Below are 72,089 nucleotides of genomic sequence, written 5' to 3'. Positions count from 1 at the left end.
TAAACGTAGGTCTACTCTGTTTTTGCATTTCGCGCCGATGCTGATGACTGGTCATTGGTCAACAATCAAGACCCACAACCAGTGCTGGAAAAAGTACTCAGTTTCTATACTTGAGTAAAATTAAAGATACCTTAATAGAAAATGACTCAAGTAAAAGTGAAAGTCACCCAGTAAAATACTACTTGAGTAAAAGTCTAAAAGTATCTGGTTTTAAATGTACTTAAGTACAGTGGTGGAAAAAGTACTAAATTGTCATACTTGAGTAAAAGTACAAAGTAAAAGTAAATACTATAAATACAATTCCTTATATTAAGCAAACCAGACGGCACAATAAAAAAATAAAAAAATAACGGTCAGCCAGCAGCACACTCCAACATTTACATTAATTTACAAACACAGTATTTGTGTTTAGTGAGTCCGCCAGATCAGAGGCAGTAGGGATGACAACGCGTTATATTGATAGGTGCTTGAATTGGACCATATTGCTTTCCTGCCTGAGCATTTGAAATGTAACGAGTACTTTTTGGTGTCAAGGAAAATGTATGGAGTAAAAAGTACATTGATGTCTTTAGGAATGTAGTGGAGTAAAAGTAAAAGTTGTCAAAAATAAGTAATAAAGTAAAATCTTACCTTACTATAAGAATTATTTCACATTACTGACGATGGATCAGCTCCTAGACATATTTTACCACCTACGGCTGCAAATATTGAGGCGGCTAAGGCTTATTTAAATTTGGAATGCTTACCCAATGAAAATGCATTAGGTCTAAATCACCGATTTGGCACATCCTTGCGCCCATGTTAGTAGGGCCTTGTACAGACCTTAAAGTACAGATACCCCAAAAAACTACTTAAGTAGTACTTCAAAGTAATTTTACACAACTGCCAACAACTTTTTGGTTCTAAAGCATAGATGAGATTTGCGGGCAGTGGGTTCAGAAAAACAACAAATATGCCTAATGTATACCATGGCAAATGGGCATGTGCTCCGCATGAAATATATTCAGACAAATTACAGACAGTAGACGACAAGTAGCAAAATATAATTAAATTGTTTGAACATGAAATGTGGGTATTTCAATATGATTGAAATAGGCCAATAGCCTACGGTTGATATTTTAATGCAGTCATCTCGGTTTTCATTTGAAGCATGTTTTTATACGTCGCTTGTTTGTATCAATTGCAAAGACATTGGCAACTTTGCACTTGTAGTCAACTTTGCTCAGAACTTATCCGCGGTCACAGAGAGACCGATAAACCGATTAGTTACCGGAGTGTAACTCCAGTTCTATGAGTGGAGCAGAGCCCCATAGGGGAGCTCTGCTCCTATTGGTTTACCCACTGCCCTAAGGCAGCATCAGCCTGAGACAAAATTATGCACACACCTGCAGCCAATAGGAGTACAGGTGTCCCTATAAGAGGGGATGCCTCCCCTCAATCAGCCTCCCGAGATATTTATCTTCAGCGAGACTAGAGAGGGTCGGCAGGGCCTTAAGTCCTATGGGGCTCCGCTCCACTCATAGAACTGGAGTTACACTCCGGTAACTAATCGTTCTATATCGTGGAGCTCCGCCCCATGGGGAGCTCTGCTCCTATTGGTTTAAGGCGGAGCGTAGCGCTCCCAAAATGTACTCCCTGCCGAGCCCAACACTTCCCATCAAAATTAAAAGGTCAGGCCTAGCAATGGCTGCAACCAATTCCCGCAGTACTGTAACCACTGTCACCCTACAAGTGTCACAATATACTGCGTCATCGGTTAAAAACCCGCCCCACCTAGTCCAATGGCAACACCAATGACTAGTGGGCAGATCACCAGAATACAGGCCATACTAATCTGTACTAGCAGATAGATGGTACCTCAATATCCTGTTACAATACTACCGACCACTAATGGAATGACACAAAGTGTCACTCTACATTGTGTACACGGTAGGCCGCCTCACTCAATCAATGGAACCCCAGAGATTAGTGGGCAGATCCCAGAACATGATTCATACTAATCTGAACAAACAGATAGATGACGTCACATTCCGTCAAATTGTCATGACCGGTCTAATAGCATCGTAACCAAGTTACTACTATTATCCCCCATCATTCCGCCTCACTCCAGTGACTCACTGGTGGGCAGATGAATACATGTCCTCTACTGTACTGAACCTGTCAGTCAGGTTGTCAGTCAGGCCGATATGTTGGTTAAACCCGTAACCGTAGTATTCCGGCCCTCCTTGAATGCAGCACGGGTCTGAACTGCACTGACAGAGGCCTTAGCCTGAGACAGTGCGCCATCCCCGAATAGCGGTTGCATCATCCTGTCACTATCTGACTGAGACTGCAGCCTGCTATGTGAGACACTCACTACAGCACTCCTAGGAGTCTGTAATGTGAGGTTTCTATGAGGTAACACAAGGCGGCGCCTTGATACCTTATTAACATTCACCTCCTGTGTGTGCTCAGCTCTGCACCCCTGGTGGGCTGAGCTACACTCAGTGTGGTGAGCATCAGCGCGTTCTGAGAGAAACGGGGGCGCCGATACGTTGGTTAAACTCGTAACCACAGTATTCCGGCCCTCCGTGAACGCAGCACGGGTCTGAACTGCACTGACTGAAACCTTAGCCTGAGACAGAGCGCCGTCCCGAATAGCGGTCGCGTCATCATGCCATTATCCGGCTGAGACTGCAGCCTGCTATGTGAGACACTCACTACAGCACTCCTAGGAGTCTGTAAAGTGAGGTCTTCATAAGGTAACATCTTAAAATTAATATCCTTTTTATACCTACCTTATGTGTGCGCTCAGCAACGCACCGTGGTGGGCTGAGTTGCACTCGAGTGGTAAGAGAGAGAGCGAGAGTGAGGAAGGTCGAACGCTCTCGGATGTATTATGGAAAAGGGGCTCTTTCTTTGACAAAGTCAGGTAGAACCAACTCTTTATTACACACATCAACAAAAAACGTTCTCCTCCATACCCTCAACGGTAGGGTGGGGGGGAACAGTGGGCTCAGTCACACCAGGCGCTGTGCCGTCTTCCGTTCTCTCCCCCTCGCCATGTCATAAACGGCGTCTCATCTGGCCGCCCTTCGGGTGATGCCAGGTTGACGCTTTAATGACCTCTCTCGCCGGCGGAATGGTCGGCACCTCTGGCGCTGCGGGGGGCAAGGCCCGCTCCCTTGCTGCTGGAGGCCGCCGTCTGACGCCAAGCTGTAGCGAGAGTAACGGCCACCCTCCATCATGTCCTCTTCCGGGTTGGAGGGAATGGGGGGCAGCTTAATCGCCCGCTGTTTAGCAGCCCACTCAATGAGACCTGAAAATTCAGAGCACAGAGAGGCTGTGGCGTCATCATCCAGTGATGTAAATGACCTCACACTTTCCTGAGGGAAAAGGGGTGTTAAACATCTGGGTCAGTATAATGAATTGTTCCAATAGAATATTAATTTCTACCCCAATAGCCCTGTCATCTCCTGAGTCAGCCCCTTCAGATGATGCCTCAGAAGCTGAGGCTAACACTGATAGCAGATCCTCAAGAGGAATATCCTCCCTAAAAATGCCCAACGCTGCTTCCTCTCCCTCAAAAAAGGAGGGCGCAGCTGGCGCATAGTGGGGGATTAATGAGGCCGTCCCTGGCGTGCTGTGTCCCTCAACCCACGAAACATAAGTCGGGGGGGGGGGGTCGACAGCCACCAAGGGGAACAGCGACATTGAGCTCTGAAAAGAGCTTTTGTTAAATACTTACCCTATGGATAAGCTTGGTGTGCTCATTGTAGGACGACGTCGATGATCTGGAAAATCGACGGCGTTTTCTTCATCCTGAGTCTTCTCTTCGTCTCTTCATGGCTTCTTTAGTCTAGTCCAGTCGCTGAAGATAAAGGGAGGCTGATTGAGGGGAGGCATCCCCTCTTATAGGGATACCTGTACTCCTATTGGCTGCAGGTGTGTGCATAATTTTGTCTCAGGCTGGTGCTGCCTTAGGGCAGTGGGTAAACCAATAGGAGCAGAGCTTCCCTATGGGGCGGAGCTCCACAATATAGAACATGTGATTCTATGTTTAGCGGAGATCTTGTGTATAAACTGACACAAGAGGGCAAAACAGCATCTAACGACGCACTTAACTATTCTATAAGTGGTTGGAGGCACTTGCAGCACGCGTGTAATTCAATCATTGCACCCACACTGCTCGCGCGAGTCAACAAGCGTCTGCGTGGCCAGGCGCTAACATAGAACTTGGTTCAATTTGTGACGCTCAACGCGCTGCAAGTCCTGCCTCTCCCATCTCCTCATTGGTTTTTAGGAGCATCTACCCACGTGGGTGATTGAAAATTGAACTGAGGTCTACCCACCAGTCCAGTTGGTTGTGGTAAGGCACCATAAAGTTGGTTGCCAACCGCCATATAAAGTCCAAAGAAGAAGAAGAAGCCTGAAGGAGGAGAGATTACTAGAAAACAAACTTGTACTGCTTTATCTGTGGATTAATAACAGAACAATGACCTCTCACTATAGTTTAACATTAAACTACTGTAGTTCTACAACCAACAAACACAAATGCCTTGACTGTTTTTAATACGAAATTAGTGGTTGTCTGACTCTGATTACTATTTTCAGTGTCCCTGCATGGTTGGTAAGGCCACTGTTCCAGTTAGGGGGTTTATGTGTCTGTGGTCAGACAGACTGGACAGTAGAGGTCAAAGTGTCACTGCCATAGAATTAGGAATTAGAATACTAGAACGGACATGAACCTTCTTATGATGGGATGAATGTCAGCCATTTTGGTTAGGGAGTTGCTGAATCATGGATTGCCAGTTCTGTGATAAGATAGTGTAAAATAATGTATTTGAATAATTGATCTGCTGCTTCTAGCTTCTAAGCAACTTTGCAGTATTTTGTATTTTTGTGTGTTATTTCTTACATTATTAGCCCAAGAAATTGTGTTATTACATTCAGCCGGAAAGAACTTTTGAATATAAAAAATTAATAAAAAATACATGCCATTTAGCAGACGCTTTTATCCAAAGCGACTTACAGTCATGCGTGCATACATATTTATTTTTTTTGTGTATGGGTGGTCCCGGGGATCGAACCCACTACCTTGGCGTTACAAGCGCCGTGCTCTACCAGCTGAGCTACAGCTGAGCTACAGAGCGGCAGTAACTCACCAGCATTACAACCAGGAATACGAATTGGATCCTTTGTTTGTACCCCCCAGGGCAATTGAACTTATTCCAGAGGCTTCTCCAAAACACCGCTGGCGGAGAAGAGGTATTCGGAGAGGACTTCTAGTCCAACTCAGGAGGCGTGCACACCATACACCGCTTCCGAGTATATTACTCGCTAATGTTTAGTCTCTGGATAATAAGGTCGACGAGCTCAGGGTAAGGATCTCCTTCCAGAGAGACATCAGGGATTGTAACATTCTGTTTCACAGAAACATGGCTCTCTCGGGATATACTGTCCCCGTCCATACAGCTAGCTGGGTTCTCAGCACATCGCGCAGACAGTAATAATGAACTCTCTGGGAAGAAGAAAGGCGGGGGTGTATGTTTATTGATTAACTACTCATGGTGTGATTGTGATAATTTGAGGAAACGCTACCGAAGTTCTACCAACACATTGACAGTAGTACTCGCTCTGGAAAAACATTGGACCACTGCTACTCAGCTTCTCGAAATGCCTACAAGGCCCTCCCCCGACCACCCTTTGGCAAATCTGATCATGACTCCATTTTGCTCCTCTCTTCCTATAGGCAGAAACGCAAACAGAAAATACCTGTGCTAAGGTCTATTCAACGCTGGTCTGACCAATCGGAATCCCATGCTTCAAGATTCTTTTGATTACGTGGACTGGGATATGTTCCAGGTAGCCTCTGAGCATAACATCGATGAATACGGTGACTGAGTTCATCAGGAAGTGTAAAGGAGATGTTGTATCCACTGTGACTATTAAAACCTACCCAAACCAGAAACCGTGGATAGATGGGAGCATTCGCGCAGCACCGCATTTAACCATCGCAAGGTGAATGGGAATATGGCCGAATACAAACAGTGTAGTTATTCTCTCCGTAAGGCAATCAAACAAGCAAAATGTCACTACAGAGACAAAAGTGGAGTCGCAATTCAACGGCTCAGACACGAGACGTATATGGCAGGGTCTACAGAAAATCACAGACTACAGGGAAAACCAGCCACGTCGCGGACACCGACGTCTTGCTTCAGGACAAGCTAAACACCTTCTTCGCCCGCTTTGAGATAACATAGTGCCACAGACGCAGCCCGAACCAAGGACTGTGGGCTCTCCTTCTCCGTGGCCGACATGAATAAGATATTTAAACATGTTAACCCTTGCAAGGCTGCCGACCCAGACAGCATCCCAAGCCGCATCCTCAGAGCATGCGCAGACCAGCTGACTGGAGTGTTTATGGACATATTTAATCTCTCCCTATCCCAGTCTGCTGTCCACACTTGCGTCAAGATGTCCACCATTGTTCCTGTACCCAAGAAAGCAAAGGTAACTGAACTAAATGACTATCGCCCTGTAGCACTCACTTCTGTCATCATGAAGTGCTTTTAGAGGCTAGTTAAGGAACATATCTTCTCTACCTTACCTGACACCCACTTCAATTTGCTTACCGCCCCAATAGATCCACAGACGATGCAATTGCCATTACATTACCCTATCCCATCTGGACAAGAGGAATACCTATGTAAGAATGCTGTTCATTGACTCTAGCTCAACATTCAACACCATAGTACCGGCCCTGGGTATGAACTCCGCCCTTGCAACTGGGTCCTGGACTTCCTGATGGGCCGCCTCCTGGTGGTGAAGGTAGGACAAACCTCCACTTCGCTGATCCTCAACACAGGGACTCCACAAGTGTGCGTGCTCAGCCCCCCCCCCGTACTCCTTGTTCACCCATGACTGTGTGGCCACGCACGCCTCCAACTCACTCATCAAGTTTACAGATGACACAACAGAAGTAGGCCTGATTAACAAACAATGATGACAGCCTACAGGGAGGAGGTGAGGGCCCTGGGAGAGTGGTGCTAGGAAAATAACATCTCACTCAACATCAACAAAACAAAAGGAGATGATTGTGGACTTCAGGAAACAGCAGAGGGAGCATGCCCCTATCCACATCGACGGGACTGCGGTGGAGAAGGAGGAAAGCTTAAAGTTCCTCGGCGTACACATAACTGACGATCTGAAATGGTCCACCCACACAAACGGTGTGGTGAAGAAGGCGCAACAGCGCCTCTTCAAACTCAGGAGGCTGAAGAAATTTGGCTTGACTTTTACAGATGCACAATTCCTGTCGGGCTGTATCACCTCCTGGTACGGCAACTGCACCGCCCGCAACCGCAGGTCTCTCCAGAGGGTGGTGCAGTCTGCCCAACGCATCACCGTGGGCAAATGACCTGCCCTCCAGGACACCTACAGCACCTGATGTCATAGGAAGGCCAAAACGATCATCAAGGACATCAACTACCCGAGCCACGGCCTGTTCACAACCCTATCATCCAGAAGGCGAGGTCAGTACAGGTGCATCAAAGCTGGGAACGAGAGACTGAAAAACAGCTTCTATCACAAGGCCATCAGATTTTTAAATAGCCATCTTCCACCCGGTTACGCAACCCTGCACCTTAGAGGCTGCTGCCCTATACACAGACTTGGAATCACTGGCCACTTTAATAATGTTTCATCTCATATGTATATACTGTATTCTATTCTACTGTATTTTAGTCAATGCCACTCCGACATTTCTCGATCTAATATTTATATATTTCTTAACTCCATTATTTTACTTTTAGATGTGTGTATTGTTAGATACTACTGCACTGTTGGAGCTAGGAACACAAGCATTTCACTACACCCGCAATAACATCTGCAAAATATGTGTATGTGACCAATTATATTTGATTTGATTTTGTATGTTTGTTAGCTAGCCAGCCAGTTTTAGAGGAATGATTCCAAACTAGGGGTGTAACGATTCGTTTTAACAACGATTCGATTTGTATCACGATTCGTGGTTGTCGATACGATTCAAGGACGATATTGGTTCATTTAGAACGATACGATCCGAAACGATTCAGTGACTTGAAATCGATTCAGTAACCTTTTAGCCAAAAATTCAACCAGTGTGACTGAAATAAATACCTGGTAACCAGTTGCATTTTAATGGCTGGCAATAGTCTTGATATTTTTAACAGTGTTTCATGACTCCATGCAGACCATCTGGTATTATGAAACTTACCAAAAAGTCTCACAAGTCCGTCTGTTATGGCCTGTGCGGTTCGGTCAGCACCCAATTCAATCAGTCCAATAAAGTCCGAAGTAAACTCTCCGTTGCTGGACACAGACACAATGTAAACTATTTCCTGCTCAGTTTTTGTGATGTCCTCAGATCCATCAAAAAGCATTCAGTAAAGGAACATCCTCAGAATAGGAAGACATGGGACGTGCGTGTTTAGCTTTATGGAAAGAGAAAAATATTAAACAGAGCTTGCCGCTGTTCTTCATTCAGCTTGTCTCGGCGACTGGACATTTATTCTCGGCTAGCTTTTAGCAATGGCTTGCGCCACATTCGTGTGCTCCTTGCTCTTTTCATGTTTGTCAAATAAAGGATGGTTGAAATTCTTTGAGCCTTTATAAAATGCACCTGTTTTGTCTGCTAGATGTGGATTTGAGCGGCAAATCTTGCACCACATTTCAGTGCGCTCATCGTTAGCTTCAAGCCACTTTTCCGAAAAAGTATTTTCTTCGGCTCTGGCTCCAGTTGGCGTTTCTTTGTAGGTGGCGAAACGCCAAAGAATCTGCTTAATGTCTGTTGCTTTTTGGACATCCCTGACAGTAGTTGACAAGCAACATGTCATGTGTAAGGTTAGATGAGAAGATCGGTCAAGTACGCAAAGGCGCGTAGTAACACAACTGTCATTACGCATTCCTGATTTTTGTCGCGCTTGCGTATCTGCGTACCAGTTATGTGCACCCCTGCATATAAAGTCTGACGTGCTTAAATCCAATGGGTTATTTCCTAGTATCGATAAAATCGATTTATTACATTTTAAAACGATGTTAGATCGATATATGTTGTCCAAAATGCCAACTCGCCGAGCACAGATCGATGTAGTTGGATCATATGAATATAAATCGATACATCGATGTAGTAGATGGATCGTTACACCCCTATTCCAAACATTTTTCTAATTAACTGCCAATATACACTACCGGTCAAAAGTTTTAGAACACCTACTCATTCAAGGGTTTTACTTTATCTTTACTATTTTCTAATAGTGAAGACATCAAAACTATGAAATAACACATATGGAATCATGTATTAGTTCAACAAATCAAAATATATTTTATATTTGAGATTCTTCAAATAGCCACTCTTTGCCTTGATGACTGCTTTGCACACTCTTGGCATTCTCTCAACCAGCTTCACCTGGAATGATTTTCCAACAGTCTTGAAGGAGTTCCCACATACAGTGGGGAAAAAAAGTATTTAGTCAGCCACCAATTGTGCAAGTTCTCCCACTTAAAAAGATGAGAGAGGCCTGTAATTTTCATCATAGGTACACGTCAACTATGACAGACAAAATGAGAAAAAAGAATCCAGAAAATCACATTGTAGGAATTTTTATGAATTTATTTGCAAATTATGGTGGAAAATAAGTATTTGGTCAATAACAAAAGTTTCTCAATACTTTGTTATATACCCTTTGTTGGCAATGACACAGGTCAAACGTTTTCTGTAAGTCTTCACAAGGTTTTCACACACTGTTGCTGGTATTTTGGCCCATTCCTCCATGCAGATCTCCTCTAGAGCAGTGATGTTTTGGGGCTGTCGTTGGGCAACACGGACTTTCAACTCCCTCCAAAGATTTTCTATGGGGTTGAGATCTGGAGACTGGCTAGGCCACTCCAGGACCTTGAAATGCTTCTTACGAAGCCACTCCTTCGTTGCCCGGGCGGTGTGTTTGGGATCATTGTCATGCTGAAAGACCCAGCCACGTTTCATCTTCAATGCCCTTGCTGATGGAAGGAGGTTTTCACTCAAAATCTCACGATACATGGCCCCATTCATTCTTTCCTTTTACACGGATCAGTCGTCCTGGTCCCTTTGCAGAAAAACAGCCCCAAAGCATGATGTTTCCACCCCCATGCTTCACAGTGGGTATGGTGTTCTTTGGATGCAACTCAGCATTCTTTGTCCTCCAAACATGACGAGTTGAGTTTTTACCAAAAAGTTATATTTTGGTTTCATCTGACCATATGACATTCTCCCAATCCTCTTCTGGATCATCCAAATGCACTCTAGCAAACTTCAGACGGGCCTGGACATGTACTGGCTTAAGCAGGGGGACACGTCTGACACTGCAGGATTTGAATCCCTGGCTGCGTAGTGTGTTACTGATGGTAGGCTTTGTTACTTTGGTCCCAGCTCTCTGCAGGTCATTCACTAGGTCCCACCGTGTGGTTCTGGGATTTTTGCTCACCGTTCTTGTGATCATTTTGACCCCACAGGGTGAGATCTTGCGTGGAGCCCCAGATCGAGGGAGATTATCAGTGGTCTTGTATGTCTTCCATTTCCTAATAATTGCTCCCACAGTTGATTTCTTCAAACCAAGCTGCTTACCTATTGCAGATTCAGTCTTCCCAGCCTGGTGCAGGTCTACAATTTTGTTTCTGGTGTCCTTTGACAGCTCTTTTGTCTTGGCCATAGTGGAGTTTGGAGTGTGACTGTTTGAGGTTGTGGACAGGTGTCTTTTATACTGATAACAAGTTCAAACAGGTGCCATTAATACAGGTAACGAGTGGAGGACAGAGGAGCCTCTTAAAGAAGAAGTTACAGGTCTGTGAGAGCCAGAAATCTTGCTTGTTTGTAGGCGACCAAATACTTATTTTCCACCATAATAAATTCATTACAAATCCTACAATGTGATTTTCTGGATTTTTTTCCCTCAATTTGTCTGTCATAGTTGACGTGTACCTATGATGAAAATTACAGGCCTCTCTCATCTTTTTAAGTGGGAGAACTTGCACAATTGGTGGCTGACTAAATAAATTTTTTCCCCACTGTATGCTGAGCACTTGCTTGCTGCTTTTCCTTCACTCTGCGGTCCGACTCATCCCAAACCATCTCAATTTGGTTCAGGTCGGGGGATTGTGGAGGCCAGGTCATCTGATGCAGCAATCCATCACTCTCCTTCTTGGTCAAAAAGCCCTTACATAGCCTGGAGGTGTGTTGGGTCATTGTCCTGTTGAAAAACAAATAATAGTCCCACTAAGCCAAAACCAGTTGGGATGGTGTATCGCTGCTGTCACGATCGTCATGATAAGGAGTAGACCAAGGCGCAGCGTTGCAAGCAAACATCTTCTTTAATAATGAAACACGATCAAAACAAACAAAGACGATAACGTGACAGTACACGGTGAAACTAAACTACCTCGAAACAAGAACCCACAACACACAAAGGAAAACCGACAGTTTAAATATGGCTCCCAATCAGAGATAACGAGCCGACAGCTGACACTCGTTACCTCCGATTGGGAGTCACTCAGGTACACATAGAAAAAGAACAACTAGACTACCCAACATAGAAAACGAAACCACACCGAAACAAACACACCCTGGCACAATAACACGAGTCAATAGCCAGAGTGTGACAGTACCCCCCCCTAAAGGCGCGGACTGCGACCGCGCCTAACTACGAGCAAACAAGGGAGGGTTGGGTGGGCATTCCTCCTCGGCGGCGGCTCCGGCTCCGGGCTTGATCCCCACTTCCTCTCCATCCCCCCAAAGTTCTCCTGGTCCTGTCTAGCCCCGCTGGCCGGAGCCGGACTGACGACACGCGCCCCTGGCTTGGTGCGAGTAGCAGGAACGGGCTGGACCAGGCTGACTACTCGTACCCTTGGCTTGGTGCGAGTGGCAGGAACAAGCCGGGCTGGCGACGCGCACCGTAGGTTTGGTGCGAGTGGCAGGAACAGGCCGGGCCGGGCTGGCGACGCGCACCGTAGGTTTGGTGCGAGTGGCAGGAACAGGCCGGGCCGGGCTGGCGACGCGCACCGTAGGTTTGGTGCGAGTGGCAGGAACAGGCCGGGCCGGGCTGGCGACGCGCACCGTAGGTTTGGTGCGAGTGGCAGGAACAGGCCGGGCCGGGCTGGCGACGCGCACCGTAGGTTTGGTGCGAGTGGCAGGAACAGGCCGGGCCGGGCTGGCGACGCGCACCGTAGGTTTGGTGCAGTGGCAGGAACAGGCCGGGCCGGGCTGGCGACGCGCACCGTAGGTTTGGTGCGAGTGGCAGGAACAGGCCGGGCCGGGCTGGCGACGCGCACCGTAGGTTTGGTGCGAGTGGCAGGAACAGGCCGGGCCGGGCTGGCGACGCGCACCGTAGGTTTGGTGCGAGTGGCAGGGACAGGCCGGGCTGGGCTGGCGACGCACACCGTAGGCTTCGTACGTGGAGCAGGAACAGGCCGGGCTGGGCTGGCGACGCACCCCGTAGGCTTGGTGCGTGGAGCAGGAACAGGCCGGGCTGGGCTGGCGACGCACACCGTAGGCTTCGTACGTGGAGCAGGAACAGGCCGGGCTGGGCTGGCGACGCACCCCGTAGGCTTGGTGCGTGGAGCAGGAACAGGCCGGGCTGGGCTGGCGACGCACACCGTAGGCTTCGTACGTGGAGCAGGAACAGGCCGGGCTGGGCTGGCGACGCACCCCGTAGGCTTGGTGCGTGGAGCAGGAACAGGCCGGGCTGGGCTGGCGACGCACACCGTAGGCTTCGTACGTGGAGCAGGAACAGGCCGGGCTGGGCTGGCGACGCACCCCGTAGGCTTGGTGCGTGGAGCAGGAACAGGCCGGGCTGGGCTGGCGATGCACCCCGTAGGCTTTGTACGTGGAGCAGGAACAGGCCGGGCTGGGCTGGCGACGCGCACCGTACACTTAGTGCGGGAAGCAGGAACGAGCCGGGCCGGGCTGGCGACGTGCACCATACACTTAGTGCGGGAAGCAGGAACGAGCCGGACCGGACTGGTGACGCACACCACTTGCTTGGTGTGAGGAGCGGGACTGGGTTTCCTCATAACCCTCCGCTCCCTCAGCTGCCTACCGAGTTCCTCTCGCCGTGCCTCGTTTCTCACCTTTTCCCTAATCGCCTCTAATAGCTCCATCCTCTGCCACATTAACTCCTGCTCCCTCTTCGCCAGTAGCCCCCTTAACCTGGTGGCCTCCTCACCTAATTGCCCTGTGGCAGCCTCCTGCTGCCCAGTCGCCCCTGCCGTGTGCCCCCCCCTAAAACATTTTTGGGGTTGCCTCTCGACCCTCCGACGCTGCTCCCACGTCCAGGCTGCCTGTTCCTGGACATGCTGCTTGGTCGTAGTATGGTGGGTTCTTCTGTCACGATCGTCATGATAAGGAGTAGACCAAGGCGCAGCGTTGCAAGCAAACATCTTCTTTAATAATGAAACACGATCAAAACAAACAAAGACGATAACGTGACAGTACACGGTGAAACTAAACTACCTCGAAACAAGAACCCACAACACACAAAGGAAAACCGACAGTTTAAATATGGCTCCCAATCAGAGATAACGAGCCGACAGCTGACACTCGTTACCTCCGATTGGGAGTCACTCAGGTACACATAGAAAAAGAACAACTAGACTACCCAACATAGAAAACGAAACCACACCGAAACAAACACACCCTGGCACAATAACACGAGTCCATAGCCAGAGTGTGACAGCTGCAGAATGCTGTGGTATCCATACTGGTTAAGTGTGCCTTGAATTCTAAATAAATCACAGACAGAGTCATCAGCAAAGCACTCCCACACCATAACAACTTCCTCCTCCATGCTTTACGGTGGGAAATACACATGCAGAGATCATCCGTTCACCCACACCGCGTCTCACAAAGTCACGGCGGTTGCAACCAAAAATCTCAAATTTGGACTCCAGACCAAAGGAAAATTTCCACCGGTCTAATGTCCATTGCACATGTTTCTTGGCCCAAGCAAGTCTCTTCTTCTTATTGGTGTCCTTTAGTAGTGGTTTCTTTGCAGCAATTCGACCATGAAGGCCTGATTCACACAGTCTCCTCTGAACAGTTGATGTTGAGATGTGTCTGTAACTTGAACTCTGTGAAGCATTTATTTGGGCTGCAATTTCTGAGGCTGGTAACTCTAATGAACTCTGCAGCAGAGGTAACTCTGGGTCTTCCATTCCTGTGGTGGTCCTCATTCGAGCCAGTTTCATAATAGTGCTTGACGGGTTTTGCGACTGCACTTGAAGAAACTTTCAAAGTTCTAGAAATGTTCCGTATTGACTGACCTTCATGTCTTAAAGTAATATTGGACTGTCGTTTCTCTTTGCTTATTTGAGCTGTTCTTTACATAATCTGGACTTGGTCTTTACCAAATAGGGCTATCTTCTGTACAACAACACAACTGATTGGCTCAAACGCATTAAGAAGGAAAGAAATTCCACTAATTAACTTTTAAGAAGGCCCACTTGTTAATTGAAATGCATTCCAGGTGACTACCTCATGAAGCTGGTTGAGAGAATGCCAAGAGTGTGCAAAGCTGTCATCAAGGCAAAGGGTGGCTATTTGAAGAATCTCAAATATAAAATATTTTGTTTAACACTTTTTTGGTTACTACATGATTCCATATGTGTTATTTCATAGTTTTTATGTCTTCACTATTATTCTACAATGTAGAAAATAGTAAAAATAAAGAAAAACCCTTGAATGAGAAGTTGTTCTTAAACTTTTGACCGGTAGTGTATGCCAATATTCCATTCAAACAATGCAATCCACAGCCATACACTGGTTGAAATCAGTTGACAATAGGACTTAGAATAGTTTTAAATGCAACATGTTCTGATATTGTATCATAATAGCGTGACAGCTTTCCAATAATACACAAATGTAGACATTTATGGTCTGTTCACATACACTGAGTATACTAAACATTAGGAACACCTTCCTAATATTGAGTTGCACACCCCTTCCCCCCTTTTGCCCTCAGAACTGCCTCAATCATCGGGGCATGGACTCGACAAGGTGTCGAAAGCATTCCTCAGGACCCATGTTGACTCCAATGCTACCCACGGTTGTGTCAAGTTGGCTGGATGTCCTTTGGGTGGTGGACCATTATTTATACACACGGGAAACTGTTGAGCGTGAAAAACCCAGCAGCGTTGCAGTTCTTGACACACCTGGCACCTACTACCATACCCCTTTCAAAGGCACTTAAAGCTTTTGTCTTGCCCATTCACCTCAATATATGTCTCAATTGTGTACCCTTCATCCATGCTGATCGAAGTGGATTTAACAAGTGAGGGATCATAGCTTTCACCTGGATTCACCTGGTCAGTCTATGTCATGGAACGAGCAGGTGTTCTTAATGTTTTGTAAAATCTGTGTATATTTTAGAGGCTAATTATACAGACAATTGGTATAAAACCAATATAAAGTGTATTTATAATTATTTGACTGTATTTTAGGTTGACAATAATTATATGACACAATTTCTGATATATTACATGCCTTACTTTTATTTTCCTGCATAAGTAAAATCAGTAGTAAGCCTAGTCTGCCATTAATTCCAATTAGACTGGTTTGGACTTGTACCTGAACAAAATGGCTGCCATTTTGACCCCATTTTGGAACTTTGAGGGTCTATGACATATCCCCTCTAGTAATTTAATAGGATCTCTATGGTCACTGCTCCTGAGAAAACAGAATCAGCTCGATTGGAGACCACCAGTCACAGAAAGTTACATCACAACATGTTAATCGAAACATAGAAGGAGAACCTTTGTAAGTAACCTAGGAACCACTTCTTCCTGAATACACACAAGTGGGCAGGTTTTTCATGTACCCCAGCAACACTGACCTACGAGCATGCAGGAGAAGTCATGCAAACCCTTCTGCAGAACTGCACACACACACACTATCATATTGTATTATGACATTATGACGCCAACATGAAGAACTGCACATACACACTATTATCACATCCTCTATCCAATTCAATTCAATTCAAATAGCTTTATTGGCATGGGAAACATATGTTTACATTGCCAAAGCAAGTGAAATAGATCATAAACAAACGTTAAATCAACAATTAGAAATAAACAGCAAACATTACTCACAAAAGTTCAAAGGAAGAGACATTTCAAATTATTATGGCTATAGACAGTGTTGTAACAATGTCCAAATAGTTAACGTACAAAAGGGAAAATAAATATGGGTTGAATTTACAATGCTGTTTGTTCTTCACTGGTTGCCCTTTTCTTTTGGCAACAGGTCACAAATCTTGCTGCTGTGATGGCGAACTGTGGTATTTCACCCAATGGATTTGGAATTCTTTGTGGGTCTGTGTAAAGGGAAATATGTGTCTCTAATATGGTCATACATTTTGCAGAAGGTTAGGAAGTGCAGCTCATTTTGTGGGCAGAGTGCACATGAGAGCCAGGTCTGCCTGCGGCGGTGTCACTCTCTCGCTCGTCTGCTCATAAAGTTCAAAAGCTAGCGGTATCTGTAAAATACCATGACCATTAACAACCAGCAGCTAGGAAACACATGCTCCAAAACTACCACCATCAGACAGTGACAGACCCTGAACACACCCACTCCTCATCATCTAACTCTCAAGACGAGCAAAGGAGGTATTTTCAGAGAGCAACTATAGACTGACTTATTTTTCAACTAACATATAGGGAGTCTTTTATAGAACAGCAGCCATCAAATGAAGTCTCTGCTCTCTCTCTCTCTCATGGGTTTTGGTGAGTCAACTTCTAGCTACCAGTCAGAGATAGATGAGGGGGACGTACAGCCAGAGGAAACAGACACACAACACCTAACAGAGATGTCTGGTGGTCCCCTCTCCTGCTTCTCCAAACAGGGAATACTCCTCCTCTCTATCCTCCACTATGGTTAGTATTGTATGGATTGTTTACTTTCTCCTGCTCATGTTTTGTACAGCATGTATTACATGTGCTTGCTTGCAGTTAGCTTTCTTTAACTTACTAGTTGGTTTTTGAATGGTGTGTGTTGAATGTGGAGTGCCTTGTCAGTAATTGGTTGGAGACCTCGAAACATTTACTTTTTTACTGTGTGATAACACCTCTGCCTATATTCAGATAAACATGTATGGTGTTTTTTAATTAAACACATTCTGTCTGTGCTAGTGTGGTTGGGTCAATACATTTTTATTTGATTTGAAAAGCTATTTCTCACATGCGCCGAATAGAAATGGTGTAGACCTTACCATGAAATGCTTACTTAATCAACAATGCAGAGTTTAAAAAAAAGTAAGAAAGAAAATATTTGCTAAATAAACTGAAGGAAAAATAGTAACAAAATAACAATAACGAGGCTTTATTCAAGGGTACCGAGTCAATGTGCGGGGGTACGGGTTAGTTGAGGTAATGTAGGTAATATGTACATGTAGGTAGGGGTAAAGTGACTATGCATAGATAATAAACAGAGAGTAGCAGCAGCATATGTGAGGAGTGTGAGGGAATGTGAATGTATGTACAGTGTGTGTGTGTGTGTGTGTTAGTGTAGTATGTATGGGTGTGTGGTTAGAGTCCAGTGAGTGTACATCGAGCCTGTACAAGTGTCAGTGAAAAAAATAAGAATAAAATAAGGGGATCAATGCAAATAGTCTGGGTAGCCATTTGATTAACTGTTCAGCAGTCTTATGACTTGGGGATAGAAGCTGTTAAGGAGCCTTTTGGCCCTAGACTTGGCGCTCCAGTACCACTTGCCGTGCGGTATCAGAGAGAAAAGTCTATGACTTGGGTGGTTGGAGTCTTTGGCAATTTTTAGGGCCTTCCTCTGACACTGCCTGTTATAGAGGTCCTGGATGGCAGGAAGCTTGTCCCCAGTAATGTACTGGGCCGTACGCACTACCCTCTGTAGCACCTTGCGGTCGGAGGCCGAGCAGTTGCCATACCAAGAGGTGATGCAACCAGTCAGGATACATTCAATGGTGCAGCTGTAAAACGTTGAGGATCTGAGGACCCATGCCAAATCTTTTCAGTCTCGTGAGGGGAATAGGCGTTATCGTGCCCTCTTCATGACTGTCTTGGTGTGTTTGGACCATCATAGTTTCTTAGAGATGTGGACGCCAAGGAACTTGAAGCACTCTACCCTCTCCACTGCAGCTCCGTTGATATGGATGGGGGGGCGTGCTTGGCCCTCCTTTTCCTGTAGTCCACGATCAGCTCCTTTGTCTTGTTCACATTGAGGGAGAGGTTGTTGTCCTGGCACCACACTGCCAGGTTGCACCTCCATCACTTGGTCGCGTCATGCCATTGTTATGAGCGTTCTCAAGCCACCCTCTACTGGAGGTGCAATAGTGGTAAAATAGTGATAAGCCCAGTCAATCTGGATGGAGGCTAACGACTGTTTAGTCTAAATTACACTAGTCCCTGGAAATACGATTACTTTGTTAAAGTAGTCAAATGTTTAGTAGCAAACAACTTTGCCAGCATTATTATGTCCTCAAATTTACTTTAGACAAATTGCAAATTTGTCATTAGCTAGCAAAGTTGGTCAAAAATAGTTAGTACTGCTAACTTTAGGTAGCTAAAATCTGTTGTCCTCCCCTCAATCTTAGCTAAATAGCTAACGTTATGCTGCATCCAAAGTCAATCTGGCGACATCAAAATGACGACAAATTATTGGCCTCCTTTTGAATGGCATTGTATTTCCAAGCCACTGCAATGCACTTTTGATGAACTCTTCCATCAGCGCTTATTGACGATGCATTGAGTAGAACGCTCGTTCGGGCATTAGTCCAAAATTAATGGTTTAAAACAATATTGTGACGAAACATGCAACCCATGAACAGGCGCTCTCATCGTTTTGCAGTGCTTCTGGAAAGCAGGATATCTTACAATCATGTGCATGTCAGTCATTCAATTTAAGGCCATACTGGATTGACAATAAAAAATAATTTGATAGCCAGTATTAAGCAGGGGTAAACCCATTTGATACAAAAGTTATACAAAAGTCACAAATTACTGATGGTAATAACTTGGAAATAGTAATTACCAACACATTTTGTGGCGGTAAGGACAGTGTTGTTAATGACAATTTTTTTTACATGATTTAACTGCCAGGTTTACTTGGTTAATATGATCAGCTATCATTTCATGAATTCCAACCACAACGTAATGAGATGTATTACATTTAAATGGAGGACAATCTAGATGAGTTACAGTAAAGACGCTGTTGAGTAATGTGTACAGTTATTACTATAAAATTATTAAAACGAAACGACATATCGTGACAACGCAGAATAAAATTATGATCTTAATTTCACAAATTCAGTGACTTTTCTTGAAGGTGGAGTTTTAATATCATACAAAAATAAACGCAACATGCAACAATTTCAAAGGTAGGTGCGTGAAAACCAGTCAATATCTGGTGTCAACACCATTTGCCTCATGCAGCACGACACATCTTCACATAGAGTTGATCAGGCTGTTGATTGTGGCCTGTGGAATGTTGTCCCACTCCTCTTCAATGGCTGTGTGTAGTTGCTGGATATTGGCGGGAACTGGAACACGCTGTCGTAAATGTCGATCTAAAGCATCCCAAACATGCTCAATGGGTGACATGTCTGGTGAGTATGCAGGACATTGAAGAACTGGGACATTTTCAGCTTCCAGGAATTGTGTACAGATCCTTGCGACATGGGACCGTGCATTATCATGCTGAAACAAATAAAATAAAATCAAATTGTATTTGTCACACACGTGTTTAGCAGATGTTATAGCGGGTATAGCGAAATGCTTGTGCTTCTAGCTCCGACAGTGCAGTAATATCTAACAATTTCACAACATATACCCAATACACACAAAACTAGTAAGGAATGGGATTTAAGAATATATACATAAATGGAAAAGCAATGACAGAGCGGCATGGCCTAAGATACAGTAAAATATTATAGAATATAATGCAGTATATACATATGAGATGAGTAGTGCAAGATATGTAAACATTATTAAAGTGACTAGTGTTCCATTTCTTAAAGTGGCCAGTGATTTCAATAGGCAGCAGCAGCCTCTAATGTGCTAGTGATGGCTATTTAACAGTCTGATGGCCTTCAGATAGAAGCTGTTTTTCAATTTTCTCGGTCCCAGCTTTGATGCACCTGTACTGACCTCGCCTTCTGGATGATAGCGGGGTGAACAGGCAGTGGCTCGGGTGGTTGATGTCCTTGATTATCTTTTTGGCCTTCCTGTGACATCGGGTGCTGTATGTGTCTTGGAGGGCGGGTAGTTTGCCCCCGGTAATGCGTTCGGCAGACCGCACCACCCTCTGGAGAGCCCTGCGGTTGTGGGCGGTGCAGTTGCCGTACAAGGCGGTGATACAGCCCGACAGGATGCTCTCAATTGTGCATCTGTAAAAGTTTGTGAGGGTTTTAGGTGCTAAGCCGAATTTCTTCAGCCTCCTGAGGTTGAAGAGGCTCTGTTGCGCCTTCTTCACCACACTGTCTGCGTGGGTGGACCATTTCAGTTTGTCGGTGATATGTACGCCAAGGAACTTGAAGCTTTCCACCTTCTCCACTGCGGTCCCGTCGATGTGGATAGGGGGGTGCACCCTCTGCTGTTTCCTGAAGTCCACGATCATCTTCTTTACTTTGTTGATGTTGAGTGAGAGGTTATTTTCCTGGCACCACACTCCCAGAGCCCTCACCTCCTCCCTGTAGGCGGTCTCGTCATTGTTGGTAATCAAGCCTACTACTGTTGTATCATCTGCAAACTTGAGGATTGAGTTGGAGGCTTGCCTGGCCATGCAGTCATGGGTGAACAGGGAGTACAGGAGGGAGCTGAGCACGCACCCTTGTGGGGCCCCAGTGTTGAGGATCAGTGAAGTGGAGATGTTGTTTCCTACCTTCACCACCTGGGGGCGGCCCGTCAGGACGTCCAGGACCCAGTTGCACAGGGCGGGGTTCAGACCAAAGGCCTCAAGCTTAATGATGAGCTTGGAGGGTACTATGGTATTGAATGCTGAGCTATAGTCAATGAACAGCATTCTTACATAGGTATTCCTCTTGTCCAGATGGGATAGGGCAGTGTGCAGTGTGATGGCGATTGCATCGTCTGTGGATCTATTGGGGCGGTAAGCAAATTGAAGAGGGTCTAGGGTGACAGGTAAGGTAGAGGTGATATGATCCTTGACTAGTCTCTCAAAGCACTTCATAATGACAGAGGTGAGTGCTACACGGCGATAGTCATTTAGTTCAGTTACCTTTGCTTTCTTGGGTACAGGAACAATGGTGTCCATCTTGAAGCATGTGGGAACAGCAGACTGGGAAAGGCAGAGATTGAATATGTCCATTAACACACCAGCCAGCTGGTCTGCGCATCCTCTGAGGATGCGGCTAGGGATGCCGTCTGGGCCGGCAGCCTTGCGGGGGTTAACATGCTTAAATGTCTTAATCACGTCGGCCATTGAGAAGGAGAGGCCACAGTCCTTGGTAGTGGGCCTCGTCAGTGGCACTGTGTTATCCTCAAAGCGGGCGAAGAAGGTGTTTAGCTTGTCTGGAAGTGAGACGTCGGTGTCGGCGACGTGGCTGGTTTTCCTTTTGTAGTCCGTGATTGTCTGGAGACCCTGCCACATACGTCTTGTGTCTGAGCCGTTGAATTGCGACTCCACTTTGTCGCTATACTGATGTTTTGCCAGTTTAATTGCCTTGCGGAGTGAGTAGCTACACTGTTTGTATTCTGCCATATTCCCAGTCACCTTGCCATGGTTGAATGTGGTGGTTCGCGCTTTCAGATTTGCGCGAATGCTGCCATCTATCCACGGTTTCTGGTTAGGGTAGGTTTTAATAGTCACAGTGGGCACAACGTCACCTATACACTTCCTGATAAACTCAGTCACCGTTTCAGTGTATACGTCTAAATTATTTTCGGAAGCTTGTTCAGTGTAAATTGAAAAGCTGAAAAAATACAAAAAAATGAATGGTTATTTTAGTGTCTATATAATGGACAATTCCACCATTTTTCAACCTCATATTCATTATCTCCAGCACTATACCAGCATTTCTATGATCTGTAGTTAAAAACATAAGAAGAAAAGTCCTAAAAAAATGCTTCTGTGGATAGTGTCGTATCGGGTGAATGGTGGCCATTATTGCTGTCAACAAAGAGTCCGTTCAAGCTGCATCGTGTTAGAGGCTTTTATTAAAATCACGAGGTTACAGCATAAGTACAGACCCGCGGTGTCCGGAGAACGGCTCCTCAGATTGTCATGGCCGTTCCCCCCTTTCTGTAGTCTAGCCCCTATTTATAGACAATGCAAAAAGATGCTCCCTCTTCTGGCCAATCACCAGTCTCCCCTGTCTACAACACACTTCCTGTATGTTGTACGTGACGTTACACTAAAAACATTCCCTCTTCATGAAAAACATTTAACAAAGACATAATCTTCAGATACGATAATAGGATTGAAAGTAAGCATAACAGTGATTTTCAAAACCTGCAACGACTTTCTATTTTCTTGCTCCCTACGTCACTGCGAAGTGTTTTAACGGTTTTAATTTTATGAGGTCATCGAAGAGAAATTTAACTTGATATGTTTTTCTACAAAATGTACAAATGTGGCCGTTTCTACATATGTAGACACTGGTATTGTGCTGGAGATCATGAAAATTAGGAACATTTTCTAAAGAAATCTACCTGAGACACAAAAAAGCCTTTAGTTGCAAATGTACATGAGTCTCTATCAACCTGGACATGATTCAGTTCCATTTACATGTTATTATAAATGTGGGCCTGAAAAAGTTCTTTCTTTCTTGCCATGGAAATACAGCGAATCAGATGCAAAGCAACTTCACACTTGAGAACTTTAAACACTTATTCTCAGCACAGAACTCAGTCAACAGGAAGTGGTTTTCAGTTTGTCAGTCACACACATAGAGATTTATAGAGGACTCTAGTTCCCAAAAGCCAGTTTTAGCATGGGCAGTGCCATTGAGAACTTTTACCATTTTGAAGTAGTCAACTGGGTGGGACTTCCTATGTGTTAAGGAAAGATCACATAACTACATCAGGTCATCAGGAGGGATCAGCCAATTAATTATACACATAAGCAAACATTCCATAACTGCTTTATACCTGTTCAAACACTCCAGGTGGCACAATACACCCTTTCAGGTTATTTACCAACTAATAGAAGTAGTAGAAGACTACATCAAAATGGAGATGGACTTAATGGCGCTGCCCGTGCGCTCACAGACGCCATAGTGGGACAGATACAACGTTGAGATCTCTATACATCTCTATGCTCACACCTTAAATTGGAGCTACACCCCCTCACCCTAACCATTTCCTACAATGGATGAAGATGTAACATGTCTTTCAAAATCGAAAGAAAGTCAGCGCTACTCTCTGATCAGCTTTCTCCATTAAAATCTTACCTTACTATAAGAATTATTTCACATTACTGACGATGGATCAGCTCCTAGACAGATATTACCACCCTACGGCTGCAAATATTGAGGCGGCTAAGGCTTATTTTAATGCTTACCCAATGAAAATGCACTAGGCCTAAATCACTGATTTGGCACATCCTTGCGCCCATGTTAGCAGGGCCTTGCACAAAGCATATTCTGTCTGCACCGCGCCATCACTTTGGAGGGCAGCCTGCCTGCAGAGTGCTAGTTGCCAGTCGGGTAACCCTGTTCTTCCTCACAAATAGCATAATACATTCTACAGAATATATTACATCCTCATCCCATAATATTGAAGGCAGAGCGATGTTACAGCTGCCTATCTTTAGACATGTAGCCAGAAGCCAGTCAAATAGGCCTATCTGAAATATGAACATGATCAATCAAATCTGGCAAAGATGAGACAGTAGTCACTGGTGTGGAGAGGAGTAGGCAGAAGGCAGTCACAGGTTTAGAACTACTGAATTTATTTAAGCACCATAGATCAAAGCGAGACGAAACCCAAACGCTGTTGTGCTCAAAATATATCTTCATAAACAAAAAGGCACAGGGCAAACCCAAAGTGCAAAATATTAAGTACTCAGGAAATAGTAGGCACGATTCCTCTCAGGAAAACAAGTAACATATACAATGACCGACAAAAACAGAGGGAGTATGTATACAGTGATAGAGTGGGGATTGGAACCAGGTGTGTGTAATGATGACGAGACAAGTCCGGGGTTGATGAGTGAGGGGCGTTTGCCAGCAGCAGGTTCCGCAGCAGCTAGATGGTCGGCGACGCTGAACGCATGAGCTGGACAGGAGGGGGAGCCAAAGCGAAGACTGGTGTGACAAATGCACCAGGCCTAAATCGCTGATTTGGCACATTTGCAAACCTCCCCCCAAAAAAACAATTCCTGAGTCACAGACTCATTGAGAAAGTATTACAAAAAGAGGGGAATGCAGCGACATCTGAATGAGTTGTACAAGGCCATTAATCAACAGGAAAACGCTCATCCAGATGCAGCGCTCCTAGTGGCCGGGGACTTTAATGCAGGGAAACTTAAATCCGTTCTACCTAATTTCTACCAGCATGTTAAATGTGCAACCAGAGGGAAAAAAACTCTAGACCACCTTTACTCCACACACAGAGACGCATACAAAGCTCTCCCTCGCCCTCCATTTGGCAAATCTGACCATAACTCTATCCTCCTGATTCCTGCTTATAAGCAAAAACTAAAGCAGGAAGCACCAGTGACTCGGTTAATGAAAAAGTGGTCAGATGACGCAGATGCTAAGCTACAGGACTGTTTTGCTAGCACAGACTGGAACATGTTCCGGGATTCTTCAGACAGCATTGAGGAGTACACCACATCAGTCACTGGCTTCATCAATAAGTGCATCGATGATGTCGTCCCCACAGTGACCGTACGTACATACCCCAACCAGAAGCCATGGATTACAGGAAACATCCGCACTGAGCTAAAGGGTAGAGCTGCCGCTTTCAAGGAACGGGACTCTAACCCGGACGCTTATAAGAAATCCCGCTATGACCTCCGACCGAACCATCAAACAGGCAAAGAGTCAATACAGGTCTAAGATTGAATCATACTACACTGGCTCTGACGCTCGTCGGATGTGGCAGGGCTTGAAAACTATTACAGACTACAAAGGGAAGCACAGCCGCGAGCTGCCAAGTGACACAAGCCTACCAGACGAGCTAAACCACTCCTATGCTCAGCTCGAGGCAAGCAACACTGAAGCATGCATGTGAGCACCAGCTGTTCCGGATGACTATGTGATCACGCTCTCCGTAGCCGATGTGAGTAAGACTTTTAAGCAGGTCAACATTCACAAGGCCGCAGGGCCAGACGGATTACCAGGACGTGTACTCCGAGCATGTGCTGACCAACTGGCAAGTGTCTTCACTGACATTTTCAACATGTCCCTGACTGAGTCTGTAATACCAACATGTTTCAAGCAGACCACCATAGTCCCCGTGCCCAAGGACTCTAAGATAACCTGCCTAAATGACTACCGACCCGTAGCACTGACGTCTGTAGCCATGAAGTGCTTTGAAAGGCTGGTCATGGCTCACATCAACAGCATTATCCCAGAAACACTAGACCCACTCCAATTTGCATACCGCCCCAATAGATCCACAGATGATGCAATCTCTATCGCACTCCACACTGCCCTTTCCCACCTGGACAAGAGGAACACCTACGTGAGAATGCTATTCATTGACTACAGCTCAGCATTCAACACCATAGTGCCCTCTAAGCTCATCACTAAGCTAAGGATCCTGGGACTAAACACCTCCCTCTGCAACTGGATCCTGGACTTCCTGAAGGGCCGCCCCCAGGTGGTAAGGGTAGATAACAACACATCTGCCACACTGATCCTCAACACGGGGGCCCCTCAGGGGTGCGTGCTCAGTCCCCCTCCTGTACTCTCTGTTCACCCATGACTGCATGGCCAGGCACGACTCCAACACCATCATTAAGTTTGCCGACGACACAACAGTGGTAGGCCTGATCACCGACAACGATGAGACAGCCTATAGGGAGGAGGTCAGAGATCTGGCCGTGTGGTGCCAGGACAACAACCTCTCCCTCAACGTGACCAAGACAAAGGAGATGATTGTGGACTACAGGAAAAAAAGAGGACTGAGCACGCCCCCATTCTCATCGACGGGCTGTAGTGGAACAGGTTGAGAGCTTCAAGTTCCTTGGTGTCCACATCACCAACGAACTATCATGGTCCAAACACACCAAGACAGTCGTGAAGAGGGCACGACAAAGCCTATTCCCCCTCAGGAGACTGAAAAGATTTGGCATGGGTCCTCAGATCCTCAAAAAATTCTACAGCTGCACCATCGAGAGCATCCTGACTGGTTGCATCACCGCCTGGTATGGCAACTGCTTGGCCTCCGACCGCAAGGCACTACAGACGGTAGTGCGTACGGCCCAGTACATCACTGGGGCAAAGCTTCCTGCCATCCAGGACCTCTATACCAGGCGGTGTCAGAGGAAGGCCCTCAACATTGTCAAAGACTCCAGCCACCCTAGTCATAGACTGTTCTCTCTGCTACCGCACGGCAAGCGGTACCGGAGTGCCAAGTCTAGGTCCAAAAGACTTCTCAACAGCTTCTACCCCCAAGCCATAAGACTCCTGAACAGCTAATCATGGCTACCCGGACTATTTGCACTGCCCCCCCACCCCATCCTCATTACGCTGCTGCTACTCTGTTAAGTATTTATGCATAGTCACTTTAACTCTACCCACATGTACATATTACCTCAACAACCTCAACTAGCCGGTGCCCCCGCACATTGACTCTGTAACGGTACCCCCCTGTATATATAGCCTCCCTACTGTCACTTTATTTTACTTCTGCTCTTTTTTTTCTCAACACTTTTTTTGTTGTTGTTTTATTTTTACTTTTTTTGTTTAAAATAAATGCACTGTTGGTTAAGGGCTGTAAGTAAGCATTTCACTGTAATGTCTGCACCTGTTGTATTCGGCGCATGTGACCAATACATTTTGATTTGATTTGATTTGATGAGTAAAGTATTTTGCAAAACTATTTTCAACTTGAATAAATGCTGCACTTATTAACAATGACCAACACAATTCCAGTCAAAATAGAAGATTGTAAGAAATACTGTAGCCTACCATTATTATATCGAACCCCTCAACATTTGTTTCCACTATCATGTATCCCAGTGGTTTTGAAACTTTTTTGACCCAAGGACCCCAAACATTTATGGTACAAAACTTGCAACCCTGCGTACGCACGTGCACACATGCAAACACGCGCGCACAATCGCTGCGCAAATGTAGTCTGTCATTAAAGTTATAAATGGTGATGCATTTTTTCTAAAGCCAGTAGACTACAGAAAAAAACTGTGTTTTACACTTGCATTTGGAGCTGAAAGTCATTCATGTTAGCAGCCAATATCAACTAGGGATACAGGCTATCATGTCCAGTGGCAATTTTAGCAGGTCAATCTTGGTGGGAAAAAGTCCAAATATTTTTTGGGGATGCATGCCAGCAAAGCCACTACACAACACAACGCTAAACAATACTTTAATTGGACTATAACGTTGACAAACGGTACCCACAAACTGTTAGGGCCTACATAAAGCTGTCCCAACAGCAGAGTCCCAACAGCAGTCCCAACATCTTACCACTGCTACACCTGGCTATCAGCAGAGCCTTGTCTGGCAGCGAAACTTTCAGCCTCATTTACTGCCTTTTAAAAAAACATAGCTGATATGGCTGACTTGCTTAAACAAATGTGGTTTCTACTGACAATTGAGACGTACAAAATATGGCATAAGGGCTGATGTAAGTGTGGTGTGGAAGTCAGGCGCAGGACACCGAAGCTTAGTCCAACAAAGTTTACTAGTTAACCACTAGGCAAAAATACAACAAACGGCCTCAAAAACACACAGAGGCGAGCGATTACGCAAACTGTGCGTAAACTCCAAAACAACAAACAGAGCAAACACGCAGCACTAACTGACATGCGAAAACAACACACAACCTAACCAATACAAAACAGGCAACTTATAGAACACATAATCAGACGCAAACGGACACAGGTGCAATAGACAGACAAAAGCAATCAAACATAGAAACATTCAACGGTGGCAGCTAGTACTCCGGGGACGACGAACGCCGAAGCCTGCCCGAACAAGGAGGAGGAGCAGCCTCGGCAGAATCCGTGACAAAGGGGACGACAAGCCAATAAGAGGCAATCCATAATTTTGATTAAGACATTAATGAGCGAACTAGGACTGATGTAGTCAATATAACTATTTGTTCAGCACTTTAGAAATGTACAGCGACAGAATTCAGAACATGGGCCATTCTTACAGTATTCTCCCTGTACACCAAGTCAGAACCATAGGATAAATAAAGGGGACATATAAGCAGACAATGAAAGCTCTTACAATATTCGATGATGACATTTATCTAAAACAGGCTATGGGCTACATGTGCACCACCAAGTCATAGTAGTAGGCTAAATTATGAGGGGAAAGAGACCAAATTATTAGGGTGAGGCACATTTTCGAGCTCTCCCCGTAGATTTTGCGGTGATGTAGTGTCCCCATCAGTGACACTGAGCCAATCACGGCGCAACTAGAGAACATTACCAACCCCTACGCTCTCTCCTTTCCGTTGGCTGCCCAACCACCAGAGAAAGCACTGAGCTAGGCTGAAACACCTGCATTTTGGAGCTGCTTTACTCAAGACAGCAAAAAAGACACCATGTTTGTATATGGATTTATTAACTCAAATATTTTTTTTTTCAAAATACAGTTTGCAAACTGATATGTGACTGTCGTAACGAATGAGTGGTGGCAATTATTGCTGATGAACAAAAGGAGTCTGCTCATACGGAACGTTGATCATAAGGTTTATTCAGATCACAAGTTTCAGCATGAGTAACAGACTCGCGAGGTCTGGAGAGCAGTGTCCTCCAATTCTAATGGCTGCTCTGCCCTCTCTTCTTCGTGTACCCCTATTTATAAACAATGCAACAAGATGGGCTCCCTCTTCTGGCCAATCACCAGTTTACAACACACTTCCTGTCTATTGTATGTGACATTATACTAAACATTGCCTTTTGATACTAACATAACCAACATTCCATTTCTTCATGAAAAACATTTAACAAAGACATAATCTTAATACACTACATATTCCCCCCTTCGAGACAAAACTAAAAAGTCTCGACAACAATAGGATTATGACCAGTAACAATTTATCTTATTGAGTATCTTTAACATTAAACCAAAAACATTCTCCTCCAGAGTGTAAATACCTTTCTATGAAATATGAACAACTGTTTATAAAGTATGAATACATTACTATGAAATATGAACAAATCTTTATGGAGTGTAAGAGCGAAAAACTGTCTGGCAACCTTCCATCCATATCAATCAAGACAGTAAAATTCTCTCACGGTCCCTCTGCCCCAGGCAACCACCTCGGTACTCCAGATAACCTCATAAACCATGTAAATGCATTTGAAACTATGATGCAATTAAATACACATCATTCTACAAAAATTAATACATAAGAATATGACACAATTATGTATTACACATGTCTATATTTCATTCCAGACACTGGAATGTAGTCCACTACACTTCATCTCCCTGTAGTCTCCTCTTCCAATGGACTTGTTGATGATGGAATCAGCCACACCCTCCTTGTTTCATCTCCTCCAGTCATATTGTTTCATATTGTCCCTTCATATTGTCCTTGTTTGAGTATTTCAATCTCCATATGTTCCCCCAAATGCTTCTGGAAGAAAAGAAAAGAAACCAAACAGTATCTTTTCCAAAACAAACACTTTCAAATTGAACATCAATATCAACTAAGAATATAGAAATGATATATAAATGATGTATGAATCACATAAACCTATTCCCACCTTTGATTCATAAATCATACCAACATCACCCTAATATTGAAAAAAAAAAAATGAAAAATGATGAAATAATCAAAAATTATATTTATCCATTCAGTTCCACTGGTCCATCTTTATCCAGATCAGGAACAATCAACACCGACATCTGAGTGTTGTCTCCAGGCACTCTCCAACCTATCTTAATATCATAGCTTTCTCAAAGGTCAGTAACAAATTACAAACATCACACAGTGTTATCAAAGCTGAAACTAAAATCTGACCCATCACTGCCCCTACTGGGCCTAACTGATTTTGCAACCAAGTCTTCTCAGATCTCCCAAACGCATCCCTTATAATGCATATATAACCCTAGTGATAATATCTGAACTCAAAGTACACTTAATATTATCAATATGATCTTCCCAAATGTTACACCATACCATGGAAAAAGTCCCCATAGTCACATTGTCAGGCAAAAGCTAATCTTTTAACCATCAAAGTCCTGCTGTTCCTACTAACTGATACATAAAAAGTAACATATTTGTCATCTCTAACCTTATGTTCATGCTTATCCAAAGTCATCATATAATCATCACAATCTGATATTCCCATAAACATACCCCTTATATCATATGTTTTATTAGACCAAAAACAACTTTTAGCCCTTCCTGGTTACACCTCAAATGCTTCAGGGCTTGCTGTTACCTGATTTTACTTTCCATCTAACAAATGCACACAAGTTAATTCACTTAACCCAATACCACCTAAGCCTAGGCTTAAACAAATGTTTTGACAATGACATTATTTTATCTGTTACTGACTGTTGCTGCTGATACAACAGTCCTGACAAAGCATAAGATTGACACATATTTGATAGAGGTCGAACGACCGTCTCTAACATGTTTGGTTCTGGAATTCTCAACAGACATGGACCCTCAAGATTCCTCACTGATCCTACAGAATGAGCTGCTGGAACCTGCCCATCTATCTCTAATTTTCACAACAGAAGAATCAAACCACTCCCTTTAGTTTCTCTCTCCCCTAACGAGCGGCACTGCAGATACCTCTCCTTGTCTGTCATCAAAATCAAAGACCTCATCCTGTCCTCCATGATAGTATCCTTCACTATTCTCTCTTCTACTATCTGCTCTCCTATTTTAACCCTATTCGTCTTGCTACCCCCTTTAATTTCAGAACAGTTGTTGTCGGTGTTATACTTCCTATCTTTGCTATTGCCATCGTATCATTAATCCCTTCCAAAGTTACCATAAAGTAGTTGACTTAATTGCTGTATCAACCCTAATTACTTCTAGTGACAAAGCTACCGATATCCTATGTGTATTATCTACTGTTGAATGATTACTGTAATCTACTCCTCCTGAACTCCCTCAATGACTGTGGAGACTACAACAGACCTCAACTCTTCCATTATAAGCGTTACTTTATGAATTACATAGCCCTTTAACCAATAATTCTTAACCGGAACAAATTTTAATGCTTGTACTAGATAAATACACATATATTCTCCCTGACCTTTCTCTGTAACATTACGCAACATAAGTGAACAGTCACTCCTAACCCTCTTCTAAACTATACCTCCTTTAATTAGGTGCCACAGCTTCTACTCTTGATCCTGATAACAATACTTCTTCTCCATAATTATCTCTCCATATGGAAGAAACGTCCCCATCCTAACCCCAAAATTGGCGCTGGAGCTATTGGTTCCCTTATAATCAAATGCGATATATTTATGGCTTTAATAACTATCAATGTTGAAAGAGTTAAATTGCTTCTCACTGTTGTTATAATAGACTGAAGTGTTAATGTCCTTAGTTACTCCTAGTTTTTCCCCAAAGAAAAAAGTTATCTTTGCTTGTACTTCCATCTATCACCACTAGTGTTACTTTTTCCCCAAATCTCAGTCCTTTCTCTAATCCCTGATTTTCAAACTTTTGATTATAAAAAATACACCTATAATTACCTTGATCTCCCTGCTGGGAACTGTAACTATAGATACTCAATCACCCTCAATCTTCTCTTATCCATGCATCTGCTCCTAACTTATTTTAATGTAATCTTTTCTCTCGTAACATTTAAAACTTTTTCCCCTGATTTATTCACAAAATCTTTTACCACCAAATTTTTAGAATATGTGATTGGGACAGTTCCCCACCTGCTTCTGACTCATTACACACAGACTTGGCAAACATCTAAACACCTTTTAGCCTAGCCTGAAATCCCTTCCAAAATGCAATTTTTAATGAAATAGTATTTGCCAAGCCTATGTAAAATTGTCATAACATCACATATCTTGTAACAGTCTCAAAACCTTTTTTTTTTTACTTGATCCTCTGCCGCATCACGTGATCACTTCCTGTATCTCCTCGCTCCCCCTCTCTCCTGTCTCTCATGACAAGGGACAAAGACACAGAAACAGCTTTTAGTAGTTAATGCAATCACTGAGTATTTCCAACCATTCAATATTCGTTCGTTCTACATTATTCACTCTAAGACTAAACTCAGAACTAAATAGATCGCTCAAAAACATTTATTTTATTTTAATCCGTCATTTAATTACTTAATTCAATTTATTATAATCCGTTACCATATATCTAATTTCTAAATTCAATAGGTCACAAAACAAGTTTCATCTTTAACCAACCGCAGTTTAAACTAGAATACTCGTGTTAAAATCTCTCCTCTTTGTCTGTGTCCATTTTCCCCTTGCAGGGTAACGCCAAATGGGACCTATGACCTTAACCCACCATTTTGGTTTGTAGGCTTAGCACACCCACATGTTGTAGTTTTAGCCCCGTAAAATCAAGCGCATGCGCACATCCATTCAATCCCATGCTTGCCATACAATAGAACGATAGCATTAAGCTACAGCTTCACTATTTTATACCTTATACTCACACAATTACACATAACAGAGCTCACATTTGCGTAGAACTTTCAGTTCCACCACATACAAACAAGTTTAAGAGGCTTGAATCCATCGCAGTGGACCTCTAAGGTTAAAGTTATCATGTAGCACGCAACACAATTAGCATTTAGCAATTAGCATTTAGCCTTTAGCTTTAGGTACACTGTGACACAACACACATTTAGCATTAGCCTTTAGCATTAGCCTTTAGCCAACTGCGGCCTACAACATGTAACAAAACCCGCATTGCGTCTTTAATTGATTACTGTTTCGTTTGCCCTAAATTTATTCTGCCGTGAGTATGACTATTTAAATGAGCAGTTCCACCCACGCAAATATCCCGTCGGACAGAAGATGAGCAGCCAACCCCCAAATAAATTTTCAACCAAACCCCAGTCCCAGACTGACCTGAAAATTCCTAATGCCTTTCCAGGATTTTGGCCCACCCTGCGGTCGCCTCGTGTGTCACGAGGGCTTATCTAAACCTGCAATGCTCTAAAATTGTATACATATCTTGGCCCCGACTGTTCTTGACTTACTATTCAAGCAACACATCTCTATAAACAATCCCTAAACTCTAACCACTTTTGCGCTATTTTTAAAATTTGTATAATGATTAGCCAGACACCCTAGTCATCAGCAAAAACACCACCTGAGGCACGGTCGTAATGGTACATTCCTCCAGTGTACACAAGCAGCAACAAAACCAACAACTTAGCTGTGAGAAACACTCACCCTGGTTGGGTCATGACTCCAGACCGAAGTTAGCTTGAGTTAGCTTGGCGACTGCAAATGCAACAGAGGAGGATTGCAAAACCACTCCTGGCTAGCTCGCCATTTGTCGTATCGAATGAGTGGTGGCAATTATTGCTGATGAACAAAAGGAGTCTGCTCATACGGAACGTTGATCATAAGGTTTATTCAGATCACAAGTTTCAGCATGAGTAACAGACTCGCGAGGTCTGGAGAGCAGTGTCCTCCAATTCTAATGGCTGCTCTGCCCTCTCTTCTTCGTGTACCCCTATTTATAAACAATGCAACAAGATGGGCTCCCTCTTCTGGCCAATCACCAGTTTACAACACACTTCCTGTCTATTGTATGTGACATTATACTAAACATTGCCTTTTGATACTAACATAACCAACATTCCATTTCTTCATGAAAAACATTTAACAAAGACATAATCTTAATACACTACATGACACCTATTAATACCACTGATCATGTCACTTCTCTGGCGTCCAGAGAAAGCAAAATCATACGGGGCCTACTTGTAGCTTAGGTTGCAGGATCGGATGGAAAGCATATTCTGTCTGCACCACGCCATCACTTTGGAGGGCAGCCTGCCTGCAGAGTGCTCGTTGCCAGTCGGGTAACCCTGTTCATCCTCACAAATAGCATAATACATTTGACAGAATATGTTACATCTTCATCCCATAATATTGAAGGCAGTGCGATATTACAGCTGCCTATCTTTAGACATATAGCCAGTAGCCACCCAAATAGGCCTATCTGAAATATGAAAATGATCAATCAAATCTAGCAAAGATGAGACAGTAGTAGATTTCTAAACAGTATTTTATATGAATGATAAACGTAGGTCTACTCTGTTTTTTGTAGGCAAACTGGAATAAATTAAGCAAGTTATTTCTGGTCACTAATCTGGATATGCGCGTCCGCCGCTGCTGATGACTGGTCATTGGTCAACAATCAAGACCCACTTTTTGGTTCTAAAGCATAGATGAGATTTGCGGGCAGTTGGTTCAGAAAAACAACAAATAGGTCTAATGTATACCATGGCAAATGGGCATGTGCTCTGCATGAAATATATTCAGACAAATTACAGACAGTAGACGACAAGGAGCAAAATAGAACTAAATTGTTTGAACATGAAATGTAGGTATTTCAATATGATTGAAATAGGCCTATAGCCTACGGTTTATATTTTAATGAAGTCATCTTGGTTTTCATTTGAAGCATGTTTTTATAATGGCTTGTTTGTATCAATTGCAAAGACATTGACAACTTTGTATTTGAAGTCAACTTTGTTTAGAAGTTATCCGCGGTCACAGAGAGACGGATAAAAATGAGATTCTATGTTTAGCGGAGATCTTCTGTGTATAAAGTGACGTCGGGTGTCGAAACAGCATCTAACGACGCACTTAACTGTTCTACAAGTGGTCTGAGGTAGGCGTTAGATTATGAGCGTTTTCAAGTGCAACGTTAATAACGATGGGTTCGGGAAACAGGGCGGAGATGCTCCTACGAAGATTCGAACAATGAATTTTGCCTTAAGATGCTTTTGGGAAACTGGACCCTGGTTACTTAATTACCAGTAGGTCTATATCCAGACATTTGTGGGCACAGAAACAACTAAAATCATTCCAATCGCTATTAGAAGGCAAATGCAGTTTAGCGGAATACGTTCACTGACTTTAGGACCATGCAGGGGAAGGCTGTTTGTATGGCTGGCTGTCTTTATTGAGAGCAGAGCGCCATATATAATGACGAGATGCTCATGTTGCCCTAACAATGGGAGTCGTCCCAAAGGCGGGAAGGCAGGCGACAAGTTTAGGTCCAAAAGCAGGCAGCTAATTATTGTATGGCATTATACAACGGGTGGGTCTAATCCTGAAAGCTGATTGGTTAAAACCGCATTCCAGCCGGTGTCTATTCCACAAGTTACCACCGGCTAAATCTAAATCTATGACGTTAAAATGCCAATTTACTCTGTTCCATTTGACTGCGCAATCCACTGTCTCATCAGTCCAGCCAGGCACTTTATAAACTTGATCTCCATTATAAAAAGCATCTAGACATTATCTCACATTTCTTTCAGACTAACATTTAGCAGAGATTTGTATAAACCTTGCTGTCTGTCTCCAACATTTGCAACATTGTTTCAATATTCAAATTTTATCTCCAGCTGTCAGGATGAGACAGACAGGCAGCCTTTCTCAGCCAGTCGAAATCATGAATCAGCTGGCATCTTTTTTATGGATAAATACAAAGAAATGTCAATTGAAAAAAGGTAAAACGAAACGAAGTGCAGCTAGTTTGCAGTCTTTCCAGCTTCAGTTTGAAGTGATTGTGTTAGCTGTGTTGTTGGCTAGCTCCTCTGAACCACAGTGTCCTGATGAGTGAGCACATTTTCTATGCCAGGCGAATTCGCGCCTCATTAACTCATTGTTGTGGATGTATCCGAATAAATGTCACTAGAAAACAGTTTAACAAATGAAAATGCAGCTACTTTGCTGTTATTCTGGCTGCACTTTCTGACATGACTGTAAGTTAGCCGTAGTTGGCTAGCTAGCAAGCAAGGGATAAGAACGTTGCCAGACAGTATGGCAATGGAACATTTAGAACGAACGACTGGTTCAAGTCCATAGATAAAGAACAAAAAGACTGAACAACTGGGTCGCGTCTCTAGCAACCGAACCGATAGAACGAACAATCAGCTGGCTTGGGTAGCAACCCTAGATTTGTGTCGGGACTACATTTTGTGGAAGGATGAAATAGTATGAATACATTTTTGCATCGGATGCATCTCAATCCACCTCATCCGCCTATGTCACACTTCCACATCTGTGGTGAAAGGTGACAGAGCTAGAGCAGTGTTTGTCAGACCATGAGACATCCCGAAAATCGGTCTTCTCACAAAATCGTCTGAAGAGTTTGAACTTCTTTTGCCTACAAAGATGAGACTCTCACGAACACAATGGTGTTTTGCTCCACAAGCATCTTCCGTCGGGAACAGTTTGGGCTACATACTAATATGACCCATCTGTGGAAAGGTGAGACTCTCACAAACATGTACAGTACACGTTGGTTGTTTTAATCTAGGCCGCCCACAGGCCTCACAAGACTCGTCAGTAGGTTCCCGGTACCAGTTGAAAAAATTAATGGAAGTATACAGTATATGGAGACTGTTTAGTGCCAAAAATATAAATGTTTCCTGATCTTTCTTATATCTAAGGGCTTAGACTCTTATAACAATAGAGCTGATGGAACAAATCGCATTGTTTAGCTTAAAATGTTGATAAACTATTATTTCTTAATATTTTAGCCGCAGCAAAGGACTACGCATGAATGTTCCAAAATGCAATTTGCGGGAAAACACTGTTTTAAAATGTGCACCGCACATGCAAGCGGTTTCATGGACAGAGATGGAAATATCCCTTAGAAAGAGTAAAACTAAATGCATGCTTTTCAATCGAACGCTGCTGGCACCCGCCCACCCGACTAGAATCACCATTCTCGACGGGTCTGACCTAGAGTATGTGGACAACTACAAATACCTAGGTGTCTGGTTAGACTGTAAACTCAACTTCCAGACTCACATAAAGAATCTCCAATCAAAAGTTAAATCTAGAATCGGCTTCCTATTTCGCAACAAAGCCTCCTTCACTCATGCTGCCAAACATGCCCTCGTAAAACTGACTATCCTATCGATCCTTGACTTCGGCGATGTCATTTACAAAATAGCCTCCAACACTCTACTCAGCAAATTGGATGTAGTCTATCACAGTGCCATCCGTTTTGTCTCCAAAGCCCCATACACTACCCACCACTGTGACCTGTACGCTCTTGTTGGCTGGTCCTCACTACATGTTCGTCGTCAAACCCACTGGCTCCAGGCCATCTATAAATCGCTGCTAGGCAAATCCCCTCCTTATCTTAGCTCATTGGTCACCATAGCAGCACCCACCCGTAGTCTGCGCTCCAGCAGGTATATCTCACTGGTCATTCCCAAAGCCAACACCTCCTTTGGCCGCCATTCCTTCCAGTTCTCTGCTGCCAATGACTGGAACGAATTGCAAAAATCTCTGAAGCTGGAGACTCTTATCTCCCTCAATAACTTTAAGCATCAGTTGTCAGAGCACCTTACCGATCACTGCACCTGTACACAGCCCATCTGAAATTAGCCCACCCAACTACCTCATCCCTATATTGTTATTTATTTTGCTCTTTTGCACCCCAGTATCTCTATTTGCACATAATCTCTTGCACATCTAGCATTCCAGTGTTAATACTATTGTAATTATTCTGCACTATAGCCTATTTATTGCCTTACCTCCATAACTTGCTAGGATAATGCCTTTGGCTGCTAGAGAATGAAAGAAAGTTGAAAGAAAACCAATAGAACAGGAGAATGCATATGACTATGTCTTTATAAAAATAATTGCCCCTCCGTTTCTATGGTGGGTTTTTGCCTATAGGCTACTTTGAAGCAAGGTAAGACATGCCTCATAATATGATGTAAAACATCCAGAATCTAAACAATTCAGGAACAGGAAATATTTTACATTTACATTTTAGTCATTTAGCAGACGCTCTTATCCAGAGCGACTTACAGTTAGTGAATACATTTTTTTTATTTATTTTTTTATACTTGCCCCCCGTGGGAATCAAACCCACCACCCTGGCATTGCAAACGCCATGCTCTATCAACTGAGCTACATCCCTGCCGGCCATTCCCTCCCCTACCCTGGACGACGCTGGGCCAATTGTGCGCCGCCCATGAGTCTCCCGGTCACGGCCGGCTGCGACAGAGCCTGGATTCGAACCAGGATCTCTAGTGGCACAGTTAGCACTGCGATGCAGTGCCTTAGACCTAATGATAGGCCTAACCATCTTCTGGTAGATTGAAAGGCTTTCCCAAAAAAACGTCTCTATTAAACGTTAACTAGCTAAAAAGTAGCCTATGCCTACCTGTCAGAATGATATCATGATTATTTGCGTCAATCCGTAACTCCATCTCATGTGTTACAGAAACACCGGTAATCAAACAGTAGTGCTAGGTGCCTGCACACTTGAATTAAAGGGTCATCTACATTTCTTCGATTTTTCCAAGACCTCGAAAGTGGTCTCCTGATGTGGTTTAAGCATTGTTATGGACTTAGAAAATACAATTTTGTTGTTTTTCAGTTTAAAAAAAAAGTGTGACTTTGAGAACGAAACCCTGAAAAAAATGTGGGTTAATCTGAAACCTGTGAATTTCTGACTTAGTTTTTCTGTTTCAATAGTAGGCCTACTATTAGCCTACTGCACAGTACAGCTTGGGTTGGCCTGACTGTGAAAGACCAATATGGGATTTATCATTTTAGGAATGTCTCTATTTCACATATAATTTTTCACATAATGGCGCCTTTCCTTTGCCGGGCGTGTGGTTTGGGAAAATGTTGGAAAAATTTGAGTATACCCACTTCTCCAGGCACCACTACACCACTGATAGTTACCACAGACAGAAGGCAAAACCCAGACACATCACATGGGCTATGAAGCTGAAGCATCCTTTTAGAACATTTTCTCACCACCAAATATAGTAGTGAGAGGAAGTCCAGTCATAGGTAGTGGGAGAGGATGGAACTAGGTTCAACTGGGCCGACATTTTGCTAATTTTCTCATAGATGAAACATCTGATCTCAATAAATGTTTTCTGTTCCCAAAACTAGAATCTGTTACAAACACAATGCACTAAGTTTTATAGGCTTGACACAAAGTTTATTTTCAAATGGCGTTGTTTAGAAGGATTGCAAGGTCAAATTGAGTTTGTGCAGTGCACAATTACACATGTCCATATCTATGAGTTCATCCGACTCTGGGTAAGTACAAGCGCTGTCTTCATTGCCAAAATCACATAATGTGTTCGTTATCAGCTGTGTACAAGCAACTGTCTCCTGAGCGTCAAGCAGCAGCCAAACGGAGCAGTTGCTATGGCTACTCACAAGCAGAGCGGCTGTATCGCATTAGTGGAAACCAAGACTGTTCTATCAAGGTAACAAACCCGTTTTGACTAGCAGAAGTGACTTTTCGACGTATTACGCAGGTTAGGAAAATTAACGTGGCAGGTTAGGATAATTAGGACAGGACAAGACGGGACTGGAATGAATATTCACTCCTGTGTCAACCTCTACTGTGCACACATGCACTTCACAATGGAGGCGTTCCCTAATGGAAATATGCAAATACATGCTCCTTGCTTGTTCTGCCACTATGCTTCATTTGCAAACGGCACAGATGAACCATCTTGGGTTAGTTATAAATATCTTTGTCATTACAGTTATTGGTTAGCTATCAAATTTGAGCCTTATTGGCAAAACAAGACATGATATAAAGAACAAGATAAAACTAGCTGAAATGAGCAACCTACGATTCACCACATGGCAGCTTCATGTCATTGTTGCTAGCTATCTGGCCATCCAGAATCACAACAACACACAGACTTTCTGCCACGTTGAGCGGGTGTGTTCATAAATTCACTCTGGCTATCTACAGAGCGCAGAATAACTGATGAATTTACGAACGCTCAACACCCGTTGAATATGGCCGGTGTCAGTAAACGTTGGCAAAAAAGCGTAATGAAATTGTTGCCAGCAGAACAGTTACAGTCACCAACACTCTGGATAACATGAAAACAGCCTAACCAGCTCTGCTACGGCGAGTAAAATGGTCAGAGTGAGGTATTCTCTCATTTGTGTCTGGAAGTAGCTAGCAAGCTAGCCAATGTTAGCCAGTTAGCTTGGGTGCTTGACTACCGTTGTGTGGTCAGAATGCGTGCGCTCTAACAGACAATCTGACAACAATCTGAATTTTACGAATGCCCAGAGCGCACTCTGAACGCAAACTAGCACTCCAGATTGAATTTACGAACACACCCGAAGTGTGTGCATCATTTTCAACTAACCCGTCTATAGGCAGTGCTTTTACACAATGTAGAAACCTAATATTCCACAAATAACTTTGTTATTTCCAATGACAGGTTTTTGTATCAACATTTTAGCTTTTTATAATAAACAAATGTCTTTACAGGGTTAAATATTAGTTATTGTGGGCAGTGTCCGCAATAAGGTCACACAGGGAACCACTTGTGGATTTGAAAGCTCTAATGCTCCACCTCAGCTCCACCTCCGATACAGTGAAAACAACCACTACTCTAAACTGCAATGTTCCCTCTAAGCTGCAATGTTCCCTCTAAGCTGTAATGTTCCCTCTAAACTGCAATGTTCCCTCTAAGCTGCAATGTTCCCTCTAAACTGCAATGTTCCCTCTAAGCTGCAAAGTTCCCTCTAAGCTGCAATATTCCCTCTAAACTACAATGTTCCCTCTAAACTGCAATGTTCCCTCTAAGCTGCAATGTTCCCTCTAAGCTGAAATGTTCCCTCTAAACTGCAATGTTCCCTCTAAACTGCAATGTTCCCTCTAAGCTGCAATGTTCCCTCTAAGCTGAAATGTTCCCTCTAAACTGCAATGTTCCCTCTAAACTGCAATGTTCCCTCTAAGCTGCAATGTTCCCTCTAAGCTGAAATGTTCCCTCTAAACTGCAATGTTCCCTCTAAGCTGCAATGTTCCCTCTAAGCTGAAATGTTCCCTCTAAACTGCAATGTTCCCTCTAAACTGCAATGTTCCCTCTAAACTGCAATGTTCCCTCTAAACTGCAATGTTCCCTCTAAGCTGCAATGTTCCCTCTAAACTGCAATGTTCCCTCTAAACTGCAATGTTCCCTCTAAGCTGCAATGTTCCGTCTAAACTGCAATGTTCCCTCTAAACTGCAATGTTCCCTCTAAGCTGCAATGTTCCCTCTAAGCTGAAATGTTCCCTCTAAACTGCAATGTTCCCTCTAAACTGCAATGTTCCCTCTAAACTACAATGTTCCCTCTAAACTGCAATGTTCCCTCTAAACTGCAATGTATCCTCTAAGCTGCAATGTTTCCTCTAAACTGCAATGTTCCCTCTTAACTGCAATGTTCCCTCTAAACTGCAATGTATCCTCTAAGCTGCAATGTTTCCTCTAAACTGCAATGTTCCCTCTAAACTGCAATGTTCCCTCTAAACTGCAATGTTCCCTCTAAGCTGCAATGTTCCCTCTAAGCTGAAATGTTCCCTCTAAACTGCAATGTTCCCTCTAAACTGCAATGTTCCCTCTAAGCTGCAATGTTCCCTCTAAGCTGCAATGTTCCCTCTAAGCTGCAATGTTCCCTCTAAGCTGCAATGTTCCCTCTAAGCTGCAATGTTCCCTCTAAACTGCAATGTTCCCTCTAAGCGGTGTGCGTATGCGGCCGCGCTACTGCTGCACAGAATAAATATCAGCCCATGGAGAGAAGCACGAGATTGAACTTCACTCAACTTTCTAGAGTTTTCCCTGTTAGTTAACACTATCAACATTTCCCTTTACTGTGGCAATTGTGATCGAATCAACGCAATATCAGCGGCAGGGAGACTAGGCAGGATCGATGGAAAGATGAACGGAGCAAAGTACAGAGAGATCCTTGATGAAAACCTGCTCCAGAGTGCTCAGGACCTCAGACTGGGGCAAAGGTTCACTTTCCAACAGGACAATGACCCTAAGCACACAGCCAAGACAACGCAGGAGTGGCTTCGGGACAAGTCTCTGAATGTCCTTGAGTGACCCAGCCAGAGCCCGGACTTGAACCCAATTGAACATCTCTGGAGAGACCTGAAAATAGCTGTGCAGCAACGCTCCCCATCCAACCTGACAGAGCTTGAGAGGATCTGCAGAGAAGAATGGGAGAAACTCCCCAAATACAGGTGTGCCAAGCTTGTAGCATCATACACAAGAAGTCTCAAGGCTGTAATCGCTGCCAAACGTGCTTCAACAAAATACTGAGTAAAGGGTCTGAATACTTACGTAAATGTCATATTTCAGTTGTTTTTTTATATATAAACTTGCAAACATTTCTAAAAACCTGTTTTTGCTTTGTCATTATTGGGTATTGTGTGTAGATTGATGAGGGGGAAAAAAACAATTTAATCCATTTTAGAATAAGTCTGTAATGTAATAAAATGTGGAAAATGTCAAGGGGTCTGAATACTTTCTGAATGCACTATATTTCCATGTTAAAATGTTATGGGATACATTTTCTCCATTGTTTGTGATGGTAGGCCACTCTGGTAGACCTACATTATGATCAAATAGCTACAGTAGCCTACTTGACCACTGTTTAAACTGTAACCTAAAGTGGGTACAGCCTCATTGTTTATAGTACCCGTGCGCTGGAAGTTGCACAGTATTTTCACAATGTTCAATTTTGCGCTCAGCAGACCTGAAATCTGCTCAGTTCTGAATTTTCTTTTAGGGAACATTGTCCACAGTATATATATTTTAAAAAGTCAGATAGTTGGAAAGGTTTCAAGTTGTCTTCAAGGGCCAGATTTAATAAATGGTGCACCCAAAATGAATTCATTATTGAGGACAGAATAAATAAGTAAAAAAGCAGTCAGGAGAAATAATACATTGGAACACAGTTTCATGTCTTAGCCTGGTTTGTTTTTGGTGTTTTATCCCTCACTGAAAAAACAGGTGCAAATTATTCCTCTCTCTTTAGGGATCTGGGCTGAAGTCACAAAGGAGAAGTATGGATTGAAGGGGGGTTCGGTGTGCCTGCCTGTAGAAGAACCACCGGAGGAGCTTGCAAGCCAAAGTTGGAAGGTCAATAGTACCATAATAGTTGCTGACAAAATGGTCTCTCCTAAATACATGGAGAAAGTGGAATATAATCCAGTGAACCACTCTCTGTGCATTAAGAATCTGAGTGAAAAAGACAGGGGAACTTACATTGCAACCTATAAGAGAAATTGGGAAGAGTCAACTACTACATACATACTAACAGTACAGGGTGAGTTTGGTCCACAATAGGCAGCTATCAGATTTTTCTCATTGTTTGATTTAATTGTCTGTGACTGCAGTGTTATTGACAACATCTTACTTTTTACATTTTATATTTTATCATCTGCTAGACCGTGGAGAATAATTATAACTCTCTCTTTCTCTCTCCTGGTTGGTCAGCGCCTATATCCAAGATGGTTATCCAGACGGACATCAAGCTATTGGCCAACCAGTCCTGTTCAGTGTGGCTGCTGTGCAACGTGTCAGTCTGCTCCAACCTCTCCTACACCTGGGAGAGAGGGAATGAGACGTACAGGGACGACCAGCAGATACACTTCTCTCTGTCACCATCAGACGGAGACATCAGTGTAACCTGCACTGCCTCCAACCTAGTCAGTGAGAAATCTGCCTCTACAACAGTGAAGTGTAGTAATGACACAACCACCCCAGGTAACCAGATATCATAATAATCCACTCCATACACTTCAGTGTGCTGATATGCTTATGTTGTCAAATATCATATATAATGTAATATTCTCTTAACATTCTGTTAGACATGTTTTAGAGCTTCATTTACAGTCACCTCCAAAAGTATTGGCACCCTTGATCAAGATGAGCAAAAAAGACTGCAAAATAAATACTTCAAATACTGAGCTATAGTGTATGCTCAAAAGAGGGGGACATTATATTATTTTATTCTAACATAATAGCTCAGAGAAAGAGATTTTGTTCAACAATTAATGATTTAGTTTCTCAAAAAGATACTTTAGGTGTCAAAATTATTGGCACCCCTTTTTCCAATACTCCAGCACCCTCCCTTGCGCGGATGTTATATTGCCTACCCTCACCACCTGGGTTTGGCCCGTCAGGAAGTCCATGATCCAGTTGCAGAGGGAGGTGTTAAGTCCCAGGGTCCCAAGTTTGGTGACGATTTTGGAGGGGACTATGGTGTTGAACGCTGAGCTGTAGTCAATGAACAGCATTCTCACATAGGTATTAGTTTTATCTAGGTGGGTGAGGGAAGTGTGGAGTGCAATTGAGATTGCATCATCTATAGATCTGTTGGGGCGGTATGCAAATTCCGAGTGGGTCTAGGATGTCTGGGATGATGGAGTTGATGTGTGCCATAACCAGCCTTTCAAAGTACTTCATGATTAAAACCTGGTTGCCTCTGCCAGGAAATTTAACACGAAATCAACATTTTGCAATGGCCATCTCAGTCTCTGAACCCCATTGAAAACCTGTGGTTTGAATTGAAGAGGGCAGTCCATAGGCACAGACGAAGGATATCAAGGATCTGGAAAGATTCTGTATGGAGGAATGGTCTAAGATCCCTCCCAATGTGTTCTCCAATCTCATAAAACATTTTAGAAAAAGGCTCAGTGTCGTCATCCTAGCAAGGGGAGGGTGCTGGAGTATTGAAAACAGGGGTGTCAATCATTTTGAAACCTATCTTTTTGAGAAGAAAATGATTACTTGATTAACAACATCTCTTTCTCTGAGCAAATGTGTTAGTATAAAATAATATAATTTTCCCAATATTTGCAGCATACAATATAGCTTAGTATGTGAGCTATTCATTTTATAGTATTTTTTGCTCATCTTTACCAAGAGTGTAAATCATTTTGGCGGTGACTGTAGTTATACTGTATGATCTAATAGCATAACATTGACATGGGTGATATTATTGACTATCTTACAGGGCAGGTGTGGTATAGCATCTGCATCAGAGTGTCAGTGGTGCTGATCCTCAATGTAGCTGTGGCAGTGTATTACTGCAGGGGCCGCCGTAACACGGGTATGCACAGCATAGGGGCCTCAACTATATAAAGTCACATTTCAGGTGGCTCTGCAAGTATTCATAGGATGATTATGATGTTGCATAAGCATAATTAAATACTTCTTTTTTTTTACGTTGGCCTTGGAATATTATGGAAATTTGAAAAACTGAGAGGAGCCTCATCAGTGTTTCATTTATGAATTACTGGTTATGTTTGTGGATGTCCTGTTTAGTATCTATCTGATTGGTTGATATTTTGTTCTTGTCAAACACAGCATATCAAATTGATAACACAATATATTCGGATGTTATGGGCAACACAACAGTTAAAGATGTATGTATGCATTGCCGTTATTATGTATCTGAATGTGTGTAAGCCCATGTAAGTGTAGCCTACTGTAATTTCTGATTGCTGTGTATTTTTATGTTTTTGTGCAATGTTCATACACTGTGTTTATGGTTTTAAGTATCTATTTCTGTTTTTATTCCAGACAAGAGGGACTGTGGATGACCTGGCTGACCCAAGACTGAACAAGGTGAGAGCGAGACATGAATGGTCATACCTGATGTCTTTGAACAAAACATTTAATAAAACAGTCTATGAGTGAATGGCAGACCATGTAGTCTACATTGGAAATTGTCTACCTTTCATGATGCTGAAACAGTTTCTTCTTGGTTGTCTGTCACATTTAGCCTCAGACTCTGTATGACACGATCAAAATTGGACGCCCAATAGCGCCCTCTTCTGCCTACCAGGAAGTACTGTGAGCTGAGCAGGTTATGGTCATAGGATTGGCCTTATATCTCTGCACCCTAGGCTACATTCTGTAGATAGTTGTTACTGTTCAGTTTTATCAAGACCTGCACATTTCTGACATTTTTGTGCTTATTTTTTTTCTGATTGCAATCTTATCCCTTTGTTGTTCCTCATATATATATACAGTGTCTTCAGAAACTATTCACACCCCTTTACTTTTCCACATTTTGCTATGTTACAACACATTTAAAATTGATACAATTTAGATTTTGTCACTAATCTACACCATAATGTAAAAGTGGAATTGAGTTTAGACATTTTCTCAAATTAATAAAAAATGAAAGCTGAAATGTCTTGAGTCAATAATATTCAACCCCTTTATTATGGCTAGCCTTAAGTTCCGGAGAAGAAAAAAAGTGCTTAACAAATCACATAAGTTGCATGGACTCATGCTGTGTTCAATAATAGTGTTTAACCATTTTTTTTATGACTACCCCATCTCTGTACCCCACACATACAATTATCAGTAAGGTCCCTCAATCAAGTAGTGAATTTCAAGCCCAGATTCTACCACAAACACCAGGGAGGTTTTTCAATGCCTCACAAAGAAGGGCACTGATTGGTAGATGAGTAAAACAAAAAAATTAAATAAGATGCTGAATATCCCTTTGAGGATGGTAAAGTTATTAATTAGGCTTTGGATGGTGCAAAGATACAGGTGTCCTTCATAACTCAGTTGCCAGAGAGCAAGGAAACTGCTCAGGGATTTCACCATGAGGCCGATGGTGATTTTAAAATGGTTACAGAGTTTAATGGTTGTGATATGAGAGAACTGAGGATGAATCAACAACTTTGTAGTTTCTCCACAATACTAACTGCATCCAGTTTGCGACAAGGAACTTAAGTAATACTGCAAAAAAATTTAGCAAATTTTTTTTTGTCCTGAATACAAAGCGTTATGTTTGGGGAAAATCCAACACAACACTTCACTGAGTACCACTCTTCATATTTTCAAGCATGGTGGTGACTGCGTCATGTTATGGATATGCTTGTCATCGGCAAGGAGTTTTTTTCGGATAAAAATAAACGGAATACAGCTAAGTACAGGCAAAAGCCTAAAAGAAAACCTGGTTCAGTCTGCTTTCCAACAGACACTGGGAGACAACTTCACCTTTCAGCAGGCCAAATCTACACTGGAGTTACCAAGACAACATTGAATGTTCCTGAGTGGCCAAGTTACAGTTTTGACTTAAATCATCTTGAAAGCCTATGGCAAGAACTGAAAATGGCTGTCTAGCAATGATCAACAACCAACTTGACAGAGCTTGAAGAATCTTTAAAATAATAATGGGCAGATATTATACAATTCAGGTGTGCAAAGATCTTAGAGTCTTACCCAAAAAGACTCACAGCTGTAATCACTGCCAAAGGTGTTTCTAACATGTATTTGTTTTTAATTACGGATACAATTCAATATTAGAAACAACTGCAGCTATCACAAACAGTGTTGTCGATTAGAGTCTTAAAAACAGGAAAGGACACTAACTCTAATATTGTGATGAATACTGAGTATACAAAGAGGCAGGACGCAGATGCAGGAATTAACAAGGTAAAGATTTACTTAATAATGAGAAAGAGAATAACAAAGAGAGCGTAAACGACACGACGCTAACAATCACACACAACAATGAACAAACAGTCCAGGGCTATATAGGGGTGGTGATGAGATGATGAAGTGCAGGTGCGCTGGGAGGTGATTAGGGTGCGTTGGGTTTCCATTCCTGTGTTTGCCGAGGTGGTGCGCTCAGACCGGTGGCTCAGTAGACCGGCGAATCAGCGCGCCGGAGGGGAGCAACGGGAGGAGACGTGACAAATATATTTTGAAGCATGTTCCAGGATGAAGGGGCATTATGGGAAAAATATTGTTTCCCAATCTCAGTTCTAGCCTTAGGAACAGACAAGGACAGCAGCGACTGCGAACAAAGACTATTGATTGACTGATCTGGTCAGTAAGGAACAGAGATACAAAGGGAGTTGTAGCTACCCAATTTTAACTTCAGTTTCTTGGTCAAATTATCAATGTGCTGTTTAAAATTCAGCTTTTCATCTAACCAAATCCCAAGATACTTATAGGAGGTGACCCTATCAATTTGCTGGCCTTTTATAGTTAAAATCTGCAAGTGTCTCCATCTGTTTACTTTTAGGGAAGAGAAAACCATACATTTTATTTTCCTTGCATTAAGCACAAGTTTCAATTCGAAAAGCTGCCTTTGAATAACATCAAAAGCCAACTGTAAGTCCTGAAAAGCCTTCTCAATATTAGATTGGCTAGAATAATTAATTGTGACATCAGCATACAGATGGAGATTTGCAGAGTCAACAGTCTTCCTTATATCATTTATATACAATATAAAAAGGATCATACCTCAAATTGAGCCCTGGGGAACTCCTTTTGTAAGGCTTAGAAACTCCGATTTCATACCCTCCTGTGCTACACACTGTGTTCTTTCAGAAATGTTGTTTTGGAACCAATCAAATGCATCAACACTTAAACCAGCCTGTTTTAGCCTATACATTTTACATTTTAATCATTTAGCAGACGCTCTTATCCAGAGCTCTTATTACAGTTAGTGAGTGCATACATTTTCATACTGGCCGTTGCAAGCGCCATGCTCTACCAACTGAGCTACACGGGAGGCTGTATACAACAGCAGGGCATGGTCAACAGTGTCGAAGGCCTTTGATAAGTCAATAAAAAGATGTCCTGAGCATCTAGAATATCACCTACAACCTTACTTACTGCAGTAATTGTACTATGCTTGGCTCTAAAACCCGACTGGAATTGAGATAAAACTGAGTTATTATAAAGAAAGTCTTTAAACTGTGAGTTCACCAGGTTTTCCCAAACTTTTGCCAGTACAGACAGATAATTATCCAACTGGGACGGATCTCAACCCTTATGTAAAGGCATGACATAGGCTGCTTTCCAGACTTTTGGAATGGTATTACTCGCCAATGAAATATTTAATATATGAGTGAGAGGGGCAGCAATGATCTCTGCACCAAGTTTGTGAAAATAAGGGTTTAATTCATCCAGGCCAGCCACTTCCTTAATTTCAATAGATTTTTGTTCCTTTACAACTTCTGAAAGCTCAATCTCTGTAAAATGAAATAGATTAATAACCACAGCCCGGCATGCGGCAGTTTCATTCACAGCCTCATTCGAGATGTTAGGAAGGAGTTCATTATCAAATAAATGCCCAGCTTTAGCAAAATGCTCATTAAACATGTCAAGCAGTTTATTCTTGTCAGTCATATCCGTTGAATTTGAGGTCAATTTCAGCGGAAAACCGGACAAGTTTGTGTTATCATTCATGGATTTAATGGTTTTCCATAATTTTGTCGGGTTATTGAGGTTTGCCTTTGTAGATTCATAATAGAATCTAGATTTGCATTTACGTATTAACAAGGTGCACTTATTTCTCAGTGCCCTGAATAACTGTCATTCAGCCTGGGAATGACCCTTTCTGGCTTTGGCCCATTGTGTATTTCGTTTATGGATCAAATCAGATAATTCCCCTGTGAACCAGGGATTGTCTCTACCGCTAACCCGGTATTTTTTGAAAGGGGCGTGTTTATCAAAGATAGTAGAAAACATTGAATGAAAATAGGAGAATGCCTCTTCAATGTCTGGAATAAGCACATTCCTATTCCAGTTGCATGCATAAAGTTCATGCAGGAATGACTGCTCACAGAATTGCGTAAAATTTCATTTGACTATGAACCGAGGGGGCACTTTGGGGATTTTGCACAATGATCACTTAAATCATTAGGGAAAATACCAACGGCCGAGTATTTATGCGGATTGTTAGTTAGAATAACATCAAGAAGTGTTGACTTAGAGATGTATTTTGGATTGCGTCTTGTGACTGCATTTATAATTTGAGTAAAATGTAGTGTATTGCACAGTCCTCTTACGGCCTCGGAGTTTGGAGATAACCAGTCCCAGTTTAAATCGCCCATAAGGACCATTTAATTTTTGTTTTGGTTTAGATAAAGACTTTAGTTCAGTAACCACATATCTGTCTTTAATATAGATGGCTATACCTCCCCCCTTACTTCGTCAGTCACATTGATAAACATTATAACAATCCAAGCCTATAGACTGATTTAGAACAGATTTCTTAAGCCAGGTCTCGTACAAAACTAAGATATCTGGGTCAACAGTGTGAACCCAGACTTTTATCATGTCTGTTTGTGGCATCAGACTCTTCACATTAATATGCATCCGTCCCAACCCTGATGTAGTTTTAAAATAATTTGGAGTGGGAAGTTCATCCATAGCACGAGTGGCGCAGCGGTCTAAGGCACTGCATCTCAGTGCTTGAGACGTCACTACAGACCCCCTGGTTCGATTCCAGGCTGTATCATAGGGCGGCGCACAATTGGCCCAGCATCGTCCGGGTTTGGCCGGTGTAGGCCGTCATTGTAAATAAGAATTTGTTCTTAACTGACTTGCCTAGTTAAATAAAGGTAAAAAAATAGCCAATGGGCCTGGGTTTGGCTGAATGTTTCCTGACACCAGAAGAAGAATAAAACACCTTAATTTGTTTCTTCCTAAAATCTCTCTGCACTTAGATTATTTAAAATAATCCAAACTACAGTCATCTGATACAACAGTTTTTAGCCAGACCAAACCCTGTAGATGAGAAAGATTTATGAGCATGTCACAGTAGGAGTCAAATGGTAACACAATCAGATCCCTCTGAAATATAAAAGCTGCTATACAATCAGTCAAAGTAGGGTTTAGCGGTATCTCTGGGGTAAGGAGATGAGATTGATTTTGATAACTGAGACTCTGCAATGAGCCATAACCCATGTAGGCAGCAATTAAAACCTGTGTTCCCATTTAATTAGCTAGTAAATAAATAATTAAACCAATTTTGTAGTACTGAATAATAAGTAAGGCTCAGGTTTTGGCAGATGCAAGGTCACGACTGTTCAGAATGATGATATGATACGAGGTTATGATTAATAAGTTGACTGTTTATAGATGTGATAGGTAAAGACCTTTTAGAGTTTAATTCGGGAGATGGTCACGCTTTAAAGAACCGCTCTATGGTGCCCCAGATCCTAATTAGTTAATTGTTACATGATTAATTGAATCGTGTAACAATTAAACATAGTTAGTTAATTAGATAATAACAGACTTCAGATTAATGTTAAAGTCACGTCACGACATATCGCATTCCACAACTGTCCCAGACAATGTTTTGAATATTTATTTCTCGCACAGAATAGAATAGGCCAACTTTTGTATTATGGGGGATAGTACATTGACATAGGCTAGTGCTTTTGCTGTTCGTTAGGCCTGCTCATCTTGTTGGCTGACGAAAAGTAAATGTGGACAGTTCTTCCAATATCTTCAATATGCGCCTCGGAATTGGATAAGGACGGGCGCAGTTGCTAACCCGATGTGTCTGTCTTCACTTGTAGTCTGTGAGAAAGACCCGATCACAAGACGGAGAGCCATGTGAGTGAGAGGTGCTTCTTATCATGCAGCAGGGAGAAGGGAATTATAATTATTATATTCAGCCCAAGGGCACAACGGCCACTGGTCGCAAAAGGCATAGATTTTTTCAGGGGGCATTACGGCCACACAAATTGGATGCCGCCGGGAAATTTGACGCATTATCAAGTGCTTGTCAAATTGTGAATGAGAGACTGATGAAGTGTGTACAGACAGCGCAAAAAAAAGAAGCAAAGCAGAGCTCATGTCTTTCAGTCGCATTTTGCAACCTTAGAATGTATTAAAAATCTAAACATACAGCCCAACATTTGTATCACAACTAAAGTTACATAAATAACTATAAATTAAGCATATAGGAGAACCTGTTTCTTTGTTAACCGCTCAACACAGAATAGCTGCATGTGCGCACTCCCTCAAATAATTTGGAGAAAATGTCCTTTCTATTTTATTCAGCTTTATTCAATTGAATACTTCATACTATAAAATAATGGCACGTAATTCTATGCAAACCTTGTCTGCTAAATGAACTAGTGTACCCCACAACCTTATGGCATGGCCAGATCGACATAATATAGTTTGTACCTGTAAAAACTATTGGTTGCTAAATAGATTACTGACCATGTAAAAAGATGTTAGTCACTAAATCCGGCTAGAAGGACCACGTAAAAACAGTTGGCTGGTATGCCCTCACCCATCTGAGCAGTCGGCTGTGAATGCCCTCACCCGCTATATACTTATTACTGATTGGTTTGGTTCTGTCCTCTATAGTGCTTTCCGGTAAGAACATGATGTTGAGGCCCATCACTGTACTCTTGATAGTCACCACCACACACACACAGACACAACTGTTTCCATTTATATGGTTTACATGGCTTTGGTAATCCAAATGACTTGGAATCTTATTGTTGTGGTTCTATAAGACAAAGATATGCACACACGTAAACAGTATTAGTTATGGGTTATAACTATGCAATATACAGTACCTTTCATAAGTCTGGACACACCTATTCTTTCAAATGTTTTTCTTTATTTTTAAAATTTTCTACATTGTAGAATAATAGGGAAGAAATCAAAACTATGAAATAACACATATGGAATCATGTAGTTACCAAAAAACTGTTAAGCAAATCAAAATATACTTTAGATTTTAGATTCTTCAAAGTAGCCACCCTTCGCCTTGATGACAGCTTTGCACACTCTTGACATTCTCTGAACTAGCTTCACCTGAAATGCTTTTCCAACAGTCTTGAAGGAGTTCCCACTTATGCTGAGCACTTGTTGGCTACTTTTCACTCTGCAGTCCAACTCGTCCCAAACCATCTCAATTGGGTTGAGGTCGGGTGATTGTGGAGGCCAGGTCATCTGATGCAGCACTCCATCACTCTCCTTCTTATTCAAATAGCCCTTGCACAGCCTTGAGGTGTGTTGGGGCATTGTCCTGTTGAAAAACAAATTATAATCCCACTAAGCGCAAACCAGATGGGATGGCGAATCGCTGCAGAATGCTGTGGTAGCCATGCTGGTTAAGTGTGCCTTGAATTCTAAATAACTCACAGACAGTGTCACCAGCAAAGCACCCCAACACCTCCTCCTCCATGCTTCACAGTGGAAACTACACAGGTGATCATCCATTCACCTACTCTGCGTCTCACAAAGCCATTGCGATTAGAAACAAAAATCTCAAATTTGGACTCATCAGACCAAAGGACAGATGTTCATTGCTGGCGTTTCTTGGCCCAAGCAAGTCTCTTCTTATTATTGGTGTCCTTTAGTAGTGGTTTCTTTGCAGCAATTCGACCATGAAGGCCTGATTCACGCAGTCTCCTCTGAACTGTGGATGTTGAGCTGTGTCTGTTACTTGAACTTCCTGAAGCATTTATTTGGGCTGCAATCTGAGGTGCAGTTAACTCTGGGTCTTCTTTTCCTGTGGCGGTCCTCATGAGAGCCAGTTTCATCATAGCGCTTGATGGTTTTTGCCAATGCACTTGAAGAAACTTTAAAAGTTCTTGAATTTTTCCGTATTGACTGACCTTCATGTCTTAAAGTAATTGACTGTCGTTTTTCTTTGCTTATTTGAGCTGTTCTTGCCATAATATGGACTTGTTTTTTTTAACCAAATAGGGCTATCTTCTGTATACCACCCCTACCTTGTAATAACACAACTGATTGTCTCAAACGCATTAAGAAGGAAAGAAATTCCACAAATTAACTTTTAACAAGGCACACCTGATAATTGAAATGCGTTCCAGGTGACTACCTCATGAAGCTGGTTGAGAGAATGCCTAGAGTGTGCAAAGCTGTCATCAAGGCAAAGGGTGGCTACTTTGAAGAATCTACTACATGATTCCATATGTGTTATTTCATAGTTTTGATGTCTTCACTATTATTCTACAATGTAGAAAATAGTAAAAATAAAGAAAAACACTGGTACTGTACATATATGTATCTTAATAAATGGCAAATGGTATTACACTTACAACATGTCTATAGAGGGCTATAAACACAGCATCAATATAAACATTCACCTCTTGGAGAGATTGATAAATGAATTACTTGGATTAACAAAGGGTTGTGTTGGAAAATGTCATCATGTGAAGAGACTTGAAAATGTTAATCTTGTTTTAGTGTCATAAATAATCCTTGGTTCCTGTCTGTGCTTGGTAAAGATATGATGGGGGGGCATGACCCCCTCCTTACGACCATCTGGCAGAACGCCCATAATATGTTCTTTAAATTAAGATAGGATACAGTGCCAGACACATGCCGGAACCAACCCTATGAACTATGCCTATGTCACGTGCCTGTAACCAGTACAGTGTATTCGGAAAGTATTCAGACCCCTTTGACTTTTTCCACATTTTGTTACATTACAGCCTTATTCTAAAATGGAGTAAATAAATAACAATTATCATCAATCTACACACAATACCCCATAATGACAAAGCGAAAACAGGTTTTTAGACATTTTTGCAAATGTATTAGAAATAAAAAACAGAAATATCTTATTTACATAAGTATTCAGACACTTTGCTTTGAGACTCGAAATTGAGCTCAGGTGCATCCTGTTTCCATTGATCATCCTTGAGATGTTTCTACAACTTCATTGGAGTCCATTGAAGGTCCCCAAGAACAGTGGCCTCCATCATTCCTAAATGGAAGAAGTTTCGAACCACCAAGACTCTTCTTAGAGCTGGCCGCCCGGCCAGACTGAGCAATCGGGGGAGAAGGGCTTGGTCAGGGAGGTGACCAAGATCCCGATGGTCACTTTGACAGCGCTCCAGATTTCCTCTATGGAGATGGGAGAACCTTCCAGAAGGACAACCATCTCTGCAGCATTTCACCAATCTGGCCTTTATGGTAGAGTGGCCAGACGGAAGCCATTCCTCAGTAAAAGGCACATGACAGCCCGCTTTGAGTTAGCCAAAATGCACCTAAAGGACTCACAGACCATGAGAAACTAGATTATCTGGTCTGATGAAGCCAAGATTGAACTCTTTGGCCTGAATGCCAAACATCACATCTGGAGGAAACCTTGCACCATCCCTACGGTGAAGCATGGTGGTGGCAGCATCATGCTGTGGGAATGTCTTTCAGCGGCAGGGACTGGGAGACTAGTCAGGACCGAGGGAAAGATGAACGGAGCAAAGTACAGAGAGATTCATGATGAAAACCTGCTCCAGAGCGCTCAGGACCTCAGACTTGGGCAAAGGTTCACCTTCCAACAAGACAACGACCATAAGCACACAGCCATGACATGCAAGAGTTGCTTCGAGACAAGTCTCTGAATGTCCTTGAGAGGCCCAGCCAGAGCCCGGACTTGAACCCGATCGAACATCTCTGCAGAGACCTGAAAATAGCTGTGCAGTGATGCTCCCCATCCAACCCGACAGAGCTTGAGAGGATATGCAGAGAAGAATCTGTGAAACTCCCCAAATACAGGTGTGACAAGCTTGTAGCGTCATCCCAAGAAGAATGTGATATTTCCGTTTTTTTATTTGATAAATTTGCACCAAAAAAACAAATGTTTTTGCTTTGTCATTATGGGTTATTGTGTGTAGATTGATGAGGGGAAAAAACTATTTAATCCATTTTAGAATAAGGCTGTAACTTAACAAAATGTGGAAAAAGTCAGGGGTCTGAATACTCTCCTCTTCAGGACTGCCCCGAAGAGGAGAGCTCACTTCAGACTGGTACTTTTTGCATCTAAGTTTGACTTTGACCTCTCCAGCACGCTGATAATTACATTTACATTTACGTCATTTAGCAGACGCTCTTATCCAGAGCGACTTACAGTTAGTGCATACATTATTCTTTTTTTTTTTCATACTGGCCCCCCATGGGAATCGAACCCACAACCCTGGCGTTGCAAACGCCATGCTCTACCAACTGAGCTAGCTCCCTGCCGGCCATTCCCTCCCCTACCCTGGACGACGCTGGGCCAATTGTGCGCCGCCCCATTGGTCTCCCAGTTGTGGCCGGCAAGCACTGCGATGCAGTGCCTTAGACCACTGCGCCACTCGGGAGATAATAAACAATGATTCATTTAAGATTGACTTTGAGTGTCCCTCTGTAGAATTTCCACGACAGGGTCAAGATTTATGGCACCCTCACTCTTCCTGCCTTGTGTGAGAATCTGATAGGCTGAGAGCTTATGAGATCTGCCCTGGCGCCACAAGGTATTATATTACTCTGCACATGAGCAAGCTCCAATACAGTGAGGGAAAAAAGTATTTGATCCCCTGCTGATTTTGTACGTTTGCCCACTGACAAAGACATCAGTCTATAATTTTAATGGTAGGTTTATTTGAACAGTGAGAGACAGAATAACAACATAAAAATCCAGAAAAACGCAGGTCAAAAATGTTATAAATTTATTTGCATTTTAATGAGGGAAATAAGTATTTGACCCCATCTCAATCAGAAAGATTTCTGGCTCCCAGGTGTCTTTTATACAGATAACGAGCTGAGATTAGGAGCACACTCTTAAAGGGAGTGCTCCTAATCTCAGCTTGTTACCTGTATAAAAGACACCTGTCCACAGAAGCAATCAATCAATCAGATTCCAAACTCTCCACCAGGGCCAAGACCAAAGAGCTCTCCAAGGATGTCAGGGACAAGATTGTAAACCTACACAAGGCTGGAATGGGCTACAAGACCATCGCCAAGCAGCTTGGTGAGAAGGTGACAACAGTTGGTGCGATTATTCGCAAATGGAAGAAACACAAAATAACTGTCAATCTCCCTCGGCCTGGGGCTCCATGTAATGATTATGAGAACGGTGAGGAATCAGCCCAGAACTACACGGGAGGATCTTGTCAATGATCTCAAGGCAGCTGGGACCATAGTCACCAAGAAAACAATTGGTAACACACTACGCCGTGAAGTACTGAAATCCTGCAGCGCCTGCAAGGTCCCCCTGCTCAGGAAAGCACATATACAGGCCTGTCTGAAGTTTGCCAATGAACACCTGAATGATTCAGAGGAGAACTGGGTGAAAGTGTTGTGGTCAGATGAGGCCAAAATGGAGCTCTTTGGCATCAACTCAACTCGCCGTGTTTGGAGGAGGAGGAATGCTGCCAATGACCCCAAAAACCCCATCCCCACCGTCAAACATGGAGGTGGAAACATTATGCTTTGGGGGTGTTTTTCTGCTAAGGGGACAGGACAACTTCACCGCATCAAAGGGACGATGGACGGGGCCATGTACCGTCAAATCTTGGGTGAGAACCTCCTTCCCTCAGCCAGGGGATTGAAATGGGTCGTGGATGGGTATTCCAGCATGACAATGACCCAAAACACACGGCCAAGGCAATAAAGGAGTGGCTCAAGAAGAAGCACATTAATGTCCTGGAGTGGCCTATCCAGTCTCCAGACCTTAATCCCATAGAAAATCTGTGGAGGGAGCTGAAGGTTCGAGTTGCCAAACGTCAGCCTCGAAACCTTAATGACTTGGAGAAGATCTGCAAAGAGGAGTGGGACAAAATCCCTCCTGAGATGTGTGCAACGCTGGTGGCCAACTACAAGAAACGTCTGACCTCTGTGATTGCCAACAAGGGTTTTGCCACCAAGTACTAAGTCATGTTTTGCAGAGGGGTCAAATACTTATCTCCCTCATTAAAATGCAAATCAATATATAACATTTTCTACATGCGTTTTTCTGGATTTTTTTGTTGTTATTTTGTCTCTCACTGTTCAAATAAACCTACCATTAAAATTATAGCCTGATCATGTCTTTGTCAGTGGGCAAACGTACAAAATCAGCAGGGGATCAAATACTTTTTTCCCTCACTGTAACTGTCTGGGATGACTCTAGAAGCTTGCCCATGGCAGTGCCATAAAACACCTTAATAAAGGCCACTATAGAAAACACTGTGGTAGCGTGAGCATGCAAAATACTATATTTACCAATACAACAATTAAACCACTTCCACTGATGTACTTGTGCAACCAATGCAATAATAACCCTTATGGCAGAACGGAAGAATACTACATTCGATAAATAATGCGCAAAGCAGCATTGGCAACTCTAACATTAAAGAATACTAACAGCCATACAGTAGAACATATGGCTGAAACGTATCAAAGTAACATTAATTAATTAGTGGTAATTACTTATTATTACGCACAACATTCAGACATTCGTGTTACTGTCGACAATAAAAAGTCCCCAGAAACATGCATCTTCTCCCTTCGGACGATGATAACACTCTGACCTGAGTGGGCTAGTGCAGTGTCCAGATTCGCATTTCCAAGCGCTTTGATTGGTTGGGAATGGCAGGGCTATGATGGGTGAGGGATAACTTAGGTAGGCTGAGCATCCAAACTAACTGGACTTAAGGGAAACTGAAGGGACTGTGAGGGGAAGTTAGGTAGAGAGGAGAGGAGCAGGACTTGCCTTTTTTACAGTACCGTTTAGAGAGAAACACCTGCGTGTTGAGAGCAAACAGGAAAGTGAGCGAGGTGTGGCTGCTTACAGTATTGATTGAGTCTGTTTTTTCAATATTCCCAGACTCACTAAAAACTCACTAACATGAGGATGTAGCCTATAACTGCAAATACAAACTACACTTACTATGTAGAGTAAATTAACAAACGTTTATCAGCAAGATAAAAAGGTTCACAACAAATTAAGGACTGTAGACTGTAAAATCACCTGTGTTAAATTCTGTGTCAAAAGTGATCGACTCCCATACAGTTGTTTTAGCAAATGGCGTTAATTGCTAAGGTATAACATTTTACTCTATTAGTGTCGACTTTTACTCAGTAAGTGTAAACATCATCACAACCCCGCCCATAAATTCAGTTTCTGCATTCAAATTTCCTATTTTCTCAACGCCATTGTTGGATCAACAAAATCCCAATTTGTTCCACGCAAAGGTGAGTTTTAAACAGTTATTTCACTGATATTATTTAGCTATTTTAATTTAAATGCTTGATAATAGATTGTCAGACTGCAGTGTAACATAAAAACTCTAACAGTTTTGATTGTGTGTGTGCAGTTAATGTTAGAGTTACTTGCGTTTCACTTTTTGCACGTCTTTGCTAGATAGCCAGCATGCTAGCTAACTAGCTCGCCCCTGTCCTGTGCAGTTAGTCTGCTCCACGTGGTGGTTCCATGGGCGGGTGTCTCATTTCAGCACCTAGCTTTTTTAGCCTCATGCTAGTTTGTTCTCTATATTTCAGCTGTTTACTATATATTGAGGACTAATCTGATTAAGGTGAGTTGTTTATTTAGCCAAATTATAACTGCATTTTTGACTTGTGGGTAATGCTTTTAGAAAATGTTGTGGCCATGGCATCAGCAGCTAGCTAGTCTAGCTAACTGCGTTTCCTACTCACTTTATCACCAGTTCATTTTGGCGGTCTTGTAAGATTGCTCCTAGAACATGACAACATAATATAGTGACTAGCTGGAATTATGAGTGTATTTTACTGGACTAATTAGCCCGTGTCCATATTTCGGGACAGTGAATGTGAGTTGAATAGTCTGTTTGCTGTAGTTTGGGACCTGCTTCAAGTAATATCAGACAAGTTGTGGTCATGATCCAATATTTTCATAATATACTTTGAAATTAGCATTGCTAAGTAAAGGAGTATTGGTGAAAACGTTTGTAGTCATCCTTATAATGTGTCATGATTGAAATACAAATGTAATGCTTTTTCATCCATTTTGGCCTTATCTCGTACCATTAACTGCTTTCAAACCTAGTCATGCTCATCAGGGTGAAATTCAATGGTGAACAAAAAATATGTCAAGATCATTGACCTGACACTTGAAAACCTTTTGATTGGAGGTAAACTTTTAATTTGTGATTGGAAATAAATGTATTGTTTTCATACATTTACAAGTCAGTCTGATTACTCTTACCATTACGATTGCAATTCTAATTGTAGGTTGTTGTTTTAATGTCTTTCCTGAAATTTGAGATCCCACTTACTAGTTTATCAGAGGCAAAACTGTATGATTGTCACGAATTCGGCCGAGGCTGTTCCTCCTCCTTGCTCGGGCAGGCTTCGGCGTTCGTCGTCCCCGGAGTACTAGCTACCACCGTTGGATGTTTCGATGTTCGTTTGGTTTGGTCTGTCTGTTGCACCTGTGTCCGTTTGTGTCTAATTATGTGACCTATAAGTTTCCTGCTCTGTGTATGTGAGATTGTGTGTTATTGTCCGCCTGTCCGTAGGTGCTGCGTATTCTGCTCTGTTGTATATTTTGTGTATTTACGCACAGTTTGCGTAATCGCTCGCCTCAGTTTTTGGTCGAGGCCCGTTATTTGTATTGTCGTGTTTTATGACAAGTAAAGTCTGTTGGACTAAGCTTCTGTGTCCTGCGCCTGACTCCTACACCACATCCACATCAGCCCCTTGACAATGATGGGTCTGGAACTAAAGTTGATGGGGATGTGTTTGAGGAGGTGGTGAAATGGCCAGATCTTGGTGTTTTCAAGCTCAACCTGAAAAATGATGCTAAAGGTATGTGTTGGATTTCAAGTCTTGGTTACTTGTGGCATTACTTTCAATATAACGATACATTTGACATGCCTGTATTGTCATCTTTGTGTATTTCAGAATCTTCCCTGATGAGTCCTGTCTCTGCCAGTTCTGTAATGGGTGGTTCACACCATGATACAATCATTTTGAGTGAGGATGGAAGCCCCTCACGAAAGCGTCAAAGATCTGATGACTAAGCAAAAAATATACGTTTGTAATTCATTCTTCAATTCACTTGCCATCAAATGGATTTTTCACTGCTGTTTTTTTACAGCTAATAGAGAGCATACTGAAGAAAAATCCTGGTGGAGAGGTTGTCATCAAGGAATACACCAAAACTAAAAGCCTGACTGACTGCACCAGACGATGACAGAGACTGACGGGTAAGTTTAAAGGAAAGATTCATAATGAAAATTGTTGAGCATTTGTGGTGTCCGAGACAACGATGCTGATATGCTGTGTAGACAAGGAATCCGCTGACACTGTACTTTGATTATAAAGGTTTATTACATCAAAGATTACAGCATCAATTTACAGACTTCTGCAGAGTCTGGAGAACAACAAACCCAATCTCAAATATGATTATTCTCCCCGTCCTTTGTTCAAACATGGTATTTATATCCTATGTAACATAAGATGGGTGGTTTTAGATAGACCAATCCCTGGCCTTTACACATCCGAATCTCCTCTGTCTTAGGGGGCCCCTATAGTAATACTTTCCAGATGTTTCAGCAAACAGAGCCAAGTTCTGGAATGTTCAGATACTATATATTTCCCACCTTCGAGACTAATTAAGTCTCGAAAACAAAAAGAATAGGATTATGACAAATCTTGTGTAACTTTAACAATAAAACAACATTCATGTAGTGTGAACACATTTGTATGAAGTGTAAACAAATCGTTATGGAGTGTAAGAGCGAAAAACCTGTCTGGCAGCTTTCTTTCCAAATATCCATCAATCAATCAAGACAGTAAAATTCTCTCATGGCCCCTCTGCCCCAGGCGACCACCTAAGTACTCCAGATCAATTTATACATCTTTATCAATGCATTTTAAGCTATGATGCAATTGAATACACATGAAAGCCTCAGAAAACAAAGTACAATCAAACTTGTCCACATTCAGGCTGGTCGACCCATTGGACCCTCCTGTGGATTCTCTCTGTCCCTGCCTAGACCCAATATCCCTAAGCATCCACGAAAAAAAAAAAAACATCTGAGGTCCCCACATGTACCCAACAACAGAAAACATTATTCTTCAAAAAATTAGTACAGAAAGAATATGAGACAAATTATGTATTACACATGCAAATATGTATATAAATCATTGCAGACACTGAAATGTAGTCCACTACACTGCATCTCCTCAGCAGTGTCAACTTTCAATGCAACGTCGATGATGGAATCTGAACATTTCCACACCGTCCTTGTTCAACTTCCTCCAGTCCCTTCATATTGTCCATGTTTGAGTATTTGAATCCCCTCTACACATTCCCCCATATGCTTCTGGAAGAAAAGAAAACACCAACCAGTATCTTTTGCAAAGCAACACATGCAACTTAAAACATCAATATCAAAAATAATATAAAAATGATATATAATATGAATCACATTCCATTTCCCCCCTTTGATCCATAAGAAATACTAAATATCACAACAAAATGCAAAGAAATGCGAAAATTATCACACAATCAGATATTCAAAATGGATATCTATCCATCAACACTCCATCCAGTACCACTCGTTCATCTCCGTCTAGATCAGTCACGGTTAACAATGGCATCTGAGTGTTGTCTCCAGGCATCACAACTCCAACCCATCTCAATATCATAGCCTTCGCAAAAGTCAATAACAAAGTACAAAAGCAAAACATCACACACAGCGCTACAAGAGCTGCTACTAAAATCTGAACTATCACTGCTCCCACTGGGCCTAACTGATCTTGCAACCAAGCCTTCGCTGACCATCCAGCTCCTTCAGATCGACCAAACGCATCCCTTATATTCTTCAATGCATCTATAATACTAGTGATATTATCGGAACTATCAGGGATCAAAGTATAACAATCGTCCCCCGTCAAGTTCATAGCCACACATAAGCCAACCTAGTCAAGAGCTAAAATATAGTCAAGAGCCATGTCATGTTTCAACAGCGTCAGTCTGTGACTTCTTTGAGTATTTGACAGAAGGTTAAACCCTCGTATCGTTTCGTTTGCATAACCCTGCAAAGTATAGGTAATATTATCAATGTGATCTGCCAAAAATGTTACACCATACCATGGAAAAAGTCCAAGTCCCCACTTCTCTCCTAGACTTATCCTCCAATGGTAGGCTTCCAGATTATGAAATTGCGCCATGTCCCTTTTCACCCTATTTCCAGAACTAGAATCAGATTGAGCTGTGTCTGGTGCTTCCCCTTTCTGAATGGTAAAAACCTCATATGGAAGCTTCAACGTTGACATGTAACAACATCCTGTCCATCCATAGGGTAAGAATATATAGGCTTTATCACCACAAACCCACCAAATATCTCGACAATTCCCTATAGTCACATTGCCAGGCAAAAGCTGATCTTTTACCATCAAAGTCCTGCTCTTCTTATTAAATGGCTCATCACTAACCTTACGTTCATGCTTACCCAAAGTCATCATATAATCATCACACTCTGATATTCCCATAAACACACCCGGTCCATCATATGTTTAATTTGAACAAAAACAGCTTTTAGCACCTCCAGTGCTTCAGGAATCGCTGTTAACTTATTTTCCTTCCGATCTAACAAATGTACATAGGGTAATTCATTTAACCAAGAACAATTAAACCTAGGCCTAAACAAATGTTTCGACAAAGACATTATATCTGTTAATGATTGTTGCTGATATAACAGCCATGATCAAGCATAAGATTGACACGTAGTGGATAGAGGTTGAGCCACCGTCTCTAAAATTGAACCCCATGTGCCTGGTGCTGGAATTCTCAACAGACATGGACCCTCCAGTTTCCTAACCGATCTCACAGAATGAGTTAACTGCTGGAACCATAGATTCCTACCTGCCCATCCATCTGTAATTTGCAAAACAGAAGAATCAAATCCATATGCCTTCCATGTAGTTTCTCTCTTCCGTAACGAGCGGTATTGATCTGATATATCTTCTGGAGTTCCATCAAAATTAAAGAACTCATCCTGTACATCCGGGATAGTATTCTGCACGATGTCAGATGAATCTTCATCATTCTCTGCTACCATCTGCTCTCCTATTTCAACACTATCCTTACTACCATTTACACCAATCTCCATCTGTATCATAGACTTCTGAGTTACATTTGCTACATCCTTTAATTTCAGAAAAGTTGTTGTTGGTGTCTGTGTCATAATTACAAAATTTGTTATCGCTATCCCAACATTCATCTCTTTCAGAGTTTCTGTTAAAATAGTGACTTTAGTTGATGTATTAACACTCTTAATTGTTTCCAAGGGCATAGTGACAAATGTCCTCTGTGTATTATTTACTCTTGGAGTGACTACTGTAATATACTGCTCCTGAACTCCTTTGGTGACTGTGGAAACTTCAACAGACATTAAATCTTTCATCATAAGCGTCACCTTACGAGTTACATAACCTTCTATCCAGTCATTCTTAACCGGAACAAATTTGAACGCTGGCTCTAAATAAGTACACATATATTCTCCCTGTTCTTCCCATGTAACATTACGCAAAAGAAGTGAGCAATCACTCATAACCCTCTTCCACTTCATATCGTTGTACAAAATATACTTCCTTTGACTAGGGGACACAGCTTCTACGTCTGGTCCTGATAACAACACTTCTTCTCCATAATTATCTCTCCACGTGGGAGGAATTTCACCACCCCCACTCCGTCTCTCACATATACAAGGAAGATGAGCTGTACCACCCATCCTAACCCTAATCACAGTCTTTTCTAAAATTGGTGTTGGAGCGATCGTCCGAGGCGTCATTGTAGTCAAATGTGATACATTTATAGCTTTAGTAACTGTCAACAATAAAATAGTAGAATTGCTTCTCACTGTTGTTGTGTTAGGCTGAAGTGTTGATGTCATTGTTGTTGATTCTTCTATCTTCCCTACAGCTTGGAGCTCTTTACTTTTATTTCCATCCAGGGGCGGTGTGTTCATTAGGGCGATATGGGCGACGCACTGCCAAATGGGAAAAGGAAGGGATTTTTTTTCTAATCAATTATATCACGGCAAAAGTAGTTATCAGTGTTCTAATCTAGACATCTGATCTGCCACTAAATGTCCAATCAGGCTAAAGTCGTGCTTCAAATGGCCCCGCCCCTTTTGGGGCGATTTCAGTCAGGTTGAAAATCGCCCCAGAAGTCTCTCATAGACTCTCATGTAAAATCTATTTTTTTTTCAAATATCAGAGCTTTCAATACAATCTCTATGGGTTCCGGGAGGGCTTGCACTTACGCGCTTTCGTCATACGTTTAAAAAAAAAAAAACATATTGTAAAGTGGTTATCCCACTGGCTATACGGTGAATGCACCAATTTGTAAGTCGCTCTGGATAAGAGCGTCTGCTAAATGACGTAAATGTAAATGTAATACGTAACATAACCATGAACGTAACTAAGAAAAGAGCGGGTAGCAGCGTCAATCAATTCACGTACTACTGTCAAGATGGCTAGCGTTCAGTGCAACTCGATTGTCTCTTTGAAAGAAGTTCCTTTTGTCGTCCGAACAAATCAAGATAAATTGGCAACGAAACAATTAGGACCTCCCAGACCAAATTTAATAATTCAACAGGTTTCTACTAAAGGGGGAAAGTCCTACACCCGAGGATTTTCCAAAAATTGGTACGAACGAAAAACCTGGCTAGCAGGCTGCGATGTAGCTAATGCAGTCTTCTGCTACCCCTGCTTACTCTTTCACCCTGAAGGCGGCACGGCAGACAGCACCGCTTGGACAGCGACTGGTGTAACGGACATGCACCATCTTTCAGAAAAGATTAAGAAACATGAGCTGTCAAAGACCCACATGGATAGCTGTTTGAGATTGTCTGCTTTGGGGAGAGTGAACATTGCCACTCAACTGGATGAGGGATACAGGCTAGCTGTCCGCCGCCACAACGATGAGGTTAGCAAGAACCGCCACATCCTCAGCCGGCTAATCCAGTGTGTGAAGTTTTGCGGAGTGTTTGAGTTAGCTTTGCGAGGCAAAGATTAAACTGAGGGCTCCACCAACCCTGGTATTTTTCTTGGACTTGTCAACTTTGTGGCACAATTAGATGAGGTGTTTTATGGACATGCATATTGTTTAGGCAGTGTTGAGGAATGTGAAAGAACACCCTTGATTATTTTTACTGTGATAACTTATTTTGCTTTTGTAAGCCAACACTTTTGAGATCAGTCAATAAATGCTTCTGGTATTGACTTATATGCTGCCCCTGTCTTCATGTTGTTGCTGGACATATCTTTTTAAAAATGTGTGTAGGTCACCTAAATCATCAGAAAAATTGCCCCCCCTGAGAATTTTTTCAGGAGCAGCCACTGTTTCCATCTATCACCACTAGTGTCACTACAGTAACTCTGAGTCCCGACTCTAATCCCTCACTTTCAAACTGTGGATTATAAAAATTACATTTATAATCACCTTGATCCTCCTGCTGGGAATTGTACACATAGAGACTGCAATCACCTTCAATCTTCAGTCTTCTTTTATCATTCAGCAACGCATACTTTCTAAATGCAACTGCTCCTAACAGATCTAAACTCCTACCATGGCTATCTTCCCACTGAACTCTAAATTTCCCTTCACCACTGTTCTCTCTCGTACACTGACATGGGAGCTGAGATGACTTTCCTAGAGTTACTTCAACCCTAGTTGTCGTAACGTTTTGGTCTGACTTTTTTCCTAACTGGTCTGGGGCTACTTCGTCTAACCGAATCACCCGCTTCACCTGTAACTGAGTTGCCCTGGGTGATCTCTGCGGTTTCACATTCCACTGAAATATGCCCTGTTGTTTCTGGGACGTATTGAAAATCAAAGTCCCCAAATCTCCTTTCCTGTCCATCCATTGCAGAGTCGTCTCTGGCATCATCAGAAGTGTACACATGATCATCAACGTTGTCCACAGCATGGACAATCTCTCCTTCTGCCACCTCTTCTCTAGGCGCTTTAACACAATGTGACAAATGATACCACGTTGGAGACCCTTTAACCTGGACAGCCATTCCAGTACTACGAACAACTTCAAATGGTCCCTCACGGCGTTCGTTATACCACTTCCTACTAAATAACTTAATAAACACTTTGTCCCCAGGTTGCACTGTACTCCGTTTTTGCTCATCGAGCTTCTCCTGCACCTCTTCTTTTCTTTGCCTGTCAGAAACATATGTGGACAACTTTTTATGAAAATTGGCCATATATGTAACATACGCTCTCATTTCATCTTCCAAAAGAGCCAAACTTGGACACTTTCCGCTTGTTCGCAAACAAGGCGTAGGCATCCTTCTTCCTGTAACCAGTTCATGGGGTGTCATACATAGATCACGCAACTCACTTGAGCGACACACCATTAATGCTAAAGGGAGCACCACTATCCAGTTTAGACCTGTATGCTGGCAAATCTTGACAATGCGATTTTTCAAAACACCATTCATTTTTTCACAAATCCCTTGACTTTGTGGGTGATGAACTGCTCCTAGACGTTGCTTAATTCCCAATTTTTGCTAAATCAATTTCACTGATTTATCCACAAATTCTTTCCCATTATCTGAGGATATTCGATCGGGAAGTCCCCACCTGCTTATGACTTCTTTACACAAGAACTTGGCAACCGATTGAGCATCTTTTCGCTTGGTTGGACAGGCCTCCGGCCATCGTGAAAATCTATCCACAACCTCCAACATGTATCTTTTCCCTTCAATTGGTTTTATCATATCAACAAAGTCGATAACCAACTCACGCATAGGACCTCTCGGTGTTGGAATGTAACCAGGAAGAACAGTCACACCCCTGCGAACATTATTTTTCAGACAGATTGTGCACCTGCCTATGACATAGTCAACCTGTTCAAGCAAATATGGTGCCCAAAAACCATACTCCTTTGTGATCTTTCTCCTAACCTCCCCCCTTGCAACATGGGCTAACCCATGTGCTTCTGAATCATCAGAGCTAATAGGTCTAGAGGCGCTACTATCAACCCCTCATGGTTTCTCCAAAGACCCGTAGCATCTTTGACAGCACCTCGGTCTAGCCATAACTGTTTGTCAATCGTAGAAGCAGCTTCCTGCATCAAAATCACATCCTTAAGCGTAATTTTGTCTTCCAAGTCCACTCCATGAGTGACCAGAAAAACCTTGCCCAATTTGTCCGCTCCTGTGACGGCTTTTGCAGCTTAATCAGCGGCTTTGTTCCCTTGTGTGACTTTTGACACATCGGTTTTATGAGCTGCACACTTAGCTATCGCTATCTCTTTAGGCTTCATCATAGCATGCAACAATTTCATTATTTGCGCATGATGTTGTATTGGAGAACCATCCGTTTTCTTAAACCCTCGACCTTTCCACACTGCTCCAAACAAATGACATACACTATGTGCATATGCTGAATCAGTGTATATCGTCACTCGCTTTCCTTCTGCTAACAAGCACGCTTCTGTTAGCCCCACAAGTTCAGCAAGTTGTGCGGACGCAGGCTGTGGTATTACTTCAGCCTTTTCAACAACAAATCCAGTTCCTTGGGCTTTAACTACTGCATAGCCAGCACACAATTTATCTCCCACACGATAACAAGACCCATCAGTCCAATACTCCAGGTCTGCCTCACATAATGGAAGGGCTTGCAAATCTGATCTAAGACTCAAGTATTTCTCTGCTTCTTGAACACAATCATGTGGCTCACCATCCTCTGAAGTTGGCAAGTTCTCGGCTGGATTCACCGTATCACACCTCACTAGGGTGACATCTTCCTGCTCTAAGAGCCTATGATAGTCACTGAGCCTAGGCATAGTCAATGTATATTTCCCATAGTTCAGAAGATTTCTGAGACTATGATGGGTAAGAATTGTTACTGGGTAACCCATCGTAACAGATGATGCTTTGTCATACATTGAATATACTCCCACCATTGCTCTGTAGCACAGTGGTAGCCCTAGTTCTACTTCTGAATAGGCAGTAGAGTAGTAGGAAATAGGCTGAGGATTTGTCCCTGTACCTGTCGGCTGACAAAGAACTGCACATGCATATTTACCTCCAGTAGAAGTAGACACATATAGCAAGAAATTCTTAGAGTAGTCTGGTAGTGTGAGTGCAGGTGCCTCCTGTAGCCTCTGTTTGATCGTTTCAAATGCCACAAGGCCTTCCTGTGTCCAGGAAAGATTGCTATGGAGTTGACCACTCCCAGTATCTTTAACCATAGCTCTCAAAGGTCCAGTCAAACTAGCATAGCTCTCAACCCAAGCTGAAGAATATCCAGCAATACCAAGAAATGTAATCATCTCTCTGACAGTTCTAGGCTTCGGAGCCTTACGGATAGCTTCCAATTGACTGTCAGAAATGCTTCTGTGTCCATGTATTATTTTTTGACCCAAATAAACGACCTTCTCCTGGCAATATTGCAACTTTTTCTGTGAAACCTTATGTCCCTTTTCTGCCAATACCTGTAGCAATTTAATTGAGTCTTTATGACATGTTTCCTCATTCTGTGAGCAGATAATTATATCATCCACGTACTGAATGACAGTGCTTTGCAATATCTGATCTATCCCAACCAAATCATCCTTCAGTACTTTATTGAAAATGTGCGGGCTATGCTTGAACCCCTGTGGCAATCGACTGTACTCATAGAACTGTCCCTTTTTTTGTGAACCCAAATAAACCCTGACTTTCTACACTAAGTGGAACACTAAAAAATGCACCACATAAGTCTAACACCGTGAAATGTGTCGCATCAGGAGGAATTTGGGCTAACAAGGTATGCAGGTCTGGCACTTCTGCTGGAAAATCAGTCACTACCTCATTCACTGCTCTCAAATCATGAACCACACGATAAGTCTCATCAGGTTTCTTCACAGGTAACAAAGGCGTGTTACTCTGAGGATTTTTTATTGTCTTCAAAACACCTGCTTTCGAAAGTCCTTCAATTTGTGGTTCAATCCCTTGGATTGCTTCATCTTTCAATGGATACTGTTTCTTCCAAGGAGGTCTGGCTCCTGGTCGAAGTTCAACTTTCACCGGTTGGGCTGATTTCACAAGTCCAATATCGGTACTGTGTTGAGACCACAAACCTTCTGGAACTTGTTGCAACATCTCCTCTGTCATAGGGTCTGAATCCATCTTCACACTGCACATAGATGCATGTGTCATCCGTACAGCTTGTGGCTGTCCTTGTCCTTGAGCCGAAATCATGATTTTGAGAAATCGCTGATCTTCACTCCTCCAAATCGCCAAATTCTCTTTCATTGGTACGAAAACAGATTTCTCTGCTTCTGTCATCATTTCTCCTATATGCTTCTGCTCATAGTCTTCAGAAACCAACAAGGTCACATGTGGCACACTCTTCTCAATCTCAAATTCTTTATCCAGATAATCGTCTGTGTTCATCTTCATAGCTGCTTCTTGTGGTCCTAAAATTATGCAACATGAGCTGAGTTGAACTTTCTTTGGTTGATGACTCAAACATTTCTCTGAGTTCGATTGGGCAGCATTCTTGAAATACTTGAGCGTACAATGAAATGGATATTCTGGAAGCCTCGCATCTGGCATGTTTGCCACAATGAATTTGTCCCATATCTTAGCCTGCTTCAAAAAATCTGCACTGAGATTTCCAATCCAAAATACTGAAGAAGAGTCAATCTCTGTCGTTATCAACAATTGGTAAACCTTTTCTTTTGGCACTTCTACCAGACAGCCGTCTGGCGTACATTTTATTGTACAATTCAATCTACACAATGCATCTCTTCCCAACAATGCAATAGGTGTATGTTCCGATACCAGTATGGGTATTGTAATTTTCTGATTTTCATAGCAGAGCTCAATTGGTTCCGTAAGAGGAATCAGCTGTTTCACTCCCTCAAATCTGATTGTCCGAATCAGTCGATTGGACATAGGAAGATGTGTAGCATCTTTAGGCCGAACACAGGTGAAAGCAGCTCCGCTATCCGCCATCACTTCCAATGGTCGATTGTTTACTTTCACCTCAATTGTTGGATATTTTTCCGGTCCTGATGCTACCAGCTGACACCCCCCTTTCGGATCTTCTGGGCACCTCTAGAATCCTTGCTCCGGGCCCCTATAAGGGTTCACCGGTCCTCCAAATGATCTTGACTGGCCCCTGTATCTTCCTCTGAAATTCCCTCTTGTGTTTCCCCCTGGCCCATTACACTCACGGGCAAAGTGACCAACCTGTCCACAATTATAACACACTTCTGAAGGTTGCTGGAAGTATTGATTAAATCTTCCTCCTCTTCCTCTTCCTAAGCCTTCTCATCCTCTTCCTCTCCAATTCTGTGTCTGTCCAGAAACTGGCTGTGGATATGAAATAACTGGTCCCACTAATGGTGGCTGGGACAATTGCGGTTGGACCTGGTTCGGTTGAAGCTGTGGCAGTGATTGTTGATTTGGTGAACACTGATTCTGCATAACCAAAGCCTGTTTCTTCTCTGTCTTCTTATTCTCCACCAGTTGTATTTGATTCAATTTTCTGAGAGTTTCTTGGTCCTGTTCTTTCTGGTTGTGTTCCTTTTTCCTGTATAGATCCACTTGATGGGCTATATGATCTGTATAGACACCTTTTGCCATGCTTCCAAGTCCAACCACCTCTGCCAGTTTGCTCCTTACTGGTGAGGGCAGCCCCATCTGCAGTTTAGCTCGCAAAATTGACTGCTCAATTTGAATCACATCTGGATCATTTCCGGTAATATTTCTCCACACTTGATGAACTCTTGACACATAGGCTCTCTGATTTTCTTGTTGTCCTAGTGGGTCAATCAGAATGTTGTCAGGATGCACATTTATTGGAAACGTATCTTTCAGTGCTCTCCACAGTCGATTTCTATTTGCAGCCAACAATTCAGGATCATTCACCGCAGTCCCCACATATCGATGAAGTCCAGCTCTCTGAAAAATGTCTTCCATACCTGGAATCCCAAGGAGATTAGCAAAAGTCTCTTAATGTCTCCTATGGCAGACTGTGTTCCCACCGTAATTTCTTCCAACTTTGAAATCAAAGGATATGCTCCATCTTGAAGAGTAGGCAGCTTCTCAAGTATATCTGACATATCGGTATTCTGCAAAGGCTTATACTCCAGGTTCTGTCCTCGAATTACCACTGGCATCATCTTCTTACTTGTGCTCCCTTTTCTTGGCCTCAATATGTATGTCCTCTGAAATTTTTGAGATTCTTTTTTCAGCAGTTTCTCCTTCTGTATCTTCAGCTTCTTGAGTTGTTCTTCCAGTTCTCTTACTTCTTCTAAATTATTCGCCTTATCCAAGCATGATATGCATCGGTCTATATCTCTTTCTATTTATTCTGTGCTAGTCATTGTAGAATAAAATCCCCTTGAACATGAAGCACCTTTAATCTCCAAATCTTTATCGCTGTCTTCATCTTGACTTTCATCAGAGCTCGGAT

The 72,089-nt window shown here is 42.6% G+C and overlaps 1 protein-coding gene across 1 annotated transcript; it reads left to right on the top strand.

Annotated features, from left to right (window-relative positions):
• Window positions 1–16,497: 16,497 nt before the first annotated feature.
• On the top strand, window positions 16,498–46,287 carry LOC123482971 (T-lymphocyte surface antigen Ly-9-like). Its single transcript, XM_045212226.1, has 7 exons — window positions 16,498–16,653; window positions 16,787–16,920; window positions 43,140–43,430; window positions 43,601–43,870; window positions 45,123–45,218; window positions 45,692–45,736; window positions 45,894–46,287. Exons 1-6 carry the CDS (start codon window positions 16,568–16,570, stop codon window positions 45,709–45,711), a joined length of 897 nt encoding a protein of 298 aa, XP_045068161.1. The 5' UTR covers window positions 16,498–16,567; the 3' UTR covers window positions 45,712–45,736; window positions 45,894–46,287.
• Window positions 46,288–72,089: the final 25,802 nt, after the last annotated feature.

This window comes from Coregonus clupeaformis, unplaced genomic scaffold (genome assembly GCF_020615455.1).
Source record: "Coregonus clupeaformis isolate EN_2021a unplaced genomic scaffold, ASM2061545v1 scaf0001, whole genome shotgun sequence".
In the NCBI taxonomy this organism is placed as follows: Eukaryota; Metazoa; Chordata; class Actinopteri; order Salmoniformes; family Salmonidae; genus Coregonus; species Coregonus clupeaformis.
The sequence above is the reverse complement of the archived record's forward strand: the minus strand, read 5'-3'. Positions and strand labels throughout refer to the sequence as shown.

Bases quoted from the DNA above. Each gene is read 5' to 3' on its own strand.
- LOC123482971 (XM_045212226.1), top strand. From the start codon at position 16,568: ATGCTCCAAAACTACCACCATCAGACAGTGACAGACCCTGAACACACC. The intron at 16,654-16,786 runs GTATTTTCAGAG...GTCAACTTCTAG, and splicing joins TCTCAAGACGAGCAAAGGAG to CTACCAGTCAGAGATAGATG. The intron at 45,219-45,691 runs GTATGCACAGCA...TTTTTATTCCAG, and splicing joins CAGGGGCCGCCGTAACACGG to ACAAGAGGGACTGTGGATGA.